Below are 72,089 nucleotides of genomic sequence, written 5' to 3'. Positions count from 1 at the left end.
ATCAATTGAATAATTAAATAATTAATTATCAACTAAAATTAATTAATTAAATAAGATTTATTTTTAAATAAAAATAATAATTTTTAGAAATTAAATCATGAATTTTTGGGATTTTTAAATAATTAAAACAATTTTCTGAAAATAAAATATAAATAGAAATATAGTTTTTATAAATTTCATAAACAGAAATCCATAATTTGTAAAGGTTTGCAACTGCAGGGACTGATCTATAAAAAGCACGAAACTACAGGGGTTAGACAATAATTTTACCGTCGTCTTCCCCACTTCACCGGTTCCGGCGACGGCGGCCATTAACGCCGCCCCTGAGCTCGCCGGAAACCACAGCATGAGCCCAAAATTACAGGAATACAAGTTTACACCTCCAGAAGCTTGATTGTGCAACCAACTCGTACAATAAATCAATCGTTTGGCCGGAAAAACCGACGGAATAATTCCGCCGCCGCTGAACCCTATTTTTCCGATCTGCTAAACTACGACTCCTTAAATCAACTAAAAATCATGAATCGATTCCTCTCAACACGATAAACATACTGATAACCTTCAAATATTCCCAGAATTAACAGAATAGAAATTCCCAAATCGAATTAAGAACATTCAAACAATTATAAACCCTAGTTTACAATCTGAGAATCAAACTCAAATTTAACCATGTTAGTGAACTCCAAATTTGACATATAATATACCAAAATGACCAGGAAGAAAAGATCTACAAGATTATGCCATCGAATCATATCAAAAACATCAAGAACAAAAATTCATGTTTTAATCCATAATTAATTCGAATTTAAATAATTAAATCAGAAAAATACCTTGATTTCTGGGCAAAAATAAATGGTTGATTCAGAAAGAAGATTTTGAGAGCTTCGTTTTGATATATTGCACGCCCGAATCGGAGTTTGATAACTCCTTCGTTTGTGTGATTGATTTTCAGGAATACGGTGTTTTAATAAAGTTTTCTCTGGTTTTTCAGGGTTTGTACCGTCTGATTATGATTTTGCGCGTGAAAATGAAATAAGAAAGGGCTATTTATATTTACAGAATATTAGTACGTTCTGGATCGTATTGGATCGATAAATACGTTTGTTTTGGATAAACATTATCCGTTTTGGATAAACACTATCATGTTTTTGATGAACACTATCCTGTTTTGGATAAACGTTATCCTATTTCGGATAATTATCAAAAGCGGACTTTTATAAAACGATTTGTACGAAGATATTGTTATCAAAAAGGGTTAGCGTATCGAAAATATTGTGCCGGGCCGCGCACGGGTCTAACCGTAATCCAGATCGAAAAAGTCAAAACATGGAAAATGTCAGGAATTAGCAGATTAGGTTATGAAGGAGTTTTCGGAAGAGTTTCGGGTTGTAAAAACATAAAAACGGTTGAGGTTATACGATTCCCGGCTTTATAAAATAATTTTAGAATTATTCAGAAAATAGTTAATAAATTCATAAATCAATATAAAATCATATAATACTCCAAAAATTACCAGAAAATACCTTAATTCTCTATATTTTATTCTGGACATAATAAAATTAACATATCTAGACTTTACCACATATGAACATCCACATAACCACGCCAATCATCAAATAATTCACCAAAATCACATAAAATCACATGAAAACATTTATTGATACAAAAAATTACACGTCATGTCCCGGATATTACACTTGACATCCTTGATAATGAAGTAAGGAGAATGTTGATAGACAATGGATCTTCAGTAAACATACTCTTCAAGCATACTGTAGACCGGATGAAGCTAGGGAGCGTGCGCTCCAATGAATGCCGAGAGGACCCTCTCTATGGGTTTGGGAATAACTTGGTCCCGATCCAGGGAACCTTATACTTGCCAGTGATATTTGGATCAGCCCCGAACCAAGTCACCCATGTGATAAAATTCTACGTAATCAACACCCCCTCATCTTACAACGGCATAATCGGGCGCTCAGCCCTGACCAGGATCCAAGCAATCACTTCTATTTCACACTTGAAAATCAAATTTTCAACCCCAACCGGGGTAGGAGAGGTTAAGGGAGATTATGAGATCGCTGAAAGATGTTTTAGCCAAGCTCTGGTAATGGCTGAAACTCATCAAGACAACAAGAGGAAGGTCGTTGTACTTCGAAAATAGCAAAATATTAAGAAACATCGCCCTCATTCAAAGGATGATGCGAAAAAAGAAGTCCAGATCATAGAATCCCTCTCAGATCCAAAAGTAACCAAGCCAAGCTCGAAAGAGCAAAAAAGCAACCAAGTCACAGCAGAGATTGAATTGAGCCCAGGCCTCGACCAATGCAATCCTACTATCCAAGTAACCAACCCGAAAACAAGTCAAGTAGAAGAAATCAACCAAAAAGAGATGACAGCCCAGGGTCAAGACTATATGAAGAAGAATGCAGATGCCCGGATCCATCAGTTAGTGTCAAGCATGGATCATTCCAAGATTGAGGCTGCTGTAGAAACGGAGACAATCCTAATCAATGCAAGTGATCCTTCTAAGAAGGTAAAGATAGGATCTGGACTCGAGGCTAGTTTCAGAAAAAACCTGGTATCATTACTCCAAGGGTACTCTGATATATTTTCTTGGAGCCTAAGAGACATGCCCGGGCTGGACGAATCCATAGCAATGCACAGCTTGGACGTCAACCCCGAGAGGAAACCAGTTAAGCAAAAGAGAAGAAATTTTTCCCCAGAAAGGCAGAAAGCAATGGATGAAGAAATTGAGAAACTACTCAAAGATGGGATCATATGCGAAGTCAAGTACCCGGAATGGTTGGAAAATGTTGTGATGGTGAAAAAGGCAAATGGGAAATGGAGAACGTGTATCGACTACACCGACTTGAACAGTGCATGCCCCAAAGATCCTTACCCCTTGCCAAATATTGATCAACTGATTGACGCAACATCCGGGCACGTCATGCTGAGTTTCATGGACGCCTACTCGGGGTACAACCAGATCAAGATGGATCTTAAAGATATCTTAAAGACAGCCTTCATTACCCACAGGGCGGTCTATGCCTATGTAATGCTGCCTTTCAGATTGACTAATGCGGGAACAACCTACCAGAGAGCAATGAATAAAATCTTCAAAGACCAGATTGGAAGGAACCTGGAATCCTATGTCGACGATATGATTGCAAAGTCTACAAGCATCCCCGGTCATATAGGAGACCTAAGAGAATGCTTTGACCACTTGAGAAAATACTCACTCAGGCTCAATCCAGAAAAGTGCACATTCGGAGTAGGGGCAGGAAAATTTCTTGGATTTATGATAAGCAACCGGGGAATTGAGGCCAACCCAGAAAAGATAAAGGAAATCCAGGAGATGAAGCCTCCCTGAACACAAAAGGATGTGCAGAAGTTAGCAGGGTCACTGGCAGCACTTAGAAGATTCATCTCAAAGCTAGCCAAGAGATGCCTACCATTCTTTGACCTATTAAAAGGAGCAACCAACAAGAAAGAACTTAATTGGAGCCCGGAATGCCAAGGCGCATTTGAAGAAATTAAAAGGTACCTTTCTCAGCCCCCTGTATTAACCAAAGCCCAACCCGGGGGGGGGCCTATCCCTTTACCTATCAGCAGGGGCCCTGGCAGTTGGAGCATCCCTGATCAGGGAAGAGAATGGCAAACATCAACCAGTTTATTATGTGATCCAAGTGCTAAAAGATACGGAGACCCGATACCCAAGGCTAGAAAAGTTTGCTTTTGCCTTGGTCACAACATCCAGGAAGCTCAGGCACTAGTTCCAGAGAAGGGAGATACAGGTGGTAACTAACCAACCCTTAACGAAGATAATAAACAAGCCAGATATCTCAGGAAGGTTGGTAAATTGGGCAGTCGAGCTAAGTCAATTCAATTTGAGTTTCATCCCAAGAACAACAATCAAAGCCCAGGCTCTAGCTGATTTCATCATAGAATGCAATTTCCCGGAAGAAGAGCCTGTGCCCATGATCATTGACCCCGAGAGAAACACCGATCAAAATATAGGAGCCTGGGCTCTCAAAGTTGATGGTTCTTCAACAAATGAGAGGTCAGGAGCCGAGCTCATCCTAAAGAGCCCAGAGGGATTCACAATTTAAACAGAAATCTCCTTTGGCTTTTCAGCAACAAACAACCAGGCAGAGTACGAGGCCCTAATAGCAGGATTGAAGCTAGACAAGGCACTCAGGATCCAGAACCTCAAGATCTACAGCGACTCTCAGATTGTAGTGAAGCAAACAAACGGCGAGTACATAGCCAATGATCCAGTTTTAGCCAAGTACCAGGCTCTGGTCCAAAGCTACCTCGCCTTGATACCAAAATCACAAGTCATTCAAATCTACAGAGAAGAGAATTCAGAGGTTGATACACTATCTAAACTGGTTCAAAACTCATCAGATCTGGATTGCTCCGTCTACTTCGAAGAGTTACAGAGACCAAGCATAGAATCTGAAGAGGTCATGGAAATAGACAACATCCCAAATTGGATGACTCCATTTATCAACTACTTGGAGAAGGGAGAGCTCTCGGAAGATAAAGGGAAGGCTCAAAGGTTAAAAGCCAAGGCAGCAAAATTCTTCATTGAAGAGGGGATACTCCAACTCTTCAGCAATGTCACCCGGACAAGCCCAGTCCTACCCTCTTCAGTCTTGTCACCAATCCCTTTTGCTGTATGGGGCATTGATATCATGGGACCCTTCCCCAGGGCCAGAGGAGACCTCAGGTACTTGCTAGTCTTAATTGATTATATGACCAAATGGGTAGAGGCAAAGGCCATGAGAACAATAAACCAGCAAGATTGCATCAAGTTCATGGACAACATCTTGATAAGGTTCGGGATCCCGAGAGTACTAGTCTTGGATAATGGGCCGCAGTTTGTTGGAGCAGAATTTGAATCCTACCTTCAAGAAAGGGGTATCCGACACAAGAAATCATCCGTAGCCTACCCTCAAGGAAATGGCCAAGTAGAAGTAACCAATCGAATCCTTCTCCGGAGAATGAGAAGAGGCTCAGGGAAAGCAAAACCAAATGGCAAGAAGAATTGCCTAATGTACTATGGGCTTATAGGACCAGCCCCCGGACAAGCACAGGAGAAATGCCCTTCAAACTAGCTTACGGAACTGAAGCAATGCTACCAATTGAAGTAGGATCCCCCTCCCATCGAGCAATCAACTTTGATGAAATAGCAAATGAGGAGGGGCTCAGAACAAATATTGAGCTAATTGATGAAGTCCGAGACCAGGATGTGGCAAGGATGGAGAAGTACAAGGAAAAAACTAAAGAGCACTTCAGTAAGAAGTCCTGGGTCAAAAACTTTCAAGTTAGAGACCTGGTACTTCGAGACACGGAAGCTTCAGATCCTACAAACACTGGGAAGTTAATGCCAAGATGGGAAGGCCCTTATAAAATCAAGGAAGTTCTAAGGCTAGGAACATACAAGCTCATGAACATGGATGAATCCGAGATCCCAAACACTTGGCATGGACTCAGGCTCAGAAAATTCTACCAGTAGAAAAAGCAACCAAAAACTTGTAGCCTATGGCAAGCAACCAATCTATGATCCTATATTTTGTATGAAGAAAATTTCAAGTCAATGAAAAGAATTTTCCTTTCCCAAAAAGTTATTACTTCTTTTAAATTACTAGTAAGGAAAGCAAAAAACAATCCGGATATAGTCTCACAGCCGGATTGGAAGCAAAAAATAAAAGAAACCACTATTTACTTAGAAAATTTCTAAGTAAATGGAGCAATCATCAATCCGGATATGGTGTCATACCCGGATTGAAAGCAATATTATAAGCAAAAAACAACCCGGACAAGCATCCAGATCTGGGTTGAAAATAACTATAATGTACTCAGATTGTTTTCTAAGTACATAAAGCAAAATAAGCAAACATCAATCCGGAGTGGTAGCATACCCGGATTGAAAGCAATATTACAAGCAAAAAACAACCCAGACAAGCATCCAGATCCGGGTTGAAAACAACCATAATGTACTCAGATTGTTTTCTAAGTACATAAAGCAAAATAAGCAAACATCAATCTGGATTGGTAGCATACCCGGATTGAGAGCAATATTATAAGAAGCCAGATCCAGGTTGCCACAACCTTTATGTACTCAGATTGTTTTCTAAGTACATAAAGCAAAATAAGCAATCATCAATCCGGAATGGTAGCATACCCGGATTGAAAGATAAAATAAAAACTGAAATAAACCCGGATAGGAATCCAAATCCAGGTCAAAAGCAACCATTGTGTACTTAGATTATCTCCTAAGTACAAAAAGAAGAAAAAGCAACTATCAATCCGGTTATGGTATCATATCCGGATTGATATACCACACGAAAAGCAAAATCAACCCTGATAAGGCTTCATACCCAGAACCACCCGGCTATAAACCCAATCCGGGTTGGGGGCCATAGCCACAGCCCGGATTAGAATCATTTGTGCACTAAAACCAGGATCCGGATTGCTCATGAAAGCGAAAACTACCGGATGGAGTGTCCTACCCGGACCGGAAGATAAGCAAATATTTTCTAAAATGGAAGGAAAGTACAAGGCAACGAAAGTAAAATTTAAAGCAGAATCCGGATTGCCATCAATCCGGAACAAATCCAAATATTACAAATAGTTCAAATTAAAGTACGAGAATCAGAAATCCTATGAAATGGAAATTACATGGGCAAGGCCCGAAAAGCTTAACAAAGCTGTAACAAATCTAAAGGAAGCTGGGACTAGGACCGTCATGAGGTTCCGGTTCCCCCTTACCCTGTTCAACACATGCCTTGGCCGCCAGGAATTCTTGAATGAAGCTGTCCTAGGAAGATAAGGGATCGGTTTTGATATGCCGTTCAGCAACAATCCAGGACCTGCGAACCTCGGGCACCCCAGCTTGGGACCTCAAAGTGATACACACCACTGGCCTTGAACTCAGCAATTATGGCTTCCTTATTTAAATCCTCCTTTGTAGTAGGCCGGCCTTGAGCTTCTCCACCTCCTTGGCAAGACCATCAGCCCGGTCCTTCTCCTCCTTCAGCCGCTCATTCAATCCAGATTCGACAGTCCGGAAGCTCTCCCAAGCCTCGTCCAGCTCATCCTTCAAGTTATCAACGTGCAACTTCTCAGCTCTAGTCCGGTTCTTGGCCTCCCAGATCTTTGTAAAAGCAACATCCGAGCAGATGGATATGGCGCTCTAGAGCTGGAAAAAGACAAGACAGAAACTAAGTACAGACTAAATTGGGGGGCACAATCCGGAACTAAAGTCATAGAAATTCAATTACCTGCCCCCACTGCCCGGTTACCCTCTTCAAAGCGGCAGCCATGTTGTATCCCTCAACTTCCTCCCAGTCATCCTCAGAGGGGATGCTTGACATGAACCCGGCTAGGTCAACCAAAGACTTGGTCCCTATCTTCACAGCATCCCTATCCGGACCTTTTCCTTCCGAGTCGCAGATGACCCGGTTGGAGATAGCAGCTTTACCCCGGGGGGCTTTCCCAGAACCGACTTTCTCTTCTTAGAGGCAGGGGCCTCATCCCCGGATATCTCCTGGACATCCGGATCATCAGTCAAGGGCACATTGGCTGGATCGACCACATTCTGAGGGGCAGAAGATTTGGCTCCCCCCTCTGCATCCGCGGAACCGGATCCGGTCCCAGGAGCTCCCTTAGTTGTCTTATAAGCCAGGCCCAAAGAGTTGAAAGCGGCGGCATAAGCGGAAGAAGACATTATTGCCCTGAAGGAAGGATAGTAATGTGGAAAGCCTGCAGAAGAGGAAAAAAGAACCATGTTAAAATAAAGATACCAATTGGCCTGGACTAAGCAACCAAAACCGGAAAACTAAGGACCCGGATCAAGGACCCGCATTTATCCAAACAAATTACAAGTAAAAAGCAGATAGGGCCAAGATCCGGATCAGCAAGCAAAACTAAGGACCCGGATCAAGGACCATCATTTATCCAAACAAATTACAAGTAAAAAGCAGATAGGGCCAAGATCTGGATCAGCAAGCAAAACTAAGGACCCGGATCAAGGACCAGCATTTATCCAAACAAATTACAAGTAAAAAGCAGATAGGGCCAAGATCCGGATCAGCAAGCAAAACTAGGGACCCGGATCAAGGAACAACATTTATCCAAACAAATTACAAGTAAAAAGCAGATAGGATTGGGATCCGGGTCAACAAGCAATGCAAGGAACTCGGATCAGAGACCAGCACTTTTTCCAAATGAATTACAAGTCAAAAGCAAATATTACTATGATCTGGATCGATGAGAAAGGAAGAAAGCCGGGTCGGTGAGAAACTTACATCCGAGTTGGAACAACAACTTATGATTCATAAACGTGTCCCGGGTCAGCTGAAACCCGAGGCAATCACAAAATCTCTTAATCTGGTTCACGGCTTCCCCTTCCAAGATCGCAGGTGTCAACTTCGTCTGGACACCTCCCACGGTGAAGTAAGGAAGGTAGGCCAAGTCAAAACCCTTCAACATTATCAACTCCCCGTTCCAGTGCTTCAGGGAAGTCTGATGCATAACTGGCTTGGCTATACCCGGGCCATAACCACACTCGGCAGCCCGGAAGCTGAGTTCATAAAAGGGTTTCTAGCTGGATTTTGAGAGGTAAAAGATTTGGTGGAAAAGCTCAAAGGTGGGCAAGAGCCCGGACTTGTTACAGCATGCTATAAACCATGTCATGGATTTGATACCGTTTGGGGTAATTTGCATTGGGGAAATCTTATATATGTGCTTAAATAGGTGCTTAATGAACATATGGCAACGGGGACTCCACTCGGACCTCAGATGCTCCAGCCAAACCGGAACGAAACCATCAGATGGACGGTGGTAAATCCTCTCATGGGGACTCGGCCATCTCCAAGCAATATCGGGGGTTAACTGGAACATGGCCCAGATTGCTGTGCCCATGTCAGCCGGATCGTCCTCCGTATAGAAGTCCTTCAGCTTGTAGTGATCCCGGCCAATCGGGAAACCCGAAAAGGCCTCCACCAAAGCCCTCTGATCCACTACGCCATAAATGGGCTATTGTAATGCCTAAATGGTGTTACATTAGACCCTAAAAGTGTTACAATAGGTCTATTGTAACTCCAGGGGGCGTTACGTATACGAGCATTACAATAGACACCCTAATGTAACACTTCACTGATCTATTGTAACAGAGGAAAATGTTACAATAGGCACCTACTGTAACACTAACAGACCCAAATGTAACACAAAATGAGTGATACAATAACTTGATCAAGATTGCATAAGTGGGACCCAGAAGGGGGCCCATTTTTTTGTGGGGCCCACATGTATTGTAACACAAATTTGTTGTAATTAACCAATTTTATAATGCCACGCTATATCTAAATATACTTTACACCGAAATAGGAAAATGCAACAGTTAATATTAAAAAATTTAATATGCATACTCTGTTTATACAACAATCCCAATACCAAAATAAAATCTCCAAGACATATCCAAAATACTACAAAAACCAACTAAAATTACAACAATTTGATCGATCAGTAAAGTTATAACTGCAACTCAAAATAGTTGAATCAGCTAATCAGTAAAATTCATTATCAAAGCTTGGTGACTGCGGCGTAAATTCATTATCAAAGCTTGGTGTCCTTGTTCCTGTATCTGCACATGGGAATACGAATGAGAAAAAGGCACATAAACTAGCAAAGGAAAAAATGAAAATTGATGGTTTTTAAATTTTCCCTGCAATGAATGACAAAAATCAGCAGATGGTTTGGTTTGTTACTTCCCACATACTTGTTCAGCTCCTGCATTAATCTCAGCACCTGAACCTGGAGCTTTCGTTTTTGGTTTGATCATGACTTCCTTTTTCTTGAACACCTTAATACATAACATTGAGAATCTGCAACTGGGAAACAGCCTTCCAGCTTTGATTTTCAGCTTGTTGGCCTTAGCTCTGAGTTTAAGCATCCATCATTTTTCCTGCTGTATTGTCTGCCTCGAAACCACTTATAAAACCCTTTACCAGTGAAGTAAAAAGGAACGTCAAATAAAAAAATACAGAAACATCTTCCTATTACAAACTTCGTACATAGCAAAAGAAGAAAAAGAAGAACACTTAATTAGAAATTGAAATACAAGAAAGAACAAACCTCTACTTATATGACATCAATTAACTAAAATAGAAGAATTGCAATTCTCCGTGAGTTAATGCACTAATAGGGGAAACAGTTATCTGAAATAAAAATGTTAGTCATGTTAGTCTTTATTATCTTTGTTCTTAGACACTAAAGAAAATTAAGTTACATACATATCCTTCTTGGAGGGAATGGTAGTCTGCATCTATTTCTCCCTCTTTGATTCCTAGAAACTGTGAAAATGATAAAAAGTTGAATTAAGAAGAATTGCGTAAAAGTACACAAGAACGCTTGGCAAGAGTGAAAACCAGGAAGACATAGTGAAGAAAAGAACTCAGCCTTAAAGCATGTGGTAAGAAAACAATCAAATTTTCTAGTAGTGAAGATGCTGTAACAAAGAAAAAAGATTTTGAGAGAAAGTTATCTCACTTCTCGCATAAAAACGAGATTGTTCTCAGACTCTTGTGATACTTTCGTACCATTCATCTCAATTTTTGTCGAATCAGCTACCATAGTCATTGTTGATAATATTTTCCAACTTGTGCTTCAGAAGTAATTTTCTTCCAACCCATTCTGATAATACTATTTCCCTGCTTTGTCAACTTGTATCCCTACAGATTACAGAATGAGAAAACACAATTCAAGTCAAGCTACATGAAATTCTGAATTTTAACCAATTTAGTATTTTAACAGAATACGCGAAAGATGGATCATTATAATCCATATCCTGATACTTAATCTTCATTCTCTCTATAACATTAAAGCAGATACCGTTTCCTTAACTGCCTAAAGATAGTAGAATGGGCTATAAAGGTAGAAAGGCGTACTGATATTGAGAATCAGTTAAGCAAAACTTAAACATGTATTCCTCTCTATACAGTAGTTTTCACAAGGAGGATAAACAAAAAATATGCTAATGTCTTGTTCCAAGTAATTAATTGCCCCAAATAATTTCCCTTGGGAAGGACACATACACACACACACATATATATATAAAGAGATTATTAACATGAGAACTGAGCATGATATTGAATGAAATAGGAACTGTTACCTTCTAATTTTTCACTAATTTATGGTAAATTCGACAAAAATACAAATAATGTAAAACAATGAACTTACATTAATATGGCACAGAGTCACATATCCTTTTAGCAAGCACAGGATGAGACAATACTCACACAATAGAAGAAAGAAGCGGGACTACTATGAAGGGAGAAACTACTTCTAAATTGTTATAAACAACATAAACAGGACAAAAGCATAGTTGACCATCTATATATATTATATGGTGACCAAAACTGTAAACCAGGCCCCAGTCTAGTGAATTCCCACTATTGAACAATACCAAACTATACAATATAAATCACACATTTAGAAAAAGAGAACAAGAGAGCAGAAACCAAATACGGTAGCCTACAAAAATATACCTGGAATGAGCTTATACCAATTGAGCATATCCTCCAAATCGCTGAACACTCCTTTGTTTCCTTAAGTAAACCATGCTCAACACCTTCCTTAACAGAACTATCTATTTGATTAGGACCCATAAAAATTAAAACATATATTCCTTCTTAAGTTTTTTTCATACTCATCATCATCAGACGCATAATCATTGTACCAAATCAACCAATTGATAATACATTCTAGTTAATCATGAAACGAGATAATAATAACATCATACATCACCAACAAGACATATATATAAAATATATATTTTATATATTTGTATATTTAAACTCGCCAAATCAATAGTTTTAAAAAGAGCATCCTAATATCTTGCTTTCGCCTCCTCCGCAGTCCCTAAAAATTATAAAATCCAACCCATTTCATTTCACCATACACATTTATAAATAAAATTAATTAATCACACAAAACACCAATACAGAGAGATCATGATTCAACGAGAATCAACTTAAAATGAGAATAACTAATTTTACAGCTGAATCCGTAATCAAAACTAATATTATGCATAACTTTAATCTTATGTTTAAATTTAGAGCTCTAAGATGCTGAAAAACAGGGAGATTCTAAAATTTAATCGCATAAAATAAATATTAGAGCTTATTGAAGTAAATAACCTCGAGTTAGGGTTTCCGAAGGATTGCGGCTGAGATACAGGGGCGTTGGCGGCTGAGATGAAGACCACATCGTCAAACTCGCAAGGGGCAGAGAGTCTGTGTAATTTGGAGAGAGAGAGGTGGAGAGAGAGAGACCGAGAGAGGGGGCTGAGAGTGAGGGTTTGAAAGAGAAGGTTGAGATTGTAAGAGATGTGTCTAATTCTTGTTTTCATTTGGAGGGAGAAATACCGCCCAAATATTTCACTTAGTAAAATCGTGTATATTTTTTTATTTTGTTTTTTAATTTTAGTTTTTTTAATTATTTAATTTTTATTCATTAAATAGGAAAATAAAAAAGTTTTTAAATTAATGTATTAGAAATTCTAGATTTAAATCATATTATATGCTCCAATGATCATTCACTAGTAAATCAGAATATAATTTAATACTAATTTTTGATTATATTTCAATTTTAATATTTTTAAAAATTAAAAAAGGTACTAATGTAACACCAGTTGTTGGTGTTACATGTTATGCAACACCAAAAATTCTCCGTAACACTAGCTTTATAACTATTGTAACACTGCAAGAAAGGTGTTATAATAGGCCAAAAATCTCTTAGCTAATGTAACGCTCCTTGTAACATTTGCATTACAGTAGCCCACTTATGGCGTAGTGATCATACACCCCGGGATGGCCATCCTCCTGCTTCTCGTACCTAACCCGGCCATAGTAGATGCTATTTTTCGAGCTCGACTGGTTTTCTGACAAAGTGATACTTGATATCGGTCCAACGACCTTCGGGGGTGAAGAGAACTGAGTTTTCCGGAAGCCTCTTGAACCGGAAGCTGCTAATTATTTCGGCAGAACCGGAACCCCTCATCACCATCTCGACCCAGATCTGTTCTCTTTCAGAAGAATCCGGATCACTCTCTTCTCCATGAAAGGATGGGTAGCAATTAAAGACTCTCCTAGCCCGCTTCTTGGTCCGGACCATATACCTATTAAAATGAAGGTCAGTTAGCCTGGGCCCTACAGATTTTATTTGTTTTACTAAGCGGTCTGGATCAAGTACATTCTGATTAGTTTTACCATAACCTAACGATCCGGACCGCCAATGCAAGTCCAACCCGGGAAAACATCAATGATCCGGATCATGTTAACTACAAGCCAAAAAACTAAACAACCTTGGACCCAGATCCTGATGGCAAATGCCCAGATCCGGATCCAAAGCCGCCAAACACAAATTGAAAACCCCCAGTCATATAATTCTACCCAAATAGCTACCACGAATCCGGGTCTTATACCCCCTACCCGGATCAAAATCAAAACCCTTAACCACAAATAGTATACCAGCGAATCAAAGACCAAAACATATGATTTTTCATATACATACACACATATACACGCAAAGAACACGAAGAACAGCATAGAAAACCCAGAAAAATCAAACCAAAAATAACCAAAATCGAACCAAATAAAACCGAAAACCTACAGATCTAGAATCGAAACAACAAGACAAAGCAATTTATCGCCAAAACAAACCAAAAACCACAACAACCCATCATTAAATCGCGGCACGCAAGAACTCGAAAAACAAAAATCGAGAAATCAAAACAAGGAAATTGAAGAAAACTCACGAGTTGTGAAAAGAGGAAAGAGCACGGAGAACAACGACCAAGGCAACAGCAATCCAAAGCTTCAAATCGACGGAGAAACTTTGGGAACTTTGAGGGAGAAAACTGCAAGTGACTGTTGGGTTACTTCGTTGATAAATAAAAAATGAAATAAAAGAAAAGGGGTGCAGCCTTTTATAGGCAAGAGAAAAGCGAACAGCCCCTGCCACGTGGCAGGGTTTGGTTGGTCCAGAAGCAGTTACAAAAAAAACACATATATAAATATATATATATATATGTGTATTTACACACATATAAATACCCATTAAAACCCCATAATCATTAGAGGGCGCTTTTCAAGTAAAGTAACTGTAAAAATTCAAAATCATGGGGGAAAAGGAGCAAAACCGTTACAAATTCCCAAAATTTTCAGAATCCAAAGCCCTAAACCCGGATCATGATGAACCCGGATCAGTGATCTTCAGGGAGCCGAATTTTTTCTGAAGCAAAATACCACTACCTTAATCTGGATCGTCATCTACGGCACCAGATCCGGATTGGGGGCAACCAGGGAGCAGAATTTTTTCCTAAAGCAACTAAGTTCTTCTACCTTAATCTTGATTTGTCTCTACTACACCAGATCTGGATTGGGAGGCAACCAGGGAGCAAAATTCTTCTACCTTAACCCGGATTGGTATCTACTACACCAGATCCGGATTGGGGGCCAATAAATAGCATAATTTTTCCTAAGGCAACCAAGTCTATCTATCTTAATCCGGATTGGCATCAACTACACCAGATCCGGATTGGGGGCCAACAAATAGCAGAATTTTTCCTAAGGCAATCATGTCTATCTATCTTAATCCGTATTGGCATCAACTACACCAGATCCGGATTGGGGAGCAACTAGGGAGCAGAATTTTTTCTAAACTCAGCAAAAATTCTTCTACCCTGATCCGGATTGGCATATAATACAACAGATCCGGATTGCGGGGGCAACCAGGGAGCAAAATTTTTTCTCCTAAGGCAACAACTACATGATCCTATCCTACTCCCTCATCCAGAAAATCTGCATAAGGGAGTGAGGGGCAAATGATTGGGTATAAGCAACCTGATTAGAGCCCAACCTGGATCTAAGGGGTAGCAGGCTCAATCAATGGACCAAGCCCCCCTCACCCAGTGTAATCAAGGGGAGAGACCCAGACTCAGGCCCAACCCATGACCTGGATCGCCTCCCAGCCTGGATCTAACCCATGACCTGGATCAGCTCTCGGCCTGGATCCTGTTAGTGTATACTGAAAATATTTATTTGAAGTATATACATTTATTTCTGGCCAGTTTAATTGAGAATCATTTGAATGTTTACATGTTGTCTAATATTATATATTGTGAACAATTTAGTATCAAATGGGATACAAAATATTAGATTGTTAAATACGGTTATATAATATAATAAGGTTCACAGCACAGGTGGTGTTGGACAATCCACTGGTATGGCTGTAGTATTATTTAGATTAGTTTATATTGACTAATAAATAATGCTAGTATACTTCGTGTATATTGAACATGATCAAATTTAGAATTGTTCCCTTAATACTGATTAAGAAGGAGAACTAAGATTCTATGTTATTATTAATGCTTAGGTTCTTAATCCGGAAATAGTAATTGACACATGTATATTATTTACATGCTTTGATTTATATATGAAATAATTTTTTTGAATTATATCATTATATTTTGGGTGATGGAATTATATACATGGTGGATATTATTTATTGAAGGAATCCATGTCCTGATAATATTCGGGTTAATGATGTCCCCTTGAAAGCTCAAAAAGATTTAATTATGTAAAAACCTGCAGGTGGAATTTATTCTGGCATAATTAAATAAAGGCTGAGTGGATGATCAAGAATAAAAGATATTAATTAAATAAATTATCAGTAATTTATTTAATTAATGGACATATGATATTTTAAACATGGGGAATTTAATAAGCAAATAATATTGGAACCGAATTAATTAAATTACGGTATTAGGAAAGGTAGTGCAAATATTAATTCTTTAGTGGATTGAATTAATATTTAATTACATTGGGCTAGGCTCAAGATGTAATTAGAAGACCCAACCTAATTATCCATGGTCCCTATTGTAGCCTATATATATTCTTATTCTCTTCTTGCTTGGCAATTGTGTGAAAACATATTGTAGCCACCAAGAAGCAAGAAGAGAGGATAACTTGAGAAGACGGAGGCCACACTTCGCTCAAGGGAATTTGGGAATACAATAGAAGAGCGTGGAATCAACCATTAACAAGGTAATCTTCTTTTCGTAATCTTTATCGTAAAACGTAGTAACACCCCAAGTCCGTGGTTCCCAACAATTGGTATCAAGAGCCTGGTAATGGGTTCTACGTTTTATGATATAATGTCCATGTCGTAATTATATATGCGTGTATATAGTGTTTTGCTTGTATTGGTTTTGATGCAGGTTGTTAATCCACTATTATGGCCATGTATATTTTAATTATGTTTTTGGATCCCACGTGGTTTAATCGTGGTTAATTTTTGTTTTGGTTTCCACGTGGTTTAATCGTGGTTGTAATTTACATGAGGGTTGATCGTGTTAGAATTAGATTTTACAAAATTAGTTTTGTATTATATCTATTTTTTTGTAATTATTCCGGGTATTTTGTAATAGTTATGTGCGATCGGAAATCAATTCCGGTAGTTTTTTTTGTTCCGCTGTGCGATTACATGGGGCTGCTGGGGGTGCTGGGGCTGCCGGGGTGCTGGGGCTGCCAGGGTGCTGGGGCTGCTGGGGGCGTCGGGGCGCGCTTGGGGCAGATTTTTTTTGAGAGCTGGATTTTTTTTCAAGGGCCATAATAGTGGAAAATTTATTTTAATTTTTTCCATTAAATTTTAATTATTGCTTTAATTTATTGTTTATGTGTGTCGTTAATTATGTGTGTAATTCTTTTAAAATTGCATGTTTAACTTAATTAGGACGACATGGACATAAATTTTATTTATTGCTTTAATTAAATGTTATATGTTGCTAAAATTATGTATGTATTTTGAATGCATGTTTAGACATAATTATAACAACATAGGGCCCCATTTAATTTTAAAATTCCTCAATTTTAATAAAAAAAATTCTAAGTGGGAGAGGGAATTAATATGAAATTAAATCACATGGTCTCCATTATTGGTTGTAGGTAATTTAACATAAAGACGAATATAAATTATATATATACGTCACCCATCGTGGCATGTAATTTATGGTGTCTAGAATGTTATAGAAATTACTAGAACAAACTTCTTAAATTAATAAATTTTAAAAGGAATAAATACGAATTATCTTTATTTCTGATTTGGGGCGATTTTGTCAAAAATGGGTTCATCGAACTTGTAAGGCTGTGGGTTTTAAGCGAGACCGATGTGACTCCTCCACTACCTGGAAATCAAACCATTGATGAATATTGAATTGAAGTATTATATTCAAGGCAAAATTATGAATATTGGAAGGTATACACGCCACCCATCGTGGCGTACCAAGTTCCATAGATTTCGAATAATTTAAGATTTGATGATGGTATACACTTAGCTATGAAAAATAATATAGTCCACCCCAACGTGGCATATTGTTTAGTAATAGGACCGAAGTAACATTTAAACAAAATTAGGTGGTATACATGTCACACATCGTGGCGTACCAGAAACTTATGGTGTTTAGATGTTAGTGCATTTAATTTTAAATAATTGTTAGAGGAATCAATAGCTCTTAATAATTAATGCACCCTTATTTATGTGATGTTTTTATGCATGATTCTCAGGATAAAATGGGCTTTAATCCACTATTCACCATACTTAAGGATAATAAACTTACCGGACCTAACTATATTGAATGGAAATGAAATTTGGACATTGTGTTGACTGCGGAGGAGTACAAGTTTTGCACTTATGAACCCAAGCCTGAACAGCCTACTGCTGATGCTCCTAAAGATGAGAAAGAGTATTATAAATGGTGGATTAAGGCTGATGAGATGTCGCGATGTTATATTCTGGCAGTAATGTCCGGTGTTTTGCAGCATCAGTCTATGGCCACTGCTTCGAATATGCTCTTTAATCTCAAGGAACTTTTTGGAGATCAGAATAGGGCTGCTAGGCAAGTAGCCATGAAGGCTTTAATGAACACTCAGATGGTTGAAGGCACACCTATAAGGGATCATGTTCTCAAGATGATGTCGCATCTGAATGAGATAGAGATCCTTGGTGCTGAACTTGACGGGGAAACCCAGATTGACATTATCCTTATGAGCTTGTCCAAGAGTTTTGAGCAGTTCCGCTTGAATTACAACATGAACAAGAGGCAGTATAGTCTCGCGGAACTGCTGACAGAACTTCAGGCAGCTGAAGGATTATTTCGGCAGAGTGTTCAAGTGAATGTGGCTGAGAAAGGTTCTTCCTCTAAGCCGAAAGGTATTAAGAAGAAGAAAAAGGCTCAGACACAGAAAGCTGTGAAGGCAGTGGGAGTTCAGGGTGGTGTGAAAAAGCCTAAGGGAAAGTGCTTCAGATGCAAACAGTCAGGTCACTGGAAACAGGATTGTCCTCTTCTTAAGAAGACAAACAATAATGGTATGTCTCTTTCTGTAGTTACAGAAACATTTATAACGGCTATATCTACGAGCACTTGGTGTGTAGATACATGAGCCACTGATCATGTTTGTAATTCTATGCAGGGGTTCCAACTATCCAGAATGCTTAGAGATGGTGAGATATACGTGTTCATGGGAGATGCTACAAAAGTAACAGTAGCTGCAGTAGGAGTTATTCATTTATCTTTTGGTTCTGATAGGATTTTGGTTTTGAACAATTGTCTTTATGTACCTTCTTTTAGAAGGAATTTAATTTCGGTTTCTAAACTTGCTTTGGATGGTTATAATGTTTGTTTGGATCGTAATGTTTCTATTATGATGAATAAACGAATTATATGTTCTGGTACATTGCAAGACAATTTGTATATAATTAATCCTACTCAACCTGCACTGCAACTGCAATTTAGGGAATTGAACAACACATCTTCTAACTCTACTAAAAGAAAGGAACCTTCTAGTTTGAACCAAACATATCTTTGGCACTTGAGATTAGGTCATATTAACTTGAGGAGGATTCAAAGACTGGTAGTAGACGGGCCTTTAAGCTCATTGGCAGTGGAGCCATTTCTAGTTTGTGAATCCTGCTTGGAAGGTAAAATGACTAATAGGCCTTTCAAGGCAAAAGGGAATAGAGCCAAACAACTGTTAGAATTGGTTCACTCTGATTTATTTGGACCCATGAATATCCAAGCAAGAGGTGGTTATAAATATTTCGTCACTTTCATTGATGATTATTCTAGATATGGGTACGTTTATTTGTTGCACCGTAAGTCTGAGTGCTTTGATAAGTTCAAAGAGTACAAAGCTAAAACGGAGAAGCGACTTAATTAAAGTATCAGGTCACTACGATCAGATCGTGGTGGCGAATACTTGCTTGGAGAATTTAGGGAATATTTATCAGAAAATGGGATAGAATCCCAGTTAACTACACCAGGCACACCCCAGCAGAACGGTGTAGTAGAGAGAAGGAACCAGACTCTTTTAGAGAGTGTTAGATCGATGATGAGTTATTCGGATTTACCCAAGTCGTTTTGGGGACATGCCTTAGAGACAACAGCTTATCTTCTGAACTTAGTACCTTCTAAGTCGGTTCCTAAAACCCCTTAGAATTGTGGACCGGGGGTAAACCGAGTCTAAGACATATTCGAATATGGGGTTGTCCAACACATATGCTGAACAAGAACGCGACTAAGTTAGAATCTCGTACAGAAGTAAGGTTGTTTGTAGGCTACCCCATGGGAATGAAAGGATATTTATTTTATAGTCCGAAGAATCGGGATGTCATTGTTAGCACCAATGCAAGATTCTTAGAGGAGGAATATATAATGAATCACAAACCCATGAGTAGTGTCGTTTTAGAGGAACTAGTGGGAGGGACAAATAATACCCATGAAGCTGTAGTACAAGTAGAACAACCACAACATAATGTACAACCTATCACTAATATCGCACCAGTGCCTCGTCATAGTGGGAGGGTTGTTCAACAGCCTGATAGATTCATGTTTTTGGGAGAATCTTCAGACTTGGTCTCTGGTGAACATGATGATGATCCCCGTACATACGAAGAGGCAGTACAAGACAAAGATGCAGATCTTTGGCAAAAGGCGATGGAATCTGAGATAGAATCAATGTATTCTAATCAGGTCTGGGAGCTCGTGGAACCACCCAAAGGTATAAAACCTATTGGATGTACGTGGATCTACAAGAAAAAGAGGGGATTAGATAAAAAGGTGAAAGCCTGGAAAGCAAGACTTGTTGCGAAAGGGTATACTCAGAAAGAAGGTATTGATTATGAGGAAACCTTTTCACCGGTAGTCATGCTTAAGTCAATCCGTATTCTTTTATCTATAGCAGCTCATCTCGATTATGAGATTTGGCAAATGGATGTCAAGACAACTTTTCTTAATGGAAGTCTTGAAGAAACCATCTATATGCAGCAACCAAAAGGATTCATTAAGGAAGGCCAAGAGCATCTGGTATGTAAGCTTAAGAGGTCTATTTATGGACTTAAACAAGCTTCTAGAGACTGGGATATTCATTTTGATCAGGCAGTCCAGTCATATGGATTTGATCAAAGTCCAAGCGAATCGTGCGTGTATAAGAGAAGTGAAGGTAATGCAGTGGTTTTTCTAGTACTATATGTAGATGACATTTTACTCATTGGAAACAATGTTGAGATGTTGTCATCAGTAAAGGCATGGTTGTTCAAACAATTTGACATGAAGGACTTAGGTGAAGCGGCATACATCCTTGGGATCAAAGTTATAAGGGATCGCAAGAAAAGGATGTTGGCTTTATCTCAAGAGCCCTACATTGATAAGTATTAGCTCATTTTAACATGCAGAACTCCAAGAAAGGTTTTCTACCTTTTAAGCATGGAGTTGCTCTATCTAAGAAGCAGTGTCCTTCGACACCTAAGGATATAGAGAGCATGAAAGCAGTTCCTTATGCTTCAGCATGTGGAAGCTTAATGTATGCTATGTAATGTACGAGGCCTGACATCTGCTTTGTTGTAGGCATGGTTAGTAGATATCAATCGAACCCAGGTCAGGAACATTGGAGTGCAGTAAAAACTATACTCAAGTACCTGAGAAGGACTAAGGAGTATATGTTAATTTACAAGGCCTCAGATCTATTTCCTTTGGGATATACTGATTCAGATTTCCAATCAGATAGGGATAAGAGGAAATCAACCTCGGGATATGTTTTTACTTTGGGAGGTGGAGCCGTTATATGGAGGAGTGTAAAGCAGAAATGCATTGCAGAATCCACCATGGAGGCCGAGTACGTGGAGGCCTCTTAGGCTGCCAAGGAGGCTGTATGGTTGGACACATAGATTTTTATGTAATAGTGGATTAAATAAACACTGATATACACATAGAATATTTTGAGTATAAGTGGGAGATTGTTAGTGTATACTGAAAATATTTATTTGAAGTATATATATTTATTTCTGGCAAGTTTAATTGAGAATCATTTGAATGTTTACATGTTGTCTAATATTATATATTGTGAACAATCTAGTATCAAATGGGATACAGAATATTAGATTCTTAAATACGGTTATATAATATAATAAGGTTCACAGCACAGGTGGTGTTGGACAATCCACTGGTATGGCTGTAGTATTATTTAGATTAGTTTATATTGACTAATAAATAATGCTAGTATACTTTGTGTATATTGAACAGGATCAAATTTAGAATTGTTCCCTTAATACTGATTAAGAAGGAGAACTAAGATTCTATGTTATTATTAATGCTTAGGTTCTTAATCCGGAAATAGTAATTGACACGTGTATATTATTTACATGCTTTGATTTATATATGAAATAATTCTTTTGAATTATATCATTATATTTTGGGTGATGGAATTATATACATGGTAGATATTATTTATTGAAGGAATCCATGTCCTGATAATATTCGGGTTAATGATGTCCCCTTGAAAGCTCAAAAAGATTTAATTATGTGAAACCCTGCAGGTGGAATTTATTCTGGCATAATTAAATAAAGGTTGAGTGGATGATCAAGGATAAAAGATATTAATTAAATAAATTATCAGTAATTTATTTAATTAATGGACATATGATATTTTAAACATGGGGAATTTAATAAGCAAATAATATTGGAACCGAAATAATTAAATTACGGTATTAGGAAAGGTAGTGCAAATATTAATTCTTTAGTGGATTGAATTAATATTTAATTACATTGGGCTAGGCTCAAGATGTAATTAGAAGGCCCAACCTAATTATCCATGGTCCCTATTGTAGCCTATATATATTCTTATTCTCTTCTTGCTTGGAAATTGTGTGAAAACATATTGTAGCCACCAAGGAGCAAGAAGAGAGGATAACTTGAGAAGACGGAGGCCACACTTCGCTCAAGGGAATTTGGGAATACAATAGAAGAGCGTGGAATCAACCATTAACAAGGTAATCTTCTTTTCGTAATCTTTATCATAAAACGTAGTAACACCCCAAGTCCGTGGTTCCCAACAGATCCAACCCATGGCATGGATCATCTCCTAACCAGGGTCCAGCCCATGACCTGGGACACCTGCCTACCTGGATCCAGCCCAGAACCAGGATCACCCTAAGGAGGGTCCCAGAAAGCACATGCACATTCCACAACCCGCCAAGGAAGGGTACGTGGGCACGTGACGATGCCAGCTATCAACGACCAACTTATCAGACAAACACGGCGCGTGTCAGAGTACCGTTAGGACACCCTGAAGGTGGTCCTCTCCTGGACACGTGTATGTAATCCAAGAACCAATGACCCTGATCTAGAGGTACCAACCCCTAAACCCTACCTTTGGGCTATATATACCCCCAAAGATGAAGGGTTTAGGGGTTAGAAAAACACTTTCATTACACACTCTCTTACATACAGCCTATACACACAGAGCAACCCTAGTCCCTCTATCTTCATCTTCCCCAGTCAGCTACTTATTCTTACACTAGAGGCGCCGCGGGGACAAAATCCCCTCCGGTGTTATTTTGCAGGCTCCCAACAGCAGCTACACCTCAAACACACTCAGAAGGTCCAGGAACGGTGTCGGAAGGAGCCTCCCCGCTCACCGGAGTTATCACAATCCAAATGGCCTCTGGTTATTTCAGAATCCGAAAATAAAACCTATCCAAAATTAACCTGATCCTAAACCGATCCGGTTATCCAATTTACCTGGTGCAATCACAATCATTGAGAGCAACAAAACCGCAAAGTAGTATATGGATAATGTAAGTCATCATTACTACAATCTGGCCAATATAACAATTTCATCGAGTAGGAATTTATTTTATAAGAAGTCCGCTGTTCGAAAATATTGTTGATTTTATTTTTCCGGATTTGAGAACTTAATAAAATTTGATCTCTATGATACTTTACCAAATTATTACTCTTCCAGAATTTTTAGATTTCATTAAAAATTAGACGTGATATTTACGAAATTCGAACATCTTGACAAAATACCAGATTACAACTTTTTTTTTGATAATTATCAGATTACGACTCTTTCAAAACTTGAAAATGTAAAAAGAAACCAAATATATACTTATCTATACTAACCTATAATAGAGGTATAATTTGTAATTTAGTTAACGCATTTGTTATTCCTAGTGGACTAACAATGAGATTTACAGAAGGGGGGTTGAATGTAAATCTCAAAACTTTTTCAAGTTTTGAGCAGTTTTAAAGGCTTTGTGTTCAAGATAAACAAGTGTGTGAATTGCTTTAAGCTAATACAGACAGATATATATTCAAGCACTAATGTAAAGAACACAACAGACCTTAAAAACTTTTCTGGTGGATTGTTGTTCCACCAGAGATGGTATTTCAGAAAATCTGTGATTCAAGATGTTGATCACAGCTGCGTCCTAGTACAAACTAGATAATTTTTCTCTCAAGATTTTTCTAAACAGCACTGGAAAAATTCTTATCTAATTACTAGCTGCTACTTGGTTTATATATCACCAAGTGTACAAGTGAAAACAAAGATAAAAATACAATAATAAAATGAGTTCTCCACTTGTTTCTTCTCCACATCACTCAAGTACTTTGTTGACTATTGCCTCTTTGTACTAGAGTAGAACGGCTGCTTTTTCTGATGTTCCTGAAATTAGGCCTCCACATTTCAGTTATCTCTGTCAACCCATGTGCCTCTGTCTGCTGTTACAACTACCACTTATCAACTGCTATTTAACAGAACATCCGTTGAAGCCTTCATCCGTTGATGGCTTTATCCGTTGATGTGTTAGCAATTGAAGCTCTATCTGTTGAAGCTTTAGAGACATCCGTTGAAGCTTTTTTTCTCATCCGTTGAAGGTCTTTAAGACATCCGTTGATACCACTTCATTTATACAAAATTACAAGGCATGAAATATTTACAATTGGCCTTCCTATTTGCATATCTTCTAGTAGTCAACATGACTTATATTTTCTCTCAACTTCTAAGAATTATATCTTAAATACAGAGACTGAAATGTGCTACAACACTAGACTTATTTCTAAGTAAAGCTGCACCATCAACGGATAGCCAAAGTGGTCTTATCCGTTGAGGCTACAAACACTAAACTTCTACTTAAGTATTTTGTTAAACATATCATCAAACTAATGCACATATATTCCTAACAATCTCCCCCTATTTATGTCTATAAGAATTGTAGACATAAATTCAGGGTTAACTTGATGATAACAAAACACTTAACAAATATATGAATTGAAACTAAGTAGAAATTTAAAAGTGCTGCAAAAGTGTATGCACTAGGAGGTAATTGAAGATTTACAGAATTTCCAAGGGTGCTCCTCTAGTCTGAGCAAATCATCTTTTTCTTCTTTGTTCCCTTGTTTTCTTTCCTAGCCCTCTGTCATTTTCCTCAATTTGGAGTTGGAGTTGTCTGTAGAATTCAGCTTCATCTTCATCACTGATATCCAACTTAGATTGCATTTCCTTGAGAGTTTCATTGCTGGCAATCTTGAGTTGGTCTTCAAGTCTGAAAAATCTTCTGACTCCTTTATCATCTCTAAATTCCATCAACCAATGAGGTGATTTGTGGATTGTAATTCCCCTTTCTTGAATAAGTAAAGTTCTGGGCAAAGCATTGGGCTCCCTCCAAGTTTTCCTTATGTTGGCAATCTTGTTGAGAATTTCAGTCTTGGCAGTCCTGGTAAAGCCAGAATCCTTTTATATGGCTGAAAAGACTCTAATCAAGGTAGAGTAGCCTTCATTCAGAATCCTGTAGAGAGGCCATGTTCTTTCCCCAGCTCCTTTGTATCTGAACACCAATCTCTCTGGTAGCTGTCTGTAGGCAGCTATTCCCCTTACATCCTCCAGCTCATCCAGATAGAGTTCAATGTCTGAAATTTCTTTTATGTCACAGATGTGAACATAATCATCTTTAGAAATGGGTGGCTTAGGCTTAGGTTTTTATTTTTAAGTGAATTTCTTAGAGGTTAGGGGAGGTGTAGATTTGGATTTTCTTTTCTGTTTCTTTGGTAGTGGAAGAGTGGTTAAAAATGTAGGCAATTTGATGGTGTCCCAATCAATAGGTTCCTCTTTTGGGATGATTAGTTCACCATGGATGTTTATAGTGGGATCAGCAACAAAGGGTTCAGGTATGGAAGGTAGTGGTTTAGATATTGATTTAGTTTCTTCAGTGTTATCTTCACTCCTTCTATGTGCCTTGGCCTTTCTTCTGTTTCCCTTCTGCCATTCCTCTCTTTCCTCCATACTCTCACCAAATATACTCCCAAAAACCTCATCTAGGTTTGCAATCTTGTCTTCACCCCTGACTTCAATTCCTTTCTCTCCTTCAACTTGACTTGACTTTAGCTGTTGTTCAAGCTTTGCTTGTGCTCTTTTGTCAGCCTTGAGTTTTTCAGCTTCTTTCTTCAACCTTTTGGTTTCTTCCCTCTTGGCCTTTGGAAATTTGGGATGTCCTTGCATCACACAGATACTCTTTCCCTCTCTAAAGATAATGGCCATGTTCATTCTTTCAACTATGTCCTTGGTCTCCTTGTGCTTTTTGATGTTAACACCCAAAACTTTGTCTTCATCAGGCTTTGGAAGAGGAAAATCCACTTCTTTCATCTGAGCAAAGTCTAGGGGGTTCTTTGTGGAGTCCTTGCTGGATCTAGTGTTGGGCTTGAGAACTATAGGTTTTAGATTCTTGAAAGAAGTCTCTCCAACCTTATTCCTCCTTTCTGGCTTGTGCTCTATAATGATTGGTTCAACCTTTGTGCTATGTTTCACAGATATTGATTTATCTTGTGTTGAGCCAAACACTTGTTGCACCCTTTCATCAATTCTCCTCCTTTGCTCTTTCACTTGTTTGAGATTGTTGGTTGTGAAGAATGCTGGCCACAGAATTTTCAATAACTTGGACTCTGTCTTCTAACTTAGCCAGCCTCTTTTCAGTATTTGAATCCTTTTTCAATCTCAACAATAAGTCCTTCATTGTACCATAGGGCATGACTGAATCCAATTTTTCAGAATTGTAGGATTTCAAGTTAGCAATATCCTTCTTGAGTTCATCCACACTCAGATTCTGTCTTACTTGCTGTAACTTCATGAGATGCAGTGAGTCCAGGTGAGCTGTAAGGATTGCCTTGGTACCAGCATGTGAAGTTTTCTGAATGGCCTGTTGGATAGTACTGATTTGTTTGACTAAGGAGACATTGAATTGCCCTGGTGTAGACTCCTTTGTCAAGGCCCATTCAGGTAAATTTGGAATAGAACTAGGGCTTTCATCTCCCCCTAAGTTCATGCTTCCATCAAAAGAAACAGAGTCATCATCATCAAAATTTACTCCAAATTCCTCAGATGACTCACCAGCTGTAGAAGGCATCTTATTAATAGCAGCTTTATCCCTTTGAAGAGATTCTGTTGTATGTACTAGATGTAGTGTCTTTTCTGCCTCCTCATTGCCCTGAGCAGCCAACAACTGATAGGCTGACACAGGATGAGTAAAAGTGTCAGCATCCAAGGAAATGTTATCAATTACAGCTTTGTAATGTTGCTGAAATTGTCTTTCCTTTTCAGCATCATCCACAATCATTGACTCACTAGCAATGGCTGGATCCACCCTTATATCTGCTGTACCTGCCTTTCTCTCTTTTTCTCTATATTCTTGCATCAGGGGCTCCCCCTGGCTCACACTCCTCACTTCCTCACCTTCACCTACTAAGGTGGTACTCCTCTCACTTACTTTTGCCATGCTGGAAGAAATAGCATGCATATTTGAGCTCTCAATCTCTCCTTTTGCCTGGGTGCAACCCAGCCTCTCACTCAAATTGTCACTCCCTTCCCTCAGTCCTAAAAGTGATTGTACAGTAATCATGTCTTCTACACTTGGAATTGTTTCAGTTGTGTGTGTAGAGACTATCAACGGATATGGAATAGCCGTTGAAGGTGACACTGATGGTATCAACGGATAACTGCTGTTAAGCTTATCCGTTGAAGAACAATCACTTGTCAACGGATGAGTGATATCCGTTGAAGAAGGAAAAGAAGTAGAAATTGAAAGTGATATAACTGTTGAATCTGTGTGGATTGATTTGAGTTTTGGTGACACAGATCCTTCAATTACATCTGAAAGAATTTGCGGGTGATCCAACCAATCATCTAAAAGATGATGATCACCTGTATTTGAGTGGGGCTCCTCCCTGAGTTGTAAGGAGGGAGAATCAGGAATTGATGGGAATAACATATCCACATCCAGAGATAGTGATGAAGTGTGTGGTGATTGATGTGTGTTAATTGTGAGAGAATGGGGCTGTGACTCCACATTTATTGGAGCCACATCAAACTGAGTTTGAGAAGACATAGATACAGATGGATGTATCTGTGCAGTGTGTGCACCCTGTGTAGAAGATTGGGTTCTAGCCCTCTTTCTTCTAATAAAAGCTTTTGTTGGTGAGTGTTTGGTTTCTGTGTCCCTTCCTCGTTTGTTCTGTGTTCCTGGTTGGGAACTATTTTCAATAGTTACATCCTTTTGGGAGAATGCAGCTAGGGATGTGCTAGTAACCTTTTCAACCACCACAGCTTTTTGAGAAACTGTGGCTTGGCTAGCTTGGGAAACACTTATCTCTCCTTCCTTATCCTGGGGGTTTCTTTGATGTTCACCCCTCCCCTCACCACTCACACCCTTTTCACTCCCCTCAGGGTTAAGGGTAGGTGTTACAACTATTGTCTTTTGAGAAACAACAGAGGTGGTTTTCTTTGTCTTTGATTTTGAAAGTTTAGTTTTGGTGACCTTGGTAGGAATCTGTTGGGGCATTGTCACAGATTCCATGGGCACACTAGAAGATAAAGAAATAGAGGGGTTGGAAGAAGTAGGAGTTGTAGAAACAATTACCTCACTTACCTGAGGTGCATCCATGATTGGTAAATATACCATTGGTACACTGCTGTTGAGATCCATTCTCAATAAATCTGCAAGAACTCTTTTCTCTTGTGCCCAGCACTTGAGTTTATTATTCTCATTGGTTATGACCAAACCTTCAGCAACATGGTTAGCCAATAACATAAAGAATCTAGCATAATAGATGTTATTAGGTCTATTAGCCTTGTTACCTAATCTAGTACCCAATTCTAGCATAACATAATTGCTAAAGTTAAAATACCTATCAGAAACAAGCATATAGAGCATATTAACAAGAGATGAAGTTATGGCATCAAAATTACTAATTTTCCCAGAGAAAACCTTGATAAAGGCATCCCCAAGAAACTCCATTCTTTCCTAAGGCCTTTTCTTTTAATACTCCCTAAACTAGCAGAGTTAAGAGAATAACCTATGGAATCTAACATGCTGGATACATCATTATCAGTGTGTGGTGTCATGGCATTGTTCTCAGGCAATTTAAAACATACTAGTAAATCATCACAGTTAACACAGTGATTTTTACCTTTGAGAGTGAAAGAGATGGTCATATCTATGAAGTTGAACTCAGCAGTTGTCCAAATCTCCTCAACTACTTCACAGTAAATCGTTGGGGCTTCCAGCATTGCATAGCTAAGTTTACAGTTTTTGATGAAGTCCATCATTTTGTGATAATCTGAGTGGGCTTCATTCTTTGCTACCAAAGCTATGAAATTGTTCTTCTCATAGATGAACCCAGATTGAGACATAATTTTTACTACTGGTGCCATTGTTGTAAGTAGAAATTGCAGAGAATAACTTGAAGGTTTTGCAGAGAGTAAATGGTAAAAGCTTTGAAGTTTCAAGAAAGCGTAAAGTAAAAATGAAAAATCAGAAGGGCTTATATACTTTCTCAAATTAAAAAGCATAAATAAAAGATTAAACAATAAATATATGTAAGTGAGTTTCAGCCGTTTAAGAATAAACTGTAAGTATTCTAAAAACTACCTTTAAAACAAATACATACAGCTGTATGTATGAGTATCAACGGTTAAGAAAATAGAATCAACGGCTGTAAGACACCTGAATCGACTGATGTGACATTTCAACGGATAAAGTAAATTGTCATCCGTTGAAAAGTACTACAGTTTTATCCGTTGACGGATAAAAATTCCAGAAATGTATATGTCTTTCAACGGATAATGAACATCCGTTGATGGAACAATTTTGACTTTCAACGGATAGGAAATACCCGTTGATGGAATAATCTGTGTTAAAAAGTCAAATTTGTTCTAGCAACTAATACATTTCAGGCTTCAATTCAAATTGCAATTAGGACATAAATTTTATGAGTAATTAAGCATACCTAGCTCACTTACCAATCTTGTGAATGTTGATTCATCAAGTGGCTTGGTAAATATGTCTGCAATTTGTTGTTCACTTGGAACAAAATGTAGTTCCACTGTACCATTCATGACATGCTCTCTGATGAAGTGGTACTTGATATCAATGTGCTTGGTCCTTGAGTGCTGCACAGGATTCTCTGTTATGGCTATGGCACTTGTGTTGTCACAAAAGATAGGAATTCTATCAACATGAAGTCCATAATCAAGGAGTTGATTCCTCATCCATAACACTTGAGAGCAGCAACTTCCAGCAGCAATGTATTCAGCCTCAGTTGTAGAAGTAGAGACTGAATTTTGCTTTTTGCTAAACCATGATACAAGCTTGTTTCCCAGGAATTGGCAGGAGCATGTTGTACTTTTCCTGTCTATTTTGCAACCTGCATAGTCTGTATCTGAATAACCAATTAGATCAAAGCCAGATTCTCTAGGATACCAAATACCTAAATTTGATGTACCCTTGAGATATCTGAAAATCCTCTTGATAGCAATTAAGTGAGACTCCCTAGGATCAGCTTGAAATCTAGCACACAGACATGTAGCAAACATTATATCTGATCTACTGGCAGTTAAATATAAAAGTGAACCAACCATGCCTCTATAACTTGTAATGTCCACAGACCTTTCAGTCTTATTCAATTCAAGTTTGGTGGCAGTGGCCATGGGAGTTCTTGCAGATGAACATTCCATTAAGTCAAACCTTTTTAGAAGATCATGAATATATTTAGTTTGACTAATGAAAATTCCATCACTAACTTGTTTAACTTGTAAACCAAGAAAATAGGTTAGTTCTCCCATCAGGCTCATTTCATACTTACTTTGCATTAGCTTAGCAAACTTTTTGCAAAGTTTATTATCTTTAGAACCAAATATTATGTCATCTACATAAATTTGAACAAGTATACTAGAGCCATTAACATTCCTAAAGAAGAGAGTTTTATCAACAGTACCTCTAGTGAAGTGATTCTCCAAAAGGAATTTTGATAGGGTTTCATACCAGGCTCTAGGTGCTTGCTTCAGTCCATAGAGTGCTTTCAACAGATAATACACATAGTCTGGAAAATTTGGATCTTCAAACCCTGGAGGTTGACTTACATAGACTTCTTCCTCTAATTTCCCATTTAGAAATGCACTCTTGACATCCATTTGATAGACTTTGAAATTGGCATGGGCTGCATAGGCTAGAAAAATTCTGATGGCTTCAAGTCTTGCAACAGGAGCATATGTTTCATCAAAATCTATTCCCTCTTGTTGAGAATAGCCTTTAGCAACCAATCTGGCTTTATTCCTTATAACAATGCCATTTTCATCCATCTTGTTTCTGAATACCCATTTTGTGTCAATAGGACTCTTGTTCTTTGGTTTGGGTACCAGCTTCCAAACTTTATTTCTCTCAAATTGGTTCAGCTCTTCCTGCATAGCTAATATCCAATCTGGATCAATAAAGCTTCTTCCACTTTCTTAGGTTCCTCCTGAGATAGAAAACTACTATACAGACATTCATCTTGAGTAGCTTTTCTTGTTTGCACTTTAGATGATGCATCACCAATGATCAGTTCAAAGGGATGATTCTTGGTCCATTTCCTTTGAGGTGGAAGATTTGCTCTACATGAGGTGGCCTCAGTATTGTCATGATGTGAGACAGAGTGTTGATTAGTTGAAACTCCCCATGAGTTGTTGGTTCTTTGCAGGGAATTTGGAGTTCTATCAACTGATGATGTAAATCGATTATCCGTTGATGAACTATGATCAACGGATGCTTCATTTTGTACTTCAACGGATGATGCACTATGTCTTTCAACGGATACTGCATTGCCTCTATCAACGGATGCAGAATTTTGTGCATTATCCAAGGGCATATTTTGAATCCCTTTTGAAGTGTCATCTCCATCAATCTCCTCTTCACTATCATCACAATATATCTCAATGTTGTCAAATTTGAGTCTCTCATTGTGTCCCTCATCAGTTAGTCCATCAATCTTTTTATCATCAAACACAACATGCACAGATTCCATAACAATGTTGGTTCTTAGATTGTAGACCCTATAAGATTTTCCAGCTGAGTAACCAACAAATATCCCTTCATCAGCCTTTGCATCAAACTTCCCTTTATGGTCAGATTGATTTCTCAGTATAAAGCATTTACATCCAAAGACATGAAGAAAGTTTAGAGTTGGTTTTCTTCTCTTGAACAACTGATAAGGAGTCATGCCTTTAGTTTGATTGATCAAAGAAATATTCTGAGTGTAGCAGGCACAATTAACAGCTTCAGCCCAGAAATATGTTGGTAACTTTGATTCTTCAAGCATTGTTCTGGCAGCCTCAATCAAAGATCTGTTCTTTCTTTCAACTACCCCATTTTGCTGAGGTGTTCTTGGAGCTGAGAACTCATGCATGATTCCATTTTCTTCACAGAACAGCCTTATTGACAAATTCTTGAACTCAGTTCCATTGTCACTCCTGATATTCCTAACCTTCAAGTCAGGATGATTATTGACTTGCCTGATGTGATTGATAATGATTTCACTTGCTTCATCCTTTGATCCAAGAAAATAGACCCATGAAAACTTTGAGAAATCATCTACAATCACTAAGCAATATCTTTTTCTTGCAATTGACAATACATTGACTGGTCCAAACAAATCCATATGTAGCAGCTGTAATGGTTCATCAATTGTTGTTTCAAGCTTCTTTTTGAATGATGCTTTCCTTTATTTGCCTTTCTGACAAGCATCACACAAACCATCTCTTGAGAATTCAACAAGAGGAATTCCTCTGACTAAGTCCTTTTTGACTAGATCATTCATTGTCTTGAAATTCAAATGCGATAGCTTCTTGTGCCATAGCCAACTTTCAACTGGACTTGCTTTGCTGAAGAGACAAGTAATAGATTTTGCATCTGTAGAGTTGAAGTCAGCTAAGTACACATATCCTTTTCTAACTCCAGTTAGAATCACTTTGTTGTCTTTCTTACTGGTGACAACACAGACTTCTGAATCGAAGGAAATTGTATTCCCTCTATCACATAGTTGACTGATGCTCAGTAAGTTGTGCTTGAGACCATCAACTAATGTAACTTCATCAATGATGACATTCCCTGTTGAAATCAAGCCATATCCCATAGTAAACCCTTTGCTGTCATCTCCAAAGGTTATGCTAGGGCCAGCTCTCTCCTTAAACTCAGTGAGCAGGGAGAAATCTCCTGTCATGTGTCTTGAACAGCCACTGTCCAAGTACCATAGATTTCTTCTTTTTCCCTGCACACCATAAAATCAATCAAGTTGATTTTGGTACCCAAGTTTCCTTGGGTCCATTCTTGTTAGCCTTTCTCCTAGACTTCATTCCTCCTGCATCTTTAGACTTAGGTAACTTTGAGTCAACCTTGATCTTAGATGTAGTTGGTTGAGGTGTAGGGTTAGTCACAGAATCATTTAGCACATTTGGAATTTGATAAGGCATGGATTGTGCAAGCATGTTATTCCATATTGGCATATTGTATGGCATTTGAGGCATACTAAATGCAGCAAGATAAGGATTGTTAAAATATGGCATGTTTGCAAAATGTGCATAAGGATTCTGTTGAGACATAACAGGCATAGCATGCAGAGGTGATGCAGACATATTAGGCATGGAAGAGGGTACAGGTATGGGAGTTTTCTTAATAGATTTGCAACTAGCAGATAGATGATTAACACTACTACAATGCACACAGATTTTTCTAGGAGCATACTTATCAGGTGTGTAATTGTTATGTTTGTTAACCCCTACCTTCCCATTTCTATTAGATTTCCTTTTAGTTTCCTTTTTATCCTCAACCACTTTGAGCCTATTCTTTAACTGTTCTAAGGTCATGTGTCCTATATTCACCTTACTGAAATCTTTGGATGTGCTTGCTTCTCCTTTGACAAAGTTCTTGGAAGTTGAACCAAACTTTTTGTTGAGTTTCTTTAGATTTTCACTTTTAGAAACATCTGCCTGTTTTAATTGAGGAACCTTCAACGGATGCTCCTTTTCTTCCTTCAACGGATAACTTTCATCATCCGTTGATTCCACATCCGTTGACAGCCCATCAATTAATTCCAGTTTCTTTTTGTTTTTGTTTTTATCCCAGGTAGTCTCACAGAATGATTCAATTCCTTGGACCTTGGAAATTTGAGCACTAACATCCCTAGATGTCTTCCAGGCTTTAATCACCTCTTGCTCTCTCTCTAATTGATTGGAAAGTATTTCTACTTTCTTAACAGATTCAGCTAGTTCATTTTCAACAGATATACAATGTAGCTTAGTTTTCTCTAGATCAATCAACTTATCTTCTAACACAGCATTTCTATTACTTAAAAACAGATTGTTCTCTTTAATCCTACTATTTTCTTTAGCAAGAGATTTAAGAGACACACACAAATGATACAATTCAGTAGACATGTCATTAAAAGCATCATTGCACTCTTCTTTAGTAAGCTGTGTTAAATCAGTAGTGATTACCTGGTTGCTTGATGAACTAACTTCATTTTCCTCAGAATCAGCCATGAGAGCCAAGTTGACATATTCCACATCTTCATCCTCTTCTTCTCCATCAGCTGCCCAGTCTTTTTCTTGAGTAATGAAAGCCCTCTCCTTTTGCTTGAGCAGATCAAAATATTTCTTTTTGTAATCTACTTGGTCAAATTTCTTCTTTTCAGAAGTTGGCTTTCTGCACTCACTTGCAAAGTGTCCACTTATACCACAATTGAAACACTTGAACTTGGATTTGTCCACCATGTTCTTATGAGGTTTAGTGGCTCTAGTATTTTTCCTAAATTTCATCTTTGCAAATCTCCTGGACAGGAATGCAAGATGCTCATCAATACCATCAGAGTCATCTTGGCTGGAGTTGTCTTCATTTTCAGCAACTTGCTCCTTACCCTTGCTTGATTCTGATTTGCTTGTGCCATCTTTGGAGTTTAATGTAGATCTCACAGTTTCTTGTCTGCATTCTTTCTCGTTTTCAGCTACCAAGGCAACTGAACCTCCTTTCTTTCTTCCCTTCTCCAATACCTCATCCTGTTCCAGCTCTAGTTCATAAGTCTTCAAGATTCCATATAATCTTTTAAGAGTGAAGTCCTTATAATCTTGAGAGTTTCTCAAGGAGACAGTCATGGGTTTCCATTCCTTTGGCAAGGAACTTAAAAATTTAAGATTTAAATCCTTCACCTGGTACACTCTACCATACAGCTTCAGTCCATTCAACAGCTTTTGGAATCTATTGAATGTGTCATTTAAAGATTCATTTTCTTCAAAATGAAAATACTCATACGGTTGAATGAGAAGCTGCATTTTGTTTTCTTTTACTTGTTCTGTACCTTCACACAGTAGCTGAACTGTGTCCCAAACCTCTTTGGCAGTTGTGTAATTTATCACATTATCAAACATATCCTTGTCAAGACCATTAAACAAAATGTTCATAGCCTTCTTATCCTTGTGGACTTCTTCTGTGTCTTCCATTGTCCATTCTGCTCTAGGTTTTGGAATGGATTGACCAACAGCAATTGTGGCCGTAGCAACTGTGGCTACTTTGTGGGGAATGTGAGGACCATTCTCAATGCAGTTTACATAACCTTCATCTTGGGAGAGTAGATGAAGGTACATTTTCACCTTCCAATAGTGATAACTGTCTTTGTCAAGAACTGGGATTTTTACTCCAATATCCTTCTTACTCATCTTTGTTAGTTTCCAAGACCTTTAAACTCTTTGTGTGTCAAGAGCTTGCTCTAATACCAATTGTTATTCCTAGTGGACTAACAATGAGATTTACAGAAGGGGGGTTGAATGTAAATCTCAAAACTTTTTCAAGTTTTGAGCAGTTTTAAAGGCTTTGTGTTCAAGATAAACAAGTGTGTGAATTGCTTTAAGCTAATACAGACAGATATATATTCAAGCACTAATGTAAAGAACACAACAGACCTTAAAAACTTTTCTGGTGGATTGTTGTTCCACCAGAGATGGTATTTCAGAAAATCTGTGATTCAAGATGTTGATCACAGCTGCGTTCTAGTACAAACTAGATAATTTTTCTCTCAAGATTTTTCTAAACAGCACTGGAAAAATTCTTATCTAATTACTAGCTGCTACTTGGTTTATATATCACCAAGTGTACAAGTGAAGACAAAGATAAAAATACAATAATAAAATGAGTTCTCCACTTGTTTCTTCTCCATATCACTCAAGTACTTTGTTGACTATTGCCTCTTTGTACTAGAGTAGAACGACTGCTTTTTCTGATATTCCTGAAATTAGGCTTCCACATTTCAGTTATCTCTGTCAACCCATGTGCCTCTGTCTGCTGTTACAACTACCACTTATCAACTGCTATTTAACAGAACATCCGTTGAAGCATTCATCCGTTGATGGCTTTATCCGTTGATGTGTTAGCAGTTGAAGCTCTATCCGTTGAAGCTTTAGAGACATCCGTTAAGCTTTGTTTCTCATCCGTTGAAGGTCTTTAAGACATCCGTTGATACCACTTCATTTATACAAAATTACAAGGCATGAAATATTTACAATTGGCCTTCCTATTTGCATATCTTCTAGTAGTCAACATGACTTATATTTTCTCTCAACTTCTAAGAATTATATCTTAAATACAGAGACTGAAATGTGCTACAACACTAGACTTATTTCTAAGTAAAGCTGCACCATCAACAGATAGCCAAAGTGGTCTTATCCGTTGAGGCTACAAACACTAAACTTCTACTTAAGTGTTTTGTTAAACATATCATCAAACTAATGCACATATATTCCTAACAGCATTTTTGTGATTATTTTTCAATCACAACCGTCAGATCTCTTAATCAAATAATCAGAACCGTTAGATCCAAATATTAATAAAAATACATCATCTAAATTTACAGGTTCGAATCTCTCGAACAACAAATATTTATAACAGCAAACATTTATATTATCATCTATCTATACTAAAATATAATACCCGAAATTAGGTATAATTTGGTTAAACCTTCATTTTGGCTATCCCCTCTTACGACGGTAAGATCTTCTTAATCAAATGATCATAACCTTTAGATGTAAATATTAAAATAATGCACTTCCCAAACTCACGTATTGAAATCCCTCTAATAACAAACATTTAAAAATGCACCACCAAATTTCTCAGGTTCGAATACCTCCAACAACAAATATTTAAATTATTATTATTCATAAAGATATAAATGAGTTACCAGTTTCAAATTCCACAAATAACAAATAATATCTAAATATTAAAATAATTCACTACCCAAATTCTTAGTTTCGAATTATATTAAATTAAGCATTTATTTTAAATTTCAAACTAGAAGTTCGAATCCCAGCAACTACTTACTAAATTAAGCATTAATTTTAAATGTCATCAATCATATATTATTTTAATTTAAATATAGAATATTATTGAATACTCGTGTGTCGCACATAATTGTTGATAACAACTACCACAAAACAACTACTATTCATGAAATTACAAGTAAACACTTCGCTTAATCATCCAAGGAATCATATCCTTCATTTTCAACCACAATTTACTGTCTAACATCACCGAGAATCATGTTCATTATTAGCGATAACAACACAAACATCGCAATGATAGTGAACTTTTGCTTCTTGTTCACAACACTCATCTCAAATTCATGTTGTTCGATCAGACGATCCATCCTGCGCCCGGACCTATGCACCTGCTCAGCATACTAGTCCTACAGCTCCTCAATTGATGTTACAACTCGATGTCCAAGTGGTTGGTCTACTCACATGTGATATCCGCCAAACCTTTTTCCAGCATTTTTACCGTACCAATGAGTCTTAATCACGCTCATATACATACAATCGCAAGCCAGGTCGAAAATATCTTCGTTCTTGTCTGTAATTTCTGTGTTGGGAGAGCAATCAATTAAAAAATTAGGTTTTCGTGTTTGGGGAAATAATGAGGAAGGCAAAGTCCTGCAATTGTAATGTATATATAACCGCTATAATATAAATTATATGAAATACCCTAAAAAAGGTAATGGCGTCGACAATATTTGACGGATGTATATACGTTGGTACGCATTTTGAAGCGCCGGTACACAAAATACGAGTTTTAGAAATTGGATATCCAGACACATAAAATACACCTACATGAAATGCCCTCTACACAATTGAGCACAGGGTGCTTCGGCAAATGGCAAACATTACGTACGATTTAATCCTACAAATACAGCAGTAGTGCACGCTACGTGACTTGTAACCATTTCATAGCATGATTTATTCTCATATCTGTAGTACCCAATAATTTATTAGTCCTCATTTGTCTCCTCATTTTATCCATTAGAGTACATTTCAATTTAGGCTTTGTGCTTCATTTGACCAAACCTGCAAACAAAAATTTATTTTCGACTTATTCCCCCAGATTACCTGTTAAGCATGAATAGAAGCATTCATCCCCGTCCCCATCCCTAAAAACATACTAAAAAAACATTGAAATAAACAAGAAGGTATATATCTAGATATCTTGTTGGCAGCTGCTTACTAACGATAATAATTTGAAGTTAATCATATACTTAATCAGTCTTGGCTTATGCCATGGTTTGAGAGTTTTTAAACCCTAGTTACTGATCTCGTTTTTCCATTGTCGTTTTTCGTTTCATATTTAGTACAAACAATCTTTTCAACCCTTTTTCCACGCTCAATCATTTTCACAATAGTAATTATGGCTAATCATCAAAATACACTTGAAGAAATGGAGGCAAGTTTTGCAAGTTTTAAGATGGATGATGAGGAAGGAGGCATTTCGTATGAGAATAACACGGAAGATTTATCGGAGATAGATGTTCGTTGGTGCCTGGTAGGACGATTCCTGACAGATTCTCCTATAGACTTTCAAGCAATGCAACACCGCATGGCAGCTCTATGGAAACCAGGGAAGGGAGTATACATTAAGGAGGTGGATAGGAATAGATATGTCTTTCAATTTTACCATGAACTGGATATTGCTAGGGTGATTGAAGGCAGTCCATGGACTTTTGGGAGGTTCCACTTAATTATTGAACGTATGCAAGAGGGTGATAACCCTCGTACTATTGCCATTAACAAGATGGATTTGTGGATTCAACTTCATGGAATGAATGCAGGCTTTATGTCGCAGAGAGTGGTTACAGATGTAGGCAACTATGTGGGTAAATTCGTAGAATCCGATGCGAACAACTTTGTGGGTGTATGGCGTGAATATCTACGAGTCAGGGTAACAATTGATCTAACTAAACCGTTAAAACGATGTATGAAGCTCCGGAAAAATCAGTCAGAGTGGTGTTGGGTGAACTTCCGTTATAAAGGAATATCTACTTTCTGCTTCATATGTGGCATGGTAGGTTATGGAGAGAAATTTTGCCAAAAGATATTTGATACACCAGCTGATCAGATAGGGAAACCTTATGGTGCATGGATGAAAGCGGAACCTAGACGCCGTAGTCATACTATGGGAGCCAAATGGCTTCGCCAAGGAGGAAGAAATCCGGTGGCTTTTCCGGCGGACAGAGATGTTGAGGAGGGAGGTAAAGAGATAGCCACAAAAACCGCTGGTGACAAACAAAATCCCGTAATTGTTGCTAACAAATTGGATATGGTATTAGACGCTAAACAGAAAGAGTTGGGAGAAAATCAAGGGATAAACACATGTCGTGGAGAAAATATCTCTCAGTCCCTCACTCAAGCAAAAATAGCGGGAGAGAATATTGGTTTAAATGAGGAAGTGGGTCTTCAGGTGCTGGACCCAAAAAGAAGGAGAATAGATGAGCCCACTGGTGCTGGGCTGTCCATTTCAAATGTGGAGGATGAAACAGATTTTGACATGACATATGAAGGTAATATTACTGTTATTGGTTCAAAAAACGGGAATCTGGCGGGATCTGCTTTGCAGACCCGCCTATCATCATGAAAACTCTAAGTTGGAACTGCCGGGGGGTAGGCTTTCCTCGGAATATTCAGTTCCTATGCGACGTTGTACGTCAAGAAAAGCCAATGTTAATTTTTTTATGTGAAACTCTTGCTAAAAAATCAAAAATGGAGTGGGTTCAGCTGAAGTTGGGATACCAAGGCATGTTTGTGGTTGATTCGGTGGGGCGTAGTGGTGGTATCGCGTTATTATGGAAAGAGCAAGATCAGGTGGAATTGCTGGGGTTCTCTCAAAATCATATTGACGTGAAAGTTATTATGGAGCAGGGTGAGCAATGGCGTCTTACAGGTCTCTACGGAGAACCAAACAGGGTCTTACGTCATAGAACTTGGGATTTGCTTCGTAACCTTTCTCGGGATTCAAATCTCCCATGGTGCGTGATTGGAGATATTAATAATGTCGTTGAGGTTGGGGATAAGGTGGGAGGATCGCAATACCCAACTTGGCTCATTGATGGTTTTAACGAGGCATTGCAAGACTCTGGACTTATAGATATGGAGCTTATAGGACATCAGTTCACGTGGGAAAGGGGAAGGGACACAGAGGACTGGATGGAGGTGCGTTTGGACAGAGCTCTTACTAATTTGGCATGGCTGGGTTTGTTCCCGTTGGCAAAGCTTTATAATTTAGAAAGTACTTCTAGTGATCACAGCCCAATACTGCTAGTCCCGCAAGTTGTTGCAAAAATCAACGCTCCGTTTCGGTTTAAGTTTGAAAATGCTTGGATGATGGAACCTATGTGTGAAATTATTGTTAATGATGGCTGGCTTAGAGATATAGAAGCATCGGTGCTCCAAAAAATCAAAACTTGTAGTGGTAGTTTAACTACTTGGGGAAGGGAGATAACAGGTAATTTTGGAGGACGTATAAAGCAATGTAAAGCTGATATGAAGCTGTATAGAGGGGGGAGAGATGAAAACTCGACGGAAAAATACAGAATGGCGAGAACTGAATTGACAAAAATCTTGCACCAAAGAGAGATTTTCTGGCGTCAAAGGGCAAAGCAATTGTGGCTTCAAGATGGTGATCAAAACAGTCATTTTTTTCACAATTATGCATCCGCTAGAAGAAGAAACAATCAAATTACTAGACTCAAAAACGAGGAGGGTAATTGGGTTGAGTAGGATAATGGCTTGGCTGACTTAATGTCTAGTTATTTTTCTAATCTCTTTACTGAATCAACGGTGAACTGGAAGGAGGTGGTGAGTTATGTGCCTACTACGATCACGAATGAGCAGAATGATCAGTTACTGCAGGACATTACAGCTGAGGAAGTTAAGTTCGCTTTGTTTCAAATGAATCCGGACAAAGCCCCGGGTCCGGATGGAATGACACCGGGTTTTTATCAGCGATATTGGCATATTGTGGGCACTGACATAGTTGAGCTGGTGCGGGATTTTTTCAGAACTGGCGAGATGGTGGGGGAGTTAAATGCAACTAACATAGTTTTGATTCCAAAGAAAAAATCGCCGGAGGTGGTTGGAGATCTTCGCCCGATTTCCTTGTGCAATGTAACTGTCAAAATCATTACTAAAGTCCTAGCTAATCGGCTTAAAGGAATGCTGGATCAGGTTATTTCTGAAAATCAAAGTGCCTTTATGTCTGGACGTCTAATCTCTGATAATGTAATGATAGCTTCTGAGGTAATGCACACGCTGAAAAGAAAAAGAAGGGGAAAGGATGCGTATATGGCGTTAAAGTTGGACATGAGCAAAGCATATGACCGTATTGAGTGGAGTTATTTGCAAACCTATTCTAACTAAAATGGAGTTTCACTCTCGATGGGTGCACCTGATTCTCCAGTGTGTTACCTCGGTATCTTATCATATTGTTCATGCTCGTCGAGAAATAGGTCCAATTGTTCCAACTCGTGGCCTGCGTCAGGGAGATCCTTTATCTCCGTATCTTTTTATTCTTTGTGCAGAGGGGCTTTCTGCAATGCTTAATGATTATGAGAGGCATAAGCTGATCAAGGGTGTAAAAATCTGCAAAAGAGCTCCATCTATTAATCATATGTTGTTTGCGGATGATTCGTATTTATATTGTAAGGCAGGGGAGAGGGAAGTGTACTGTATGCTAGAAATTTTAGAAAAGTTTGAGATGGCCTCGGGACAGCAAGTTAACAGGTCTAAATCTTCAATTTTTTTCAGTACAAACACCTGCATTTCTGAGAAGCATCAGATTTGTTCTATTCTTCATATGGAGGAGGCGAATGAAAACTGTTTGTATTTGGGTTTACCGAATATGATGAAGCGCAGTAAGATAGCTACTCTTGGTTATTTAAAGGAGAAAGTAAAAAGAAGAACTCAAAATTGGGATGGAAAGATTATCAATCAAGGCGGGAAGGAGACTTTGGTGAAGTCAGTGATACAAGCTTTGCCAACTTATGCAATGTCTGTATTTTTACTCCCTCTGGACATCACAAAAGATATAGAAAGGAGTATTGCTCGTTTCTGGTGGAACACGAAGAGAAATGCAAGTAAGAGTATTCATTGGATGAGTTATGACAGTTTGAGTCAGCACAAATCTGGAGGAGGCATGGGGTTTCGAGATTTCAGGGATTTTAATCTCGCAATGTTGGGAAAACAAGCTTGGAGGTTTATTACGAATCCTAACAGCCTAGTTAGCAGAATATACAAAGCTCGGTACTTTCCAAATTGCTCTTTCATGGAGGCCTCGACTGGTAGCAATTCCAGTTTCGTTTGGCGTAGTGTCTGGGAAGCTAAGCAGGTTATTTCTGCAGGAATGCGATGGAAGATTGGGTCTGGTAACTTGGTTAACATCGTGGGACAACCTTGGTTGTTGGATGATAACAACCCTTTCATCACGTCAAATGCTGAAGGCTTAATAAATCATAAGGTTAGTGCTATCATGGCTGCAGACTATCGTGGATGGGATGAGGAAATTTTGGGTGATATGTTTAATACAAGAGACCAACAATGTATTCGCCGTATTGTTTTGAGTGACACTCTGGAGGATGATTCAGTCTACTGGGGTAAGGAAGCATCTGGTAAGTACACAGTCCGTAGTGCTTACCGTCTCTTACAAGCTCAAAAAAATGTTTGGAGGCCAGATGATCAAAATAGTATGTGGCGTAAGACTTGGAGAATCAAGGCTCCCCCAAAGGTTCTAAATTTAATGTGGCGTTCTTTGTCAAGCTGCTTACCTTCTATGTCATCTCTTTTACAGAAACATGTTCAGGTAGACCCTATAAGCAAAATGTGTCGTCTGGGAGTGGAGTCTATTGAGCATATATTTTGTCATTGTGCTCTAGCGGTTCAATGTTGGCATCTCGTTCTCCCTCAGATTCTGGGTAGTAATTATGAGAGTTTGCAGCAGTGGTGGGAGAGAGTTTTGCAGATATGTGATCAAGACAAGAGGGCAGAGGTAGCAACTATGTGTTGGTCGATTTGGAAGGCAAGAAATGATTTGGTCTGGAACAATAGTTATACGCGAGTAAATGTTGTAATTGCAAGGGCTAAGCAGTATCTTCTACAATGGACCCAAGCTCAAAAACAAAAATTGATTTCTCAATATCCTTACTTTGTCGAGGGTGATGGGAAAGAAATTTGGGTGGCACCACAGTCGGATTTTATGAAGATATCAGTCGACGCAGCAACGTTTGCGGAGCAAAATGCTTCAGGCATAGGGATAGTGAATCAAGATAGCACAGGCCAGGTGTTGCAAGCTAGGACACGGTACAACTTGGGGTTAATTTCAGCTAATATGGCAGAGGCTATGGCTGTCAAAGAAGCTTTAAGCTGGATCAAGAATGCAAGCTGGAGTAAGGTTATAGTGGAGTCTGACTGTTTATCGGTCGTCCAAGCCATTCGCAGTGATACTCCGCTTCATTCTCCGTTTGGGCAGGTTATTACTGATTGTCAAAGTTTGCTAAAGGAGCTCAACACAGTTTCGCTGTTTTTTGTAAAACGATCTGCTAATAAGGCGGCGCACGAGTTAGCACGCTTGTCTTATTCATTTCCAGATCGAGTTTTCGATAGGACTTCTATTCCTACTGAGGTTTCAAGTGTACTGGCAAATGATTTATAATCTATAAAATTTCTTTGTTTGTCAAAAAAAAAACATACTAAAAACGGTAATTTCCTAAAAGTTCTCATATTTTATTTATTTTCAAAAAATTTCCTACATCTCAATCCCCATCCCCACATTTATATTCTTTTTTATTGATTTTTTCTCCCACCTCTATCCACAACTTTAACTACTAACTACTATTTTATTATTTCTCACTCTACTTTTACACTTAAACTTGTATAAAATATAAAATGGGGAATGAATAACAAGTCTCCAAATATGGGGAGTCAAATATTTGCCCCTAAAATTTTCTCTAAAATGAGAAATCGGATATAGGATGATATTTGAGCTAAATTTCTTAAATTCCCTGAATTATGGATATTACGGATAAATGGGAAATGTGATGTTAATGCTCTTATATACAGTTAGCACTTGAGCCTCTTTTCCTTAATTTATTTTATATATGGCACCTGTTTAATCTGACGGTTCTGTGCAAAGATGACATAAAGTTATCGTGTACTTATTCAATTGTACTGTATTTAAGAGTAAGGCCGAAACAATGAAGTTTTATATATCTGACAGCTTTGCACCTGTGCGGCATGAATTTTTATCTCTACAATTCAGATATCAATATATTGTCCCGGTACAATAAGATTTCGCCATGTCTTTTTGATCCAACTTTGTAATAACTGCACATATAAGCCACCAGAAACGTAACAACTTTAATGTATACCAACAGCACAACTGGTTAACTAATATTTGAATGCATTATATTTGGCAATGGTCAAAATTGTAATAAAAATATTTAAAACAGGTATGACTGGGGGCTCAAACACTTGAGTAGTACCTGGTTCAAATATCATGACACTGAGTCTTCTGCAGAGGACCTAGCAAACTTTGCAAAACTTTCCAAACCTCGTAATAGTAAGCTTTCAAGAAAAGGTTGCAGGGCCTGAAGGAAGAAGCATTAGAGCAACATGCAGAAAACTTCCATGCACAATTGCGCCGAGTTAAGAACCATGGTAAAATAACAACAAACAGATAAAACCAATCATGCCATCATGTATGTCTTCTGAACTACTGATAATCGGCAGGTGAAACAGTAACAAATTCAAATTCAGTTAAGTTTTGAATATTTGGCTTTTCTTTGGCAAACAAATAAGAGATACTCTGTTTTTCTTGTAAGCAGAACAAATCAAATCTAGAGCAGTACCGGTTTGAAGCAATGCTAGAAGGCTTACCGATGACACTGGAAGTAGTATTTGAGGAACTTCATATGAAACAGTAAGCTGAAAAGAATAATAAATTGTAACTGTAAGCAGAGTCGAAGAAAGTGACAAAAATTATACAAGCAAATCGCTAAAGAAGATTTTTGTTTACTTTCTCCCTATCAGTCATAAAACAGGCTAGATTACAAGAAAATAAAAAGTATCTAATTCTCTTTTTTTTAGTTAACCTCTAGGTTCAATCATAAGAATGCAGAAGAACGAACATCTTTTCAATGCTTTTAACTTTCAAGTATGATGTCTTTTCCATGACAGACCAATATGAAGAAAGTTAGTAAATTTTTTGCTTTCTTTCTCCCTTCCAGTCATTGAAAAGGCTAAATTACAAAGAAATGAAAGCATCAAATTGCCTTTCTTTCAGTTAATTAAACTATAGGTTCAATCAGAAGAAAACAGAAGAAAAACCATCCCTAAGATAATTTCAAGTATGCTGTCTTTTCCATGACAGAATATTAAGAAGATAGGATCAGCAACCAAATTAATATTTTCCACACCATAAATTTGAAATTTAACTGAAGCCTGTCCTACACAAAAATCCCAATAATGAAAGTGCCTAAACATACTCCGTGTGTCAGAATTAAATCTTATGTATCGTTAAATTATCATTTATATTAAAGGGATTTTCGTCAACATATGGAGATATGAATTTTAACATGCCAAGTTTTATCTTTAACATCATGACTAAATTATGATGCCACTGTCAAGGCTCAAGAGACCAGTCACTCGTTGCAGCAATTACTTACTATACCGAATATTTGCACTTTGCAGAGACATAACCAAGAAATTTCTGGTGGAACAGAGTTGTAATACGATGGGAGATTACAGTAGTAATCTTGCAGCAATAATTCTAGGGAAGATGAAAATTTTAAAATCACTTACTTCTACCACGCATGATGAATCACCTTTGGCGAAAAATCGCACAGCTCCTCTGCCACATGAGAGGCAAACACAAGATTCTGATCACTTATAAAAGGAAAGTGGCAAGGTGGTTCATATCATAGAGTAACTAGCAATATGAATTATAAAATTAATACACAATGCAAAATTAGAGATGGTTCAGTAACAAAATACTGCAACAAGTAAATGGATATTTAGAAAAGTTAAATTAACAGTTAGCAAAAAAAGAAAAAAGACTGGAAAGGCTATATGTAACTTGGAGCCCATAAATTGTTTTGCATCTAAGGTATCAATAAAGAAATGATGTTATTAATTAGAAAGATGAAAAAATCATGCTTAAGCAGTGTCCTAGTTACTAGTTACGAATAGCATGAGCATCTTGTAGTATCTATCTTATTGGTGCGATACTTGCCTCTTATGTTACTGTATACCTGTTAGGAAGACCCTCCATAGATCTCCAGTGAATTTTTTGGTTCCGAATGGGCTGCACAAGTTAAAAGTAAGTTCCTAAAGGAACTAAATAGATGCATACCAACATGTTTGTAGGAAAACGTATGGACATAGTGGCAATAATATAACCTGCATATTACGTGCAAGCCAAGAGAATTCAATATCACGTCCGAATGCATTGTATTTCAGTGACCACCGAGAGAGTTCAGGTTTATCTTCCAAAATCTGTGAAACCAAATTCATCACGTGGTTTCTTATTTTAATAAATGTAAGGCTTCCATTTATGAAAAATAAAAAATCTCTAATCTAATAGATTAAAATAAATTGTTAACAACCTTTGAATTACTAAAAATCATATAAAAATGCCATGTGACAGTTCACTATTTAGGTTCCTTAATGAAATTATGTGAATATTTATGTGTCACTTAGCAATATTGCTGCACTTTTATTTTGGCACATATATTGTTGAAGCATGATACACTTTTCAATTTCTATAACTTGGAGTTTGAACTCTGATATTGAGGAGTGTGAGTGTGATATTTTGATACTAGCTCGAAGTTGCATCTAAGATTCTTCAGAGATCCTAACAAAGGGTTGGTAACTTGGTGCAATGGTTCAATTCTTGTTCCCCTTGAGGGAGGTCACGAGTTCAACTCCTGGTGTGTGAGTGTGTAATTAATTAGCAAAAAAAAAGATTCTTCAAAGAAAAACTGAAAAACTTACGTCAATATATGAGGAGATTTAGGCAAGAAACAGGAATATGATACAAGTTGCTTCTAGGCATTTTAACAGTTGATTGTGCAACATATGAATTATTTATGTGAAGTCTAAATACTATAAGAACTAAACTCAACCTTTTGCTGGATAAATAAACAAGTCACGCATGACGAAACTAATGCTCTGTTCACTTAGCTGGTATGAGATGGAATGAAATTTAGACTAAATTTTGGACATAAACAAATATATGTTCATTCTCTTTTCCTTAGGTTTAAACTATGGTTCATTCCTTCCAATTTCTAAGTACATGCTTATTCCTTGCAACATTTTTCTTCATATTTCTTTTCATAAGGAATTTGCATTCCTGTGGCTGTCATATTTTTAACTCTCACCCACACATCCTTATCTTGTACCTCTTCTTATCTACGCAAAATTTCATGCCATTTTTTCCAAGTTTACACAACCAAAGTTGTTGTATATAACGAACTCATAGGTATAAGTAATAAAAGATCATATTAATTAACCAAAGCAAATTTACATAAGACCAATAAAAGCCTCTTTCAGGATATTGCTTGTGGATTGTGGAATATGCATTAGCAAGGTTTTATGATTATGGGAAACAATAAGTAAGCCAGTGGTGATTTTTTATGAGGTATGAACACTTTTATCAAGGCACATTTTTAGTACAAAAGATCCTTTAATTCATAACAAGCAAAATTATTTAAATATTAAACTTATATTGCAGTAATAGTCCGGTCTTTCACTAGTACAGCAAGCAGTACAACAGCAAGCTGAAGGAATCTAGTATCTACAGAAATAAATAGATAAGTAGATCCAATATACGATGCTTTAAGAGCGAGTTTTTGATTTTTTTTTTCTAATTAGATTTGTAAAAAAAATGCTGGGCCGGAAAGGTTGACCCAAGAAACTAGCTTTAGTCTGCAGAAATATATAAAGTAAAATCAGCTGAAACAAGAGGAATCACTTCATCAAATGCATGTACAAACAAACCTTTACAGATGAAATGAATGGCATCCAACGGGGAATGGCTTCCCGATCAAGATAACAGTTATATGCGACAGATACAGGCACATGAATTTCCATTTTAACCCTGCAGTACAAACACTTTTGTAGTTATGCATTCAGGAATCTCAAGTTTACAAAGACAAACTATAAAATCCAGACTGACCCAAAATTTTCTAGCCGAAATGCAAGAGTTCACTAAAAGATTTATCTTCCTTATAAAACTTCAATTAGAATACATAACTATTTGAAACAAAACTAAGAACTGCAATATATGGAAATGACACTTAATTATAAAGATCATATAATGTAACGAATTCAATACACATAACTAAAACACAGACATAAGATGAGGGAAAGGGAAATAATTACTTGGAATCTTGCCATTCCATGACAGGAGAGAAGGGTTTAAATCTTTTATGGAGCTTTGATTTATAAGATGGGTACTTCAACAACATCTTAGTGGTTGATAAAGATGACAACTGGGAGCTTGTACAACATGAGAAACCGGGTTTCTGAATGAAACTAGACAACCCATTTCTACTTAAACTGGGGCTCGCTGAGGATGATACTAATGCTGCTGTACTACCCATTTTTCTTGTGTCTTCTGGTTTTCTTAGCCAATCAAAAAGGCTCAGTTCATATGAATAAAAAATGCTCGGTTTTTCTTGTCTGAATTCGGCTTGGATTCATACGAACCCACCCGGTTTAACGCTTTTGCATATGGATTTCATTTATTGGCTTCTTTTTTAATTTAAAAATCTTTGCATTTTTTATTTAAAAATCTTGGCATTTTTGTTTTTTTTTATTTAAATACGTAAATTTTGTTTGTCATTCACTGCCTAGTCACCGGAGGCCAAGACTCTAAAATGATCTGGGAGAATCGGACACTCATGATAAATACCACCAAAGCCCAATACTGCAGAGGAAATTAAATGAAGTATAGAGCCCCGAAAACATGCTACTATACCTTGGGTTTAGATACGAGTGATCTGTGCCCCAAAAGCTAAGAACTTCTTTCTAATATGTGCTATACCAGAAAGCTAAGTAAAAGCAAATATACCTTGGGAAGGTAAAGAAAGCAGTATCGAAGCCGGCCACTGACTTAGAGAACAGGTCTCCCCTTTTTCGAGTGAAGAAAGGAGTCGGTGCACTTAATTGGGTAGTTTATAATCTACCAGATACAAGTCAAATATGATCCACTAATACTAAATATCATTTTTATTTAACTATTCAGATAATTATCATTTAATATAAAATAAATATAATACTATAAAAATAATAACAACAATAGTTATGAATTAAAACTTATATATATATATATATATATATATATATATATGGATGTGCTCAAATGAGAACCTATCTTAATATGAGAATTGAGATTAATGACCCGTTTCATCTCTCTCTTCCCTTCAACTTCTCTTAATCTTCTCCGAGTCTATCTTCAACCATCAAGATGCATCGTTTGCTTTTGTTCATCCACTCATCCCTCTCTGCATCCGATCATTTCTTTTATTTCATGCTACACCTCTTCCCCAGTATCTTCATTTATATTGTTATCTTCAAAATAATATCCTTTGTCAACATTTTATTCTTCAACGCCATTGTCGATCAATTTTATTGATTATTCTCCTGCGTCATCGCATATTCTGATGACGTATAAAGCAAGAAAATAATAGTCCAATGGATTCGAGTATACGGAAACAATAGAGAAAAATTACTAAACATGACGGTAAGTAGGAGCATCTTGGAAGTAATCGTCATTGAATTTTAATAAATTTACATACAAATCACTCTTTTTAAAGACAAATCACCCATCTCGAAATAAAAATCAGCTATTAAATTGTTAATTTTCGTAGGTATATTTTGTAATTTTATATCGAAATCGGTGATATGAATCTAATATTTAGCGATTTACTTTGGAGATTAATGATTATGTAAATAGTTGTAGAAGTTGATTGAATTTTGGTGATTTATTTCAAAATTAGTAATGATGTGATGATGGTGGTGGTGTCATATTAATGGAGCAACAGTGTGTTTTGGTGGAGCAATGTTTTCGACAGAGGAGAAACAGTAGTAGCTCTGGTGATGTTATCTACAAGAGTATATATGTATATATATTTAAATAAAATAAATAAAATCATTAATTATAAAATTAGATAGGTTTTTAGTTCTCACCATAAAAAAGTTCTCATTAGAGTAATCATATATATATTGTTGTAGAATATAATATTACATAGACAAATATAGAGTAGAGATTGTTTGAGAGGGAGAAGTGATGATTTTATATATTAGTATGTCTTTACATTCTTGAGGATAATGTCTATTTATACGCTTTACATTACATAAGTTAAAAGAAACTAGAAAGTTAAATGTCTAGAAATGAAAGGCCAAAGGTCTTGTACATGAAAAACCAAAGATCTTGCTCTTGAAATGCCAAAGACCTACATTTGAAAAGTTAAGGACATTCACATATATATTATTTATAACACTCCCTCTTGGATGTCCGTCATATGAAACAATGTCTTGTTATAGCCTTACTAGAAAAAAATATGATGGGTGAAAAACCTAGTGAAGGAACAAGAACATTATTTCATAATGCGCACGTGATGCTGCCTCATTAAAAATCTCACCAGGAAAACCCTGTGGGAAAAACCGTGGTTGAGGAAAAAAGAGTGCATATATCTCCCCTTGATGATAAGGTTGCATAAATTTTTGAGTTAAGATTTTTTTTAGTAAAACTTCTTAAATATAGTTTTCCATAACGCCTTGCCCAATATGGTGTATTCTTCATTGAGTTGTGTAGCTAGCACAATATAGAGTTTGTAGAGCTTCAATCCTGGTATATAAACCACGCATTGTTGTGTTGTATCGCATCTCCAATGGATCTCCGATTTTATCCATATACATATTTGTCCATTCTCATGAGCTGGAAAAATCATTATAAGAAGTCCTACAATCGTCAATTTCATGGCAAACCAAAATTATAACATCTCCACAATGCGTGAGAACATATTCAGTTTAGGACCCGAATTGTGAGAATCAGATTACACATTTTGCACCTTCATATGGGACTAGTTTTAAAGTATATTAGTAAATTAATTAAAGGAACCAAGACATATAGAAATATAAATCAATATCTTACTACAATATAATGTATGGTAGTTCTGGACCAATAATTTTTTTTCAAGTTTCATATTGGTGATTATTATCTTCCTTCGAGGGATAAATTATATCTCTAAATTTGTATGATCTCATGTTACAAGTGTATAATCATGTATTTATAATTCTTCCAGGATTTTTTATCTAATCAAATTTTATAAGTTGTAATTTATAGGCATTCTCCGTACAATATATTAGTCTCCACTCAAAAGTGGTTTTCCCCTTCAAAACATGCATTACTTTAGAGAAATTCTGAATTGAGAGATAAACTTCATAACTTACAAAATGAACTCAATAATCCCCATGTATTTTGATTATGAGGTGAAACTCATTCGAGTATCAATTAGAAACACATTCTAATTTTCATCCACTCTAGCTAGAGATTTACATAAGTTATCACCTATCACATATCATATTACCCTCAAAATATATTATAAGGTTTAACAAATCATCACAATTCACGTACACCTTCTTATACTTGTACATTCTCTTATGTATACTCCAAGGAATACGCCAAAGTATAATTCGATAACATTCAATAAAATATCAATGTATTTGATTAAATTTTATGTCGGACTACTGGTTCGAAACCCCAACAATTTGATAGGGCTAGTTCTCGAGAACTTGATTTACCGCTTCCATCAGTTTAGATCCTTCTGAAATTTTATTTAAACATTTTCCAAGTGGGTAAAATATAAATCAAACTATCCGTAAATGCCAGACTATCATGTAATTATATCCACTGCACGTTTTTATTATCTTCTTAATCAATACTAGGCCATTGTGCAACTATCTGACCTTTACATCTCATACGTTGCATATTTCAATCTGTTATCACCGGAATATTTATTTATATCCCACTGACAGTGTGGACTACTGTTTCAAATAATTCTTATACCGCGCTTGTTGCACAACTTCTGGTGTGTGAACTGCAAGTCCAATTATTTTTTTTCTTTATAAGAGATTTTGCCTCAACTATTATTTACATTCTTGGCTAATTTTCCTGATCTTCATGATTATCCATACCCTCAAGTGTAAAAAAAATTCGACGTCAATTTGATTAATTATTTCATTTATTATAGATATGACATAATTTATTGAGATCTCAAAAATATTTCAGGTACCTTCATATTTTATTTCTTTTGTCAAGTCTAAATCTCTTCCAGAGATTACTCAAAAGTTATCCACCGCTTGATTTATCCATTATCAATCACTGCTCCATTTTTTAACAATAATTCTTAGCAATGAAACTTATGAGCCTATCATGCTTCAGGCGTTCTGTTGTGCAAAACATGCATGTACTATAACAAGACTAAATCAAATTGGCAGCCCTAAGTAAGTTGTATGATAATTTAAGTTTATATTTTGTATTGTATCACTTAAGTCTATAAAAGTGTAAATAGATTAGACTGAAGTATTTTTCTGTAAACAGTTTCAAGTCTAAGAATAAGCTCTGGAAGAAGTGCATGAAAATCATTCCTCAGAGACAATGTGAAGAAGCTTGGAGTTGAATAAATCTATTTTGGTAAAAACATTCTAAGTTAAGAAATCTACAAGTCACAGATTAAGTCTTATAAAAAAGTTATTCGAGAACTCCAAAATGACTTATCGAGAAGTCAAGAAACAGCTTATAAAGAAGTCTCAGAGATATCAACAAGCCAAAATATAGATATGAAGATTGAAGATATCGACAAGTTATTTATGCATTAGAGAACTCAGAGATATCGATAAGCCAAAATGAAGATATGAAGATTAGAGATATCGACAAGTTAATTCTACATGCAAAGACATGGAGACCTCAATAAGCCAAATTCATTCGAGAACTCAGAGATCTCGACAAGTCATTTTCACATTCGATAATTCAGGGACTTCGATAAGTTATAACAACTATAGAGTAAAAAGAGATCTCGATAAGCCATTATACTTATCGAGTGTTGTGCATATGTTGTGTACTTGATGATTTCATAAATAAAACATCTAAGTGGATTTTACTTAGTGAAATAATGTAGCACTCGACGGATAAGAATTATAGTCCCGACGGATAACTCATTATAGTCTCGACGGATGTTAACTTATTATCCATCGAGTGAGTAGCTTATGTAATAATAAGTTTGTAGCACAGTTATGTATACACCTTTGTATAGAATCTGTAGTAGCATATAAGTCATGTTGACTTTAACTAGATATGCAGAATAGGTTGATCAATTGTACATAAATGATGTCTTGTAATTCTGTATAAGTGAAATGAAGTCATATGCTTGTTTGCTACCCGGCGGATAACCTACAAAGCAACCGACGGATGATCAACAACCCGACGGATGATCTTGTACTCAACTAATAAAGAATTCAAATAGCAGTTGAACAGTGAAAGCTGAGCACAACCGTCGAGATGTATACAAATCTACTGTGGAAGCCCATTAACCGGGTAATAGAGGACGAAAAGCAGCAAAACTTAAGACTGATAGTTTTTATATTTGTTCAGTCTTTTTGACTTTGTAATCTTGGTAATATATAAACCAAGAACGTAGCAAATAGAAAAGAGTGAGAAACACAAAAACAGAGAAATCTTTGTAAGCAGAATTATTAGCATTTCCCTGTATTCTCAGCAATTCAATTTGTAAGCAGCTGTGAGCATTCTTGCACACAGAGTCCTCTCGATATATAATATATATATCTCTGGTGGAATTGTTTAAATCCACCAGAAAGTTTTTAAAGACTCTTATTTTTAATTACTTATGTTTTGATTCAATTAAGTTTCTATTCCGCATTGTGTTAATCAAAATATTATATATATATTCGAGTTGAACATTTTTATTTCGAGAAAAAGGTTCAAGAATTTTATTCAACCCCCCTTCTGTAATTCTTGCTATATTGTTAAGGGACTAACAATTGGTATCAGAGCAAGCTCTTAATCTACAAAGAGTTTAAAGATCAAAACAATTCAGCAAGATGAACAAGAAAGACGTTGGAGTCAAGATTCCTTTTCTTGATAAAGATAATTACCATCATTGGAAGGTAAAGATGCATCTTCATATGCTTTCTCAAGATGAGGCCTATGTGGAGATAATTACCATCATTGGAAGGTAAAGATGCATCTTCATATGCTTTCTCAAGATGAGGCCTATGTGGACTGCATAGAAAGAGGTCCTCATGTTCCAATGAGAGCTGCAACAGAAAACGAGCCATCTGTTCCCAAACCAAGGCATGAATGGTCTGACCCTGACATTGAACAAGTCAGGAAGGATAAAAAGGCCATGAACATTCTGTTCAATGGAGTTGATGCAGACATGTTTGACAACATTATAAACTGCAAAACTGTCAAGGAAGTCTGGAATACTATACAGATAATCTGTGATGGCACTGAGCAAGTCAGAGAAAATAAAATGCAGCTCCTGATTCAGCAATATGAGCATTTTCACAATGAAGAAAGTGAGTCACTCACTGACATTTTTAGTAGATTCCAAAAACTACTAAATGCTCTTAAGTTGCATGGAAGAGTCTATCAGACTAAAGACTCTAATATGAAATTCCTTAGATCTCTTCCAAAGGAATGAAAACCAATGACAGTCTCATTGAGAAACTCACAAGATTATAAAGAGTTTAATTTGGAGAGACTGTATGGCATCCTGAAGACCTATGAGCTTGAGATAGAGCAGGATGAAAGGATGGAGAGAGGAAAGAATAAAGGAGGATCCATTGCACTAGTTGCTGATTTGGAAAAGGAGAAGGAAGTAAAGATGGAAGCTGTAGAATCAACTTCAAATGTCTGTGAGATTAAGGGCAAGGGGCTAGCAGCAGAAAGTGAAGATTCATTGAGCCAAGATGACATGGAGGACATTGATGAGCACCTAGCATTTCTTTCCAAGAGATTTGCCAAGCTCAAGTTCAAAAAGAACTTTGGAGCAGCCAAGCCAAATAGAAACATGGTGGATAAGTCAAAATTCAAATGTTTCAAATGTGGCTTGGCAGGGCATTTTGCAAATGAGTGTAGAAAGTCAGATTCCAGTAAGAAAAGGTTTGAGTCTGTAGATTATAAGCAAAAATACTTTGATCTACTCAAACAAAAGGAAAGGGCTTTCATTACACAAGAGAATGACTGACAGCAGATGGTTTGGATGAAGATGAAGATGTCAGCTATGTCAATCTAGCCCTAATGGCCAAGTCTGATGAAATAGAGACAAGTTCCTCAAGCAATCAGGTAATCACTACAAACCTTGCACATTCATCTAAAGCTGAGTGTAATGATGCCATAAATGACATGTCTACAGAATTGTATCATTTGCGTGTTACACTTAAGTCTCTTACTAAAGAAAATACTAAAATCAAAGAAAATAACTTGTTTTTAAGTGAGAGGAATAATGTGCTTGAGTCTCAGTTTGTTGAGTTTGAGAAACTAAAAATTGAGTGTAAGATTGCCAAGGAGGAATTAACCGAGTCCTTGAAAAAGGAAGAGATTTTAAAGAAGCAGCTCGAGCGTGAACAAGAGGTGATTAAAGCATGGAAAACATCCAGGGATGTCCATGCTCAAATCACCAAAGTTCAAGGAATTGAGTCCTTTTGTGATGAAGCCTGGAAAAAGAATAAAGAGAAACTAGAACCTATTTTGGTAGATGGTTTGCTGACAGATGTAGACTCAACGGATGATGAGGACTATCCGTCGAATAACAAAAAGTGTTATCCGTCGAAAGATGAAAATCCTCATCCGTCGGCTGTGAGCAAGCCCATTAGCAAAGCCAAACTAATCAAGCTAAATGAGAAGTATGGGTCTGTTTCCAAGAACTTTGTTTCAGGAGAGTCAAGTCAAGCTAAGGAAGGGAAAAAGGCTAATGTTGGTCACATGACTGTCAAACAGTTAAGTGACAGACTTGAGAAAATTGAGATAAAAACAGAGACTAAAAGGAAAAACAATAGGAATGGTAAAGTAGGGATCAACAAACACAATAACTACACACCTGATAAATATGCTCCTAAAAAAATCTGTGTCAAGTGTGGTAGTGTAAATCATTTGTCTCTTAATTGCAAATCTGCCATGCCTACTCCCATGTCTGTTCAGTCTCAATTTCCCAACATGAATGTCATGCCTCCCATGCCTGTTAATCCTATGCCTATACAGAATATGAATGCACAGTTTGCTAATATGCCATTTGCACCTAATCCATATTATGCTGCATACAGTATGCCTCAAATGCCATTTAGCATGCCTTACTGGAATAACATGTTTACACCAAGCATGCCATTTCCTGTTAGTCATAATATGCATGATAATTCTGTTGCATTTAGTGGTTTCAAAGGTACAACCCAATTGACTAAGGAAGAATCTGAAATTCCTAAGTCAAATGAGATAAGACCTAAGAAACAGAAGAAGAAAGCTAACAAGGCAGGACCCAAGGAAACTTGGGTACCAAAATCAACTTGATTTGATTTTGATGTGTACAGGGAAACAGAAGGAATCTTTGGTACGTGGATAGTGGTTGTTCAAGACACATGACTGGTGATTCTACCCTGCTCACAGAGTTTAAGGAGAGAGCTGGCCCAAGTATTACTTTTGGAGATGACAGCAAGGGTTATACTGTGGGATATGGCTTGATTTCAAAGGACAATGTCATCATTGAAGAGGTTGCCTTAGTGGATGGTCTCAAACACAATCTGTTGAGTATCAGCCAGTTTTGTGACAAAGGCAATTCATTAACCTTCAACAAAGAAGCCTGTGTTGTGACTAATAGTCAAAGCAACAAAGTGGTTCTCACTGGTGTGAGAAGAGGAAATGTGTACCTAGCTGACTTCAACTCAACTAAAGTAGAATCTGTAACTTGTCTTCTCAGTAAAGCAAGTCAAGATGAAAGTTGGCTATGGCATAAGAAGCTATCCCATTTAAACTTCAAGACCATAAATGAGCTGGTAAAGAAGGAACTAGTAAGAGGCATTCCTCTAGTGGAGTTTACAAAGGATGGACTGTGTGATGCCTGCCAAAAAGGGAAGCAGATTAAAGCATCATTCAGGAAGAAACTTGATTCAGCAATTGAAGAGCCTTTGCAACTGCTTCACATGGATCTGTTTGGACCAGTCAATGTATTGTCAATCTCAAAGAAAATATTTTGCCTAGTAATTGTAGATGATTTCTCAAAGTTCTCTTGGACATATTTCTTAAAGTCTAAAGATGAGGCTAGTGAAATCATCATCAATCACATAAGGCAAGTCAACAATCATCCTGATTTCAAAGTTAGAAGAATCAGGAGTGACAATGGAACTGAGTTCAAGAATTCTGTCATGAGAGCATTTTGTGAGGAAAATGGGATTCTGCATGAGTTTTCAGCAGCAAGGACTCCACAATAGAATGTAGTAGTGGAAAGGAAGAACAGATCACTTATTGAAGCTGCAAGGACAATGCTTGAAGAATCTAAACTACCAACATAATTCTGGGCTGAAGCTGTTAATGTTGCATGCTACACTCAGAACATTTCTTTGATTAATCAAGCAAGATGCATGACTCCCTATCAATTGTTCAAGAACAAGAAGCCAACTCTAAACTTTCTTCATGTCTTTGGCTGTAAATGCTATATTCTGAGAAATCAAGCTGATCAAAATGGGAAGTTTGATGCTAAAGCAGATGAAGGAATTTTTGTTGGATATGCTGTTGGTAAAGCATATAGAGTCTACAATCTAAGAACCAATATTGTTGTGGAATCTATACATGTTGTGTTTGATGATAAAAAGATTGAAGGACTGAAAGATGGAGATCACCATGAGAGCCTCAAATTCGACAATGTTGAGATGGTTAGTGATGAAAGTGACGATGAGAGTGATCAAGAAACAGTGTCTAAGGATAATGCAGACAAATCTACCACCAATGAAGTACAAAACTCAACATCCGTCGAGTTGCATAATGCTTCATCCGTCGGAAGGAAATCTGTGTTATCCGTCGGAAGACAACCTGCCTCATCAGTCGATAATTAAAACTAACCATCCGTCGAGTTATCAAAAGGAGCAGGAGGTCAAGACAAATCACCTACAGAAAATTCTCTCTTCTCAAATCAAAGATCCATAAACTCAGGGGGAGTTTCTAGAAATCAAAACTCAATCACACATCAAGATAATTATGAGGCCTCTTCATCTAGAGCTAATCTACCTCAACAAAGGAAATGGACAAAAGATCACCCCTTTGAGCTTATCATTGGTGATGTGACTTCTAGAGTTCAAACAAGAAGAGCAACTCAGGAAGAATGTCTATACAGCAGCTTTCTATCAAAGGAAGAACCAAAGAAGGTAGAAGAAGCTTTGTTAGATCCTGATTGGATTTTAGCTATGCAGGAAGAGCTAAACCAATTTGAAATGAATAAAGTATGGAAGCTGGTACCCAAGCCTAAAGGAAAGAATCCAATAGACACCAAGTGGGTATTCAGAAACAAGATGGATGAAAATGGCATAGTAGTCAGGAGCAAAGCTAGATTGGTTGCAAATGGCTATTGTCAGCAGGAGGCTATTGATTTTGATGAAACATTTGCTCCTGTTGCAAGACTTGAAGCCATCAGAATCTTCTTAGCCTATGCAGCCCATGCCAATTTCAAGGTCTATCAAATGGATGTCAAAAGTGCCTTTCTGAATGGAGATTTGGAGGAAGAAGTATATGTCAGTCAACCTCTTGGCTTTGAAGATCCAAAATTTCCAGAATATGTCTATTATCTTCTGAAAGCACTTTATGGACTGAAGCAAGCACCTAGAGCCTGGTATGACACTTTATCAAAGTTCCTTCTGGAAAATCACTTCACAAGAGGTATTATAGATAAAACTTTATTTTTTAGAAATGTTAATGGCTCTAGCATACTTGTTCAAATTTATGTAGATGATATTATTTTTGGTTCTACAGATGAGAAACTTTGCAAAAAGTTTGCCAAATTGATGCAAAGTAAGTATGAAATGAGTATGATGGGAGAACTAACTTACTTTCTTGGTTTACAAGTTAAGCAAGTTAGTGATGGAATATTCATTAGTCAAACTAAATACATTTTTGATCTTTTAAAGAAGTTTGATCTAATGGATTGCACATCTGCAAAAACTCCCATGGCCACTGCAACTAAGCTTGAATTAAACACTACTGAAAAGTCTGTGGATATTTCAAGTTATAGAGGCATGGTTGGCTCATTTCTGTACTTAACAGCTAGTAGGCCAGATATAATGTTTGCTACATATTTGTGTGCTAGATTTCAGGCTGATCCTAGAGAATCTCACTTGATAGCTATTAAGAGAATTTTTAGATATCTCAAGGGAACACCAAAACTTGGCATTTGGTACCCTATAGATTCTGGTTTTGATCTAACTGGTTATTCAGATGCAGATTATGCAGGTTGTAGAATTGACAGAAAGAGCACAACAGGAACCTGTCAATTTCTAGAAAACAAGCTTGTGTCCTGGTTCAGTAAAAAGCAAAATTCAGTTTCTACTTCTACAGCTGAAGCTGAATATATTGCTGCTGGCAGTTGCTGTGCACAGATTTTATGGATGAAAAATCAATTGCTAGACTATGGTTTGCAAACTGAGAGGATTCCTATTTTTTGTGATAACACAAGTGCAATTGCCATCACTGAAAATCCAGTGCAACATTCAAGGACAAAGCACATAGACATCAAGTACCATTTCATAAGGGAACATGTGATGAATGGTACTATGGATTTACATTTTGTTCCAAGTGAGAAGCAACTTGCAGATATCTTTACCAAGCAACTGGATGAATCCACCTTTTCAAGGTTGGTAAGTGAGTTAGGTATGCTTAATTACGCTTAAATTTATCTGAGTTATTTTGCAAGTTGTAATGTAGCCAGAAATTTAGTTGATTTTTAAGTCTTGGATGAGATTTTGGCTAAGTCAAAAATTTGCATCTCGACGGATGACCCTTATCCATCGAGTTTAGTCATCCGTCGATATACTACTTGCTAATAAAAGTCAATTACTTTTCTGGAATACTTTATGACTCGACGGATATCAGTTTATCCTCATCCGTCGAATTGTCTAAATCACAGCCGTTAATTCGCTGAACATTATCCATCGAGTATACTTACAGTTTGTAAGCATTACACGACGGATAATGGGTGGAATTTTTACAGTTTATTTTTAAAAAATGGCTATTTTAGGCAATTTCTATTGGTTAATTTACTCTTCTTTATTATTTTTTATCCGTTGTTTTTGAGATAGTATAAAAGCTATTTCATTCCAATTATTTTCTTTATTACTCTCAAATTCAACTGCTTCTATTTCATTCTCTCTCAAGCAAATCTTCTCTTTCTCTCTTCAAGCTTTCTTTCTCTAACAATGGCACCTGTAGTAAAGATTATGTCTCAAACTGGGTTCATTTATGAGAAGAACAACTTCACTGCTTTGGTCAATAAGGGTATTCAGCAATCAGAAGACTATCACAAGATGATGGACTTTGTGAAGAACTGCAAGTTAAATTACGCCATGCTGGAATCACCCACAATTTTCTGTGAAGTTGTTGAAGAGATGTGGACCACTGCAATCTACAACTCTACTGACAAGACCATCACTCTAACCATCAAAGGTAATGAATTCTATATCAATAGTGATGTGATAAAAGCATGTTTCAAAATTCCTGATAATAATGTAACTTCACCACACACTTACACTGATATTATCAATATGCTTAATTCCATGCATTATGCACTTCCTACTTCTAAACTAAGTGATATTAGAAGAATGGGTCTTAGGAAGGAGTGGAGTTTCATGTGTGATGTAGTTACTAAGGTTTTCTCTGGAAAAATCAGTAATTTTGATTCAGTGAACATTTTACAATTTCAGTGACCTTGTCTTGATTGAGTTAGGTTTTAAACTAGGTGAGTTAGCTAAAAGAGGAAAGAATGTGTATTATGCTAGATTTTTCATGTTATTAGCTAACCATCTATGTCAAGAAATTGTGCTTGAGAACCCAAACAACAAACTGGCTTGTTGGGTTCAAGAGAGAAGACTCATTGCAGATTTGAACAGAGCCAACCATCACAGGGATGTGCCAATGTTCTATTTTCCTGTAATGCAGACACCTCAGGTAAGTGAGGTAAGTTCATCCATTCCTACAACTATTCCAACCTCCTCCATTTCTTTGAGTTCAGGAGTAGCTATGGCAACTGTGTCAATGACCAAACAGTTGTCTACCAAAGCTGCCAAAACCACTGAAACTTCTAAATCCAAATCAAAGAAAACCCCCTTTGGTATCTCTCAAAAGGTACCAGTTGAAAAATCCACAAAAGCCAAAGAGGGGAGTGTGAAGGAGGGTAAGTTAGGTGAGGGAAGGGGTGAACTTCAAAGAAGCCCCAAGGATAAGGTTGGAGAGTTGAGTGAATCCTAGCCTAGCCACATTGCAGTTTCTCAACAAACTGCAGTGCTTAAAAAGGACAAAAGCTCACTTCTAGCTGCATCCTCCCAAAAGGATGTAGTTATTGAACAAAGCTCTCATCCAAGAGCACATGCCAAAAGGGTTAGGGACACAAGCTCACCCCAAACTTACACAAGAAAGAAGAAATTCAAAACCACTGGGGATGCACAGGGCACACACACAGTGCAAACTGGTGCTAAAGACGCAGTCCCTGCATTTTCTAAAATTCAGTTTGATGTGGCTCCAATAACTGTGGAGTCACAGCCAAAATCTCTTATAATAGAAGCATCTGAAACACCATACTCACCAACAAACTCTCTGGAAGTGGATATGATAAACACTTCAATTCCTGATTGCCCGTCTTTAACTCTGTTGGGGAAGCCAAAATCTAGTGCAAGTGAGCATCATCTTTTAGATGATTTGTTGGCTCACTTGCCAATTCTTTCAGATACTATTGTGACATCTGTGCTTCAAATAACTTCAATCAACACAGAGTCAACAATAGTTTCTCTTCCCACCTCATTCATTTCCACTCTCTCGATGGATATCGTTCATCCGTCGAGTAGTGATTGTATCCCGATGGATAAGCTTAATAGCAGTTATCCGTCGGATAGCATTACCACTCACTCGACGGATATCACTTATCCGTCGAGTATCTCTGCACAACTTTAAACTTCAATTATTTCAAGTGCAGAAGATTTAGTGGTTGTAAAGTCACTCTTAGGACTGAGAGAGGAGAGTGTATTGAGTGAGAGGCTGGGTTGCTCCCAGGCAAAAGGAGAGGAAAAGAGTGAAAATCAGCAATCCATTTATTCAGGATTGGCAAAAGTGAGTGAGAGGAGTCCCACCTTAGTAGGTGAAGGTGAGGATATGAGGGTGGGGAGCCAGGGTGAGACCCTGATGCAATAAAAGAGAGATTATGAGAGAAAGGCAGGTACAGGAGAAATAAGGGTGGATCCAGCCATTGCTAGTGAGTCAATGATTGTGGATGATGCTGAAAAGGAAAGACAATTTCAGCAGCATTACAAAGCTGTAATTGATAATATTTCCTTGGATGCTGATACTTTTACTCATCCTGTATCAGCCTATCAACTGTTGGCTGCTCAAGGCAATGTGGAGGCAGAACAGACTTTGAACTTAGTACACACCTCAGAATCTCTTCAAAGAGATAAAGCTGCTGTAAATAGGATGCCTTCTCAAGCTGGTGAGCCATCTGAAGAATTTGAAGTAAATTCTAATGATGATGACTCTGTTTCTTTGGATGGAAGCATGAACTTAGGGGGAGATGAAGGCCCAAGTTCTGTTTCATATTTACCTGAATGGGCATGGACAAAGGAATCTACACCAGGACAATTTGGTGTATCCTTGGTTAAGCAAGTTATGGCTATTCAAAAGGCCCTTCAGGAAACTTCAGATGCTGGTACCAAGGCTGTTCTTCAAGCTCACCTAGACTCTCTACATCTCATGAAGATCCAGCAGTAAAGACAGAATCTGAGTGTGGATGAACTCAAAAAGGATATAGCTGACTTGAAGACCTATAATTCTGAGAAGCTGGATTTAGTTATGCCATATGGTACCATGCAAGATCTATTACTGAGACTGAGGAGAGAATCAGATTCTGAAAAGAAGCTGGCCAAGCTGGAAAATAGAGTTCAAACCATTGAAAACTCTGTGGCCATCCTTCTGCAAAATCAACAGTCTCAGACAAGCCTTCTCATGCAACTGGCTAAAGCACAAGGCCTAACTCCTCAACTTGATGATAACAAAAAGGGGGAGAGAGAATCAAGTAAGGGGGAGAAAGAACCAAGTGAGGGGGAGACACTTCAAGTTCAAATCAGCAAAGTAATTGTACCTTCAATTACTGTCTCCAAGCCAACAGCTACAGATGGCATAGATCTGATTAAAGCAGCAGCAACAAATTTGAAAGTTGCTGAGAAAGGAAAGTTGAGTTTGATCAACTGGAATAAGATTGATGAGGAGATACAGAAAAAGTTTGAACTTGTCAAGGAGCCAGGTATGTCAGCCATCCATCACTCTCAAGTCAAGCCAATCAGTGTGAATGAGATGAGCATGAATTATCTGGAAAAGGACAATCTTCCTGCATCAAGTCTCCAAAGGCTGAAACAATTCTTAAACCAAGGGCAAATTATCCAAAATCATCCTTGAAGAACCCTTTGGACACTGTGTATGAGACACCCAAGCCTGATGAAAAGAAGCTTCTATCAAGATCAATTGTCTTCTATAAAGATCCAGCTGATTCAGCTTCAAAAAGGAGAATTGCTAAGATATTCAGAAATGGAAAGGAAATTTGTGTGGTAGCTGGACATCCACAATTTGCTCATGCAAAGAGAGAAGAAAAAGCCAGATTGAAGCAGGAAAAGAAGCAAGCTGCTTTAGATGCAAAGAAGTCTAAATAAAAGAAAGAGCAGATTGCTATCTTGGCCAAGCTACAGGCTGTGAATTCATCTCAACAAATTCCCTCTCAACCATCTGAAGCTACTGAATCAAAGAAGAAAATTGAAGAACAGAAGAAATCCCCAAGGAAGAAAGAATTGGCTAGAAGAACAAAAAGGAAACTGGATATTGTTGACAAGGAATTTGAAGATCAATTTCCTAAGGAACCCACACCAGCTACAACTCAAGCATCAAAACCCTCTGTGGTATTTGAAGACATAAGGGTGGTGGATCCCTACAGGAATATACATGGTGAACCTATTGTGCCAAAGGATGAGCCAATAGAGTGGGATAAAATACCAATTCCTAACTTCAGCTTACCAATCCTTAGCAAGCCAAAAAGGACAAAGTCAAGGGCAGTCAAGAAAGTGAAGCTGTCACCTCTCAAATCCAAATCAGTAGTTAAAGCTCAACCCAAAGTCAACAGGGGAGACTACTTGTACTTGTGTGACATCAAAGAATTTTCAGATCTAAATCTTTATCTGGATGAACTGGATGAAGTAAGGGGAATTGATGCATATAGGAACCTACCTGAAAGGTTGGTGTTCAAGTACAAAGGAGGAAGGGAGATTCAGTGGCCACTTCACAGGATTCTTCAAGAGAGCCAAACCGTGCTGATTAAAGTTTATTCATCCTTCAAGAAAAACTTTGGGTTTAATGTCACTGCAAGAAGACTAGTATTGAAGAAGATTGAAGAACTAAAGAGTGTTAGAGCTAAAGATGCACTCCCAAAGACTCTAATCATCCCATACACAGGGAGAAGAGTGCATCTAAGGCCTTACTGCTGATGGAGTTCATGGATGACAAGGGTGTGAGAAGATTCTTCAGATTAGAAGACCAATTGAGTATCTCTAGCAATGAGACTCTCTTGGAAATGCAAGAAAAGCTAGATCTCTCAGAATCTGATGAACTGGAATTCCACAGGCAGCTCCAAAATCAGATTGAGGAAAATAACAGAAAGCTTGGAAGAAGATCCAGACCTTCAAAGAACTAGAAAAATCTGCTCAGGCTAGAGGAGCATCTTGAAATGACTGTGAGCCAAACCTTGTACACTTTGATTATTTGAAGCACTTTCAGTATTATCTACTTATCTTTAAGCTGTATGTTTAGGATGTTTTGTTATCATCAAGTACCTCTTAATTTATGGCTATAATTCCAGTAGACATAAATTGGGGGAGATTGTTGTGCATATGTTGTGTACTTGATGATTTCATAAACAAAACATCTAAGTGGATTTTACTTAGTGAAATAATGTAGCACTCGACGGATAAGAATTATAGTCCCGACGGATAACTCATTATAGTCCCGACGGATGTTAACTTATTATCCATCGAGTGAGTAGCTTATGTAATAATAAGTCTGTAGCACAGTTATGTATACACCTTTATAGAGAATCTTTAGTAGCATATAAGTCATGTTGACTTTAACTAGATATGCAGAATAGGTTGATCAATTGTACATAAATGATGTCTTGTAATTCTGTATAAGTGAAATGAAGTCATATGCTTGTTTGGTACCCGGCGGATAACCTACAAAGCAGCCGACGGATGATCAACAACCCGACGGATGATCTTGTACTCAACTAATAAAGAATTCAAATAGCAGTTGAACAGTGAAAGCTGAGCACAGCTGTCGAGATGTATACAAATCTACTGTGGAACCCCATTAACCGGGTAATAGAGGACGAAAAGTAGCAAAACTTAAGACTGATAGTTTTTATATTTGTTCAGTCTTTTTGACTTTGTAATCTTGGTAATATATAAACCAAGAACGTAGCAAATAGAAAAGAGTGAGAAACACAAAAACAGAGAAATTTTTGTTTGTTGATTGATAATCTTGGATATTTAACTGGTCTGCACTTTGTACTTTAAGTTTTACCTCGAGATCTCCAGTTTGGTATATAGAGAACTAGAAGTCTCGATAAGTATAATGGCTTATCGAGATCTCTTATTACTCTATAGTTGATATGACTTATCAAAGTCTCTGAGTTCTCGAATGTGAAATTGACTTGTTGAGATCTCTGAGTTCTCGAGTATAATCTTGACTTATCGAGATCTCTGAGTTCTCGAGTGTAATCTTGACTTATCAAGATCTCTGAGTTCTTGAGTGTAACTTTAACTTATCGATAAATCTGAGTTCTCGAGTATAACTTTGACTTATCGAGATCTCTAAGTTCTCGAGTAAACTTGACTTATCGAGGTCTCCATTTCTTTGCACGTAGAATCAACTTGTCAATATCTCCGAGTTCTCTAGTGATATTCTGACTTCTCGATATCTTAGAGTTCTCTGGTGAAGAAATGACTTGTAGATATCTCCAATCTTCATGTCTTCAATTTGGCTTGTTGATATCTCTAAGACTTCTCTATAAGCTTTTCTTGACTTCTCGATAAGTCATTCTGGAGTTCTCAAATGACTTCTCTATAACACCTAATCTGTGACTTGTAGATTTCTTGACTTAGAATGTTTTTCCCAAAATAGATTTATTCAACTCCAAACTTCATCATACTTTCTCTGAGGCATGATCTTCATGATCTTCTTCCAGAGTTTATTCTTAGGATTGAGACTATTTACAGAAAAATACTCTAGTTTAATCTATTTTTATTTTTACAGACTTAAATGATACAATACAAAATACAAACTTAGATTATCATACAACTTACTTAGGGCTGTCAATTTAACTTAGTCTTGTTATAGCACATGCATGTTTTGCACAACAATCTCCCCTAATTTTTGAGAAAATTGCTTATCACAAATTCATGCCTGTTAACAAGACTAACCCCAAGCTACAATGAAAAATTAGACTATACATACAAGTTGACACAAACATAACATTTATACATTTGAGTTCATCAGATACATACATCAGACAAACATCTCATCTCCTATTTCTTCTCTACTGAGGTCCTTTAGGTGTACAAGAATTTCAAGTTCCTCCATGATTGGTGTTCCTCTTAAAGCTTCCACAAGTTTGAGTTTGTCATGTATTGAATAACTATTCAGTAACTCAATCCTAAATCTTGAGACTGTGCCAGCTTTTACATTTAGAAATTTTCCATCCTTGGTAACTCTGCTCATCCCTTTTGCCTTGAGATCTTCAGATTTTTGAATGTACATTTCTATCTCCTCATCATACCTTCTCTTCCTCTCCTCACTTTTAGCCTTGTTTCTTGCTCTTCTTTCTTCCCTTTCTACCAACCATTCAGCCAAAACAGATCTCCATGTCTTAGTTACAGTATCCTTATTATTTAGTAAGCTTATCACTCTCTTGATTTCTGTGGGTGAAAAAGTGTCCATTAAGTTGCTGTCAAGACATGTGAAAGACCCATCCTGATAGTAGATTCTTACTTCCCTTAGTGCTACAACCCAAACTTTGACCATTTCTTCAGCTAATTGTTAAAAGTAGTCTTCATCTGAGATGCACTAGTTTAGAGGAAGAAAATCACTTTGATTATAACAATTCCAGATGGCCCTCTCAGTAACTTGCATTTTCTTAGGTTTTCTCCCAACAGACTTGTAGTGAATTTTGGTTGATGGCTTAACAAAAGGTAGGCTTGAGATTTTCTTGAATTTTTGATTTGATATGATTGATATTTTCAGAAAGGTGTTAGCAGTTTATTTATACAAGTATTTAGGCTTTGAAGTTTGAGGTGGTTTAGTGTTTGAGTTTGTTGGCTTAGAGGGTTGAGTTTGGTTAATCTGGATTTTTAGGGTTTGTAGTTGTGGTTATGAGCCATCTTGTCTTTTCTTTCTCCTTCTCTCTTCTCCCCTCTTCTTGTCATCTCCCTTCTTCTCATCCTGCTTCTTGTCATTGCTACTAGTTGCCCTTGAAAATTGACTTGGATTTGAGCCAGAAGGTTTTTGCTCATCATGCTTCTGCTCATCATCATCCTTGTCATCTTTTAGATTGAATTGAGTGGTTGGCAACATGGTGTCAGGATTCAGTAGGTATATGTCTAAGATCTTTATCATCTCCACATCTTTAGCCTTCTTGTTCTATTTATATTTTAGATCAGACTGAATAGTCATGATCATCCTCATGTTTAATCTAACACAGTTTTTAGGAACAGTAAGCTGTTTGTATTGTTTGGTTCTTAGGAAGATGTAGGCCACTCCTCTATTTGGATATAGATAGGTATCAGGAAAAGCTGCTATATCTGCATTTTTAAGCTCATGAAGAAGTTGAGTGTCCTCTGTGATAACTACATACACTTTGTCAATCACAACATCTAACTCAGATGCCTTTAGAGTTCTGAGATTTGACAGAGATACTTGAAGGCATCTATCCACACCACCATCATTAATATAGACAACAATCCTCTTCTGCAAGTAGTTTTTAACATTCACCACTACTGCCCTGATGGAGTTGATAGTCTTGGCCAATGCTCTCTTGTATGTGATGTAGTTGTTTTGAAGAGACATCCTCAGGACTGCAAGAAGTTCACTAAATTCTTGATCTTGATCTGGTCCTTCTGTAGCCTTAATGAGTCTGTCTTTTCCTACATCTGGAAATTGTTGAGTTTGTGAAGAGCTTTGGCCAACTAGAATAGGCTCTTTTGATTTCCCAGCATCTCTGGACTGTTGAATCCTAGCCTCAATCTCCCCCTTCGTCCTGGGAATAGGCATGATGAGAGGAGTTGGTAATTCTGGCCTCACAGACTCAGGAAGCGCATGCAATGGAATATTAAGGTTGCCCATTATTACTCCCAATACAACAGAATTTTGCATTTGTAAGTGCTTGTGGGAGTCCCCCAAAGCTTAAATGACTACCTGTTGACTCTGCACTAGTGTAGTGAGAGCTTGCACTTGAGCTGTTAGGTTGGTGTTGGAGGTTTGTAGAGTTGAGACTTGATCTTGAAGAGCCTGAATTTGAAGATTTGTAGATGTGGAAGTAGGTGGTTGAGAACTTGAAGCTACATAAGATCCAAAGGTTTCTTCCATAGTTTGTTTGATACCCTCCATGAGCAGTGCCGAAGGCTCATATCTGCTTTGGTGAAGCTGGTTCAACTTGAGCTTTATGTTATTTGAACTTGTGATTTGTTGTTGAACCACTTCATGGAGAGCAATGAAAGATTGTCTGAGATTTTTGACATCTTTTTTTAACAAAAGTTAGATCTAGCCTTGCCATTTGGTCAGCAAAATGTTTGAACTTTGAGGTGATCTTGGCTTGAGAAGGTATGATCTCATCCATATTCTCTTTTACCAGCTTCCTTACCTTGTTTTCATGACCAGTCAACTTTAGTTCTAAAGCTTTACCAAATAGGTGAAAAGCCTTGAGTTGAGCTTTGTAAACTTCAGTGACTACATCATAGACATCTTGTGGAGTCAAAGCCTTGGCATTACTTCTCAGAATAGTGACATATTCATCCCTAAACCTAGCCAAGACTTGATCCATCTCCAAAACAAAATCCTTAGACAACCATGCATCTACATTCCCATCTTGCTCTGCATCATTTACAATTTTCTCCTTCTATTTTTCAACTTCTTCATTATATGTTAGCAAAATGGCTTGATAGTCCTGGTTGCTCTTATCTGAAGTAGGTAGATGTTGTGAAATGTTGGGTAGTTCAGAAATCTGCTCAACAAGAAGATCATCCATAATTGCAGGTTAAAAACTGTAGCCATTGTGAAAAAAGATGTGGTTGTTGAGATTGAGAGGTTAAAGGTTGATGTGTAGGGTCAGAACCACCTGTGACAGGAGTCACAATTTGACTCACAGATTTCTCTGTGCTTATAATAGTGTGTTATCCCCCACTTGTAGTGGGAACCTCTAATTGAATTAGAGGGGATTTGACTTGGTTACTGTCATGTACACCAACCTCAAACCCTTGTGCTTCTTGCAAAGCATTGTCACATGAATGTGATATACTTGCCTCTCCCATAGCAGGGTCATTGGCAATTATACTCTCAGCTTTAATTGTTAGAGCAATTTCAGCCGGGGTTTTGAGGGGAGTTGTTCCTGGAACAGGAACCTCTAATTGAATTGGAGAGGATTTAGATAGCTCCCCCTTAGGAGTACTACCCTCAAACCTAACAACCTTTGAAGGCTGATTTGCATATGAAGGTGCATTTGTGATCACCATAGGGTCTTCAGTAAAAGCTGATGAATCCCTCATATTTGTGATGGTGTCATCAAGGTCTACCCCAGCTTGTAGCCTCACACCATTTAAATTTGGTGTCTGGGTGGTGAGCAAGGTTTCATGAACCAAGTCACTTGAATGTGGCAACACTTGAGAATTATATTCAATTTCTCAATGTAGGAAGAGGAAATATTAGGTATAAGATTTTGAAGTTCAGAACTGAGTGTTGGCAGCTCCCCCTGAATGGATGAAGGAGCTTTAACGGACGTGCTCTCCTTATGTGTGCCATCCTTATTTCTGCTTTGATACACTTGTATTTGTTCAAGTGATGGTTGTGCAGACTTTTTACAGGGTGCATTTGGGAGAATGCTCTTTTCAATAGAGACACCCTATTGAGAAGATGCCCCTATAGTCTGTTCAAGTTCCTTGTTTACAAGTACATCCTTTTGAGAGGATGCAGAGGTGCCTTAAGTGGTCAACTCAGTTTTCTTTTGCTTCTTTATTCTTTTGACCGAAGGTGACTCAGGTTGTGTTTGTTCCTCACCACTCTCATTTAATATAGTAAGGGTTATCTCATTTCTCTTCTTTTTACTCACTTCACCCTTTTAAGAGGATGAAGTGGTTGGTTTCCTAGCAGCTATTGGTTTTGAAAAAGTAGTCTCAATATGGGAAGGTCCATGTGGATATGCTTGTGTTTGTGCTTCCACAAACTCAGGAACCATTATTGCACTAGATTGAACTTCATTGGTCCTCATGTCAGGCATAGGGTAAGGATAGGTCTTAAATCTTTCAATCATGAAAGGTGTTAACCTAAGACCCACTTGTACCTTATTCTTAGTAATAAGTGATCCAAATAAGATTTTGGATACTTGTTACAGTTGCTTATTAATGACCTATCTACACATTCAAGCATATGTATGTCATTTACTTATGATTTAAAACGAACATAATGAATCTAATAAGGAAAATTTCTTTACCTCTTGAAGTTAATGGCATGATGAGTCTGGTGCTCAGTTCCTCCAGAATGTAGTGTCCTACATTAGTATGTTTGTTATGAGACATTGAGTAGACCCGCTTCTGAATAACACTAGAAATATTGTCAAATCCCGATTTCCTGCATGTGAAAGCCCTCACTACAGAATCAAATAGAAAGGACCACTTTCTTCTTAGATTTTTCTTGTTCAATCTAGCCAAGTTGATCTTCTCAGAGTAGTTGATAAAGTCCAAGAATTCATACAGCTCCTCCTAAGTTGGAATCTCTACTAGATTGTTAGTTGGAATGTTCAAGGCCAGGTTCATATCAGCTTCAGCTATCTCAACTTGTTGTCCTTTATTTGATAGTTAACCACTAAAGTTGAAGATTGGTCTTCATGCACAATTGTCCTAGCTACAGTTGTGTTCCAGAAATCCCCCAATACATCCAAATAGAGAACTGGGTTAGCTGTAAGAGCTCCAATAAAGTAAGTTTCAGATAGGAACTTGACAGAGCTTTTGAAATTTTCAGGGGCTTGATTGGTATTTAAGAATGCAGGGAAGTTGGTTTTCTTTGGAATGAAGGGTACAATAGTGTTTGATGCCATTGTTGTGTATGTGAAGATTAATGGGTAAAAGAAATTAGACAGAAAAAATTTGAAACGAGAGAGAAATGGGTTTGGAATTGAAAAACTAGGTCACTTTGAGATCTCGAAGGCGTAAGTATATATATGTCGAGATGTCTGGCTATTTATAGTAAAAGCAAATGACCTGTCGAGAACTCAAAAATAGACGTTTGGAATTTGTCTATTGAGAAGTCATTTTGAAAAGTGAAAAACATATCGACAAGTCATTTTGTTTATTCTTGTAGAGAACTAAAAAAAATAAAATTATCGAGATGTCAAATAAATACCCAGTTTATCCAAAATGGACTGAGTTGTTTCCAATTTTTATTTGACTAAATCAAAA

At 37.4% G+C, this 72,089-nt stretch overlaps 2 protein-coding genes and 1 long non-coding RNA gene across 8 annotated transcripts; 1 reads left to right on the top strand and 2 right to left on the bottom strand.

Annotated features, from left to right (window-relative positions):
- Positions 1-9,393: 9,393 nt before the first annotated feature.
- LOC141708051 (uncharacterized) lies at positions 9,394-12,412 on the bottom strand. Of its 6 annotated transcripts, none has more exons than XR_012569345.1 (6): positions 12,207-12,412; positions 11,556-11,928; positions 10,558-10,739; positions 10,302-10,361; positions 10,144-10,226; positions 9,394-10,010 (listed from the first exon to the last, which is right to left on the bottom strand). It is a non-coding gene; the product is annotated as an uncharacterized LOC141708051 (long non-coding RNA). The 6 variants fall into 6 exon arrangements; XR_012569346.1 differs by having other exon boundaries at positions 11,556-11,656; positions 12,207-12,411; XR_012569347.1 differs by having other exon boundaries at positions 11,556-11,652; positions 12,207-12,411.
- Positions 12,413-39,776: 27,364 nt separating this feature from the next.
- On the top strand, positions 39,777-40,793 carry LOC141696197 (uncharacterized). The gene has a single exon (XM_074500377.1). The coding sequence runs from the start codon at positions 39,777-39,779 to the stop codon at positions 40,791-40,793; it is 1,017 nt and encodes a 338-aa protein (XP_074356478.1).
- Positions 40,794-44,200: 3,407 nt separating this feature from the next.
- LOC141708050 (uncharacterized) lies at positions 44,201-48,832 on the bottom strand. Its single transcript, XM_074511521.1, has 8 exons — positions 48,447-48,832; positions 48,063-48,162; positions 46,464-46,559; positions 46,316-46,368; positions 45,867-45,915; positions 44,943-44,990; positions 44,549-44,653; positions 44,201-44,390 (listed from the first exon to the last, which is right to left on the bottom strand). The coding sequence occupies exons 1-7, from the start codon at positions 48,665-48,667 to the stop codon at positions 44,561-44,563; spliced, it is 660 nt and encodes a 219-aa protein (XP_074367622.1). The 5' UTR covers positions 48,668-48,832; the 3' UTR covers positions 44,201-44,390; positions 44,549-44,560.
- Positions 48,833-72,089: the final 23,257 nt, after the last annotated feature.

The sequence above is a fragment of the Apium graveolens genome, chromosome 2 (genome assembly GCF_009905375.1).
Source record: "Apium graveolens cultivar Ventura chromosome 2, ASM990537v1, whole genome shotgun sequence".
NCBI classification, from domain to species: Eukaryota; Viridiplantae; Streptophyta; class Magnoliopsida; order Apiales; family Apiaceae; genus Apium; species Apium graveolens.
This window is presented reverse-complemented; position numbering and strand designations above follow the sequence as displayed.

Bases quoted from the DNA above. Each gene is read 5' to 3' on its own strand.
- LOC141696197 (XM_074500377.1), top strand. From the start codon at position 39,777: ATGGAGTGGGTTCAGCTGAAGTTGGGATACCAAGGCATGTTTGTGGTT.
- LOC141708050 (XM_074511521.1), bottom strand. From the start codon at position 48,667: ATGGGTAGTACAGCAGCATTAGTATCATCCTCAGCGAGCCCCAGTTTA. The intron at 48,163-48,446 runs GTAATTATTTCC...TTTGTACTGCAG, and splicing joins ATGGAATGGCAAGATTCCAA to GGTTAAAATGGAAATTCATG. The intron at 44,654-44,942 runs GTAAGCCTTCTA...TTCTTCCTTCAG, and splicing joins TACTACTTCCAGTGTCATCG to GCCCTGCAACCTTTTCTTGA.